Genomic DNA, 72089 nt, shown 5'->3' with positions numbered 1-72089 from the left:
CATGTTTTTATGATGATTTATGATGTGGGATACTGACATATGAATGCAGGGTTATATATGTATGACTTGTTTGATTTTGTTGATGTAATGCTTTTATGTATGGAATGTCATGATGATGATGTATGCTTATGATGATGATGTATGCTTATGATGATTTATGAACATGATTTTGGTGTTTCCTATGTTGATATAATGATGAGATGATTTGTTTGATGATGTTAATGCAATGGTTGAATGAATAATTTTATAGGTGAATATGCATCTAGATATTTTTAGATGAATGTAATATGGATAAACAAAATGTAAAGTACAAATGTTTATATGATAATGCCTAAATGAATGCTTACTTAGAATGGATATTTATAAAATGGTAAGAACCAATGTTTTGTGGAAACAAATGGTTTTATGATTTCTAAATGCTTTTAAATATGATTTAAGTACAAATGACAATGGGATGATACTATAACTAATGGGTATAATAACTGCGCCTGAATGCAAAAAGGATGATAAATGAATGCAAATGTGAAAGAATCCTAAAATGAGTATAATAAGATACTGAGTTAATGGATGAAGGAATGCACTTTCTTCACTAAATGGATAAATGAATGTATACAAATAATAAATGATGAAAAGATGATGGAAATGATGATAGATAAATGATACGGAATGAATATCTAGCAAAATGAAAAAAATAATCAAAGACAATTTGATCCTATGAATGAATCTAATTATTTATGATTGATGCAATGATGCAAATGATTTGATGAAAACTAAATATCAAGAAAATGAACTATATGCAATGTTTTAATTTTAAAAATGACATTAATGTACTTAATGCAAGATGCAACTAAATGATGATGATATGATCATGATAAATGCAAGGTTTTTGAGACTTTGCATGATGCATTGATGATGTATCAGAGTACTTGGTCCTGATTGTATCCAAGACCAGCTTTTTTAATGGTCACTTTTTGCATAAAAAGCCTATATATGAATGAGTGAATGGATGGGTGATATGCAAGGAAATGCAATATATAAACAGATGAGATGAAATGATGATCCATAGTGCTCTATTTTCATCATTGAGCTTTAAAATGTTGGAAGAGAATACAAGCATCTTGACATAATGATTCAAGATGACCTGAGTATTCCTTTCATGGATTTTATATAGAAAGTTAATACAAACGACTTGATATAAGGGTCAAGTCGACCAGAGTATTGCTTGCAGAATAGACAAGGATTATCCCTATTCATGCATGACTTGGATCGTCCTCCTTGATCTTAGGCTGATCATATCCTGAGACAAGTGCATACCGTACTAAGAGATAAAAACCTTTATCCAATTGGATGAGGTAGGAGGAACCAAAGGAAGAGCATTGTACCTACAAACAAATAGTATATACATAAAGAACAAAGAATATGGATCCTTGGTAATGGTTCATGCCCATATGGTCGAGGTATACGTTGTAGTCAACAAGCCATGATGATCTATGACTGCATTTGGCATAAGATCACGTATCTTGGTGAACTTCCCACGTAGACACCATTAGTACATGCCCCAGAACTTCATCGAAAATAATGCACAAACGAGACAAAACAATGCTGAAAGATCCCGATATAGATAAACGAATGATTGTACTCACAAGTCAACCAAGTATTTGATAGCTTAACATAATTTTCTTGTCAAAGAAAACGTTACTTTTGTCTTTGTTTTGGTAAGGAAGGATGCATCCTTGTTGAAGATAGTTTTGAGTGTTGATGTTGATTGTGTGGTTGATTGATAAGTGGTCTTTTTGTGAGTATTTTGTCAATGTTTGTTTTGGTATCTGCATGGATGAGTATGTACAAAGTGTTGCCATGTTTTTGTGTGATTTTTCAATGGTTTGTCGATGTTTTTGGATTTTTGAATTGTTTTAAATGTTTTTGGTATTTTTGTGAGTCATTTTTGAATGTTTTTGGTATTTTGATGATTACCTGAATGAAGAACTTAATGAATCATAAGATAATGTAGAATCCACTTCCATCAATAGGTTAAGGCATTGCCCCCAGTTTTAGACATGACTATGAAAAAGCCGGATGCAAGATGTATGGAGTACTATCATAATTGCAGATGAATAACAAGCCATGGTTTTGGATGGATGGATGGATGTATGTATGAAGTAGATGTGATCACAACAAGTCTGAAAGACAATGGAGCCATAGCCTTTATGAGTGGTGCCTGTTTGCCAGGTTTTCACGATCGTACTTACCCAAGGTGCCACCGGAGTGGTTGTTCGCCATTTGGATGCATGATTTTTCTTTACTTTTTTGAATGTTTTTGTATTTCTTCAGGACGTTTTTCTGAATGTTTTTGGTATTTTCTGGTATGCAGGGGAGCCTGATGCTCTATACAGCTTAGGTATAAAACTGTTTGAGGTGCATGTTGTTGATTGGATCTGCAAGTGGTTCTCCTTCTAATGTAGCCAACTGATATGCCCTGGACCTGAATACAGCAGTGACAACATATGGGCCTAGCCATTTTGATTCAAACTAGCCTTGATGTTCTCTGTTTGGTTGGTTGCAAGGATTCTCTTGTAGAACAAGATCACCTACCTCAAATGTATGAGATCTAACTCGGTGATTATAGCTTCTGCTCATGCACTGCTGATAGGCTTTGAGATGGTTGTATGCAACTTGTCACTTCTCATCTAGTAACTCTAAGTCCTGAAGATGGGATACTCTGTATGCTTCATCATCTATCAGATTATGCAAGGAAACTCGTAATGATGGTATCCCGACCTCAATAGGCAAGATAGCTTCTGCACCATAGACCAATGAATAAGGAGTTGCACCTATAGGGGTTCGAATGCTAGTTTGATACGCCCATAGCGCTGGATTTAGTTGAACATGCCAATCATGACCGGCATCATTAACTGTCTTCTTGAGGATCCTCAATATGTTTTTATTGGATGCTTCAGCCTGACCATTGCCTTGTGGGTAGTAGGGAGTGGAAAAGCAGTGTTGGATGTGAAATTTCTCACAAAGTTCGCGGACATCCTGATTTTTGAAAGGAAGACCGTTATCTGTGATGATGGACATGGGCACACCATACCAACAGATGATGTAGTTGAGGATGAATGAGGCGATCTGCTTGCTGGTGACTTGGGTAAGTGGAACAACTTCGATCCACTTTGTGAAATATTTGGTGGCGGTAATAATAAATTTATGGCCACTGGATGAAGATGGATGAATCTTACCCACAAGGTCGAGACCCCATTGACAAAAAGGCCATGGTGTTGTGATTGGTTGCAGTTCCTGAGCTGGTGCATGTACTAGGTCACCATGAACTTGGCATTTCTTGCATTTCCTGACAAAGTAGTAGGAATCCTTTTCCATAGATGGCCAATAGTAGCCATTGCGTAGGAGTTTCTTGGCTAGTGATGGACCACTTGAATGAGTCCCGCAAATGCCTTCGTGTACCTCTTCCAAAGCCTTTGTTATCTCATCTTGTTCCAGACATCGAAGGAGAGTACCATCAAGACTGCAGCGATATAGTGTTTCGGCAATAATGGTATATCGAGCAGTTTGGCGAATGAAGGTTTTACGTTGGTTATTCGATTGGTTGGGAGGAAGGGTATGATCGCGGAGATAGGTGTAGAACTCACCATACCATGGGGATTCAGAACCAACAAGGTGACATATCATCTCGGATTCAAGGATATCATAAGTGGGGATCCAAAGCTGTTCTACCAAGAACTCGTAGCATGTTGAATTCTGTGGAAGATCTAGTAGAGATGCGATGGTAGCCATAGCGTCAACAGCTCGATTCTGATCTCTTGGTATCTGCTCAAAAGTGATAGTAGTAAATGATGTCTTTAGGGTGTCCACCATTTGCTTATATGGCATGAGTTTATCATCCTTGGTCTGATATTCATCTGTTGCTTGTCGAATAACCAGTTGTGAGTCGCCATATACTTGCAGTTCTTGTAATTTCCATTGTATGGCTAACCTGAGTCCTATGATCAAGGCTTCATACTCTGCTATGTTGTTGGTGCATGGAAATGTGAGCCTATAAGACTTCGGGATGCTATCACCCTGAGGTGTGATAAACAGAATGCTTGCCCCCGAGCCATGCCTAGTGTATGAACCATCAAAGTATAATTTCCATGGTTGTGTTGTTGTGATCATGAATATCTCTTCATCTGGAAAATTGGAAATGAGAGGATGATCACCTATGAGAGGTGCATTGGCCAACTGATCTGCAATAACTTGTCCTTTGATAGCTTTACGATCCACGTACTCATTGTCAAATTCATTTAGAATCATTACCCATTTGGCCAAGTGACCTGTCAATGCTGCTTTGCTAAGTAAATACTTGAGTGGATCAATCTTTGCAATGAGTTGTACTTTGTGTGTTAACAAATAGTGCCTCAGTTTAGTGGCTACTAAGATTACTCCTAAGCAAGCTTGCTCAATAGGTGTGTAATTGAGTTCATAGCCAACCAGTGTGCGAGAGATGTAGTATACAGCACACTCTTTTCCTTCTGCATTATGTTGTGCCAGTAGTACACCCAATGTTGTACTTGTTGCTGAGATATAGAGTAACAATGGTCTACTTGGATCTGGTGGCATCAGCAATGGTGGATTAATGAGATAGTCTTTAAGTGTCTAAAATGCTTGCTGGCATTTGGCATCCTATTGAAAGCGGATGTTCTTGTGTAGCAGATGTGTAAATGGGTGACACTTATCAGCCAATTGTGCAATGAATCTTCGGATGGATTGAAGCCATCCTTGTAATGTCCTTAGCTGACTGATATTCTTTGGAGGTGGCATGTCCATGATTGCTTTTACCTTTGCTGGGTTGACCTCAATACCTTTGCTTGAGACAATGTATCCTAGAAGCTTCCCGGAGGTTACTCCAAAGACACATTTCTTTGGGTTGAGTCGAACATGGTATTGTTCCAGTCTATCAAAGATTTTATCAAAGATGTGGAGATGCCCTTCTCTGGTGAGTGATTTTCCTAGTAAGTCATCCACATAATCTTCCATCATAGTATGCATCATGTCATGGAAGATGGTGGTCATTGATCTTTGATAGGTTGCTCCTGCATTCTTGAGACCGAAAGCCATCACATTCCAGCAATATGTGCCCCATGGACAGGTGAAGGCTGTCTTATGTTGATCTTCTGGTGCGATCTTTATCTGATTGTATCCTGAAAAGCCATCCATGAGTGAAAGCATGGCGTGTCCTGCTGTCAAATCTACTATGATGTTGATATTTGGTAGGGGGAAGTCATCCTTAGGACAGGCCTTATTCAGATCTCTAAAGTCAGTACAAATGCGGATGCCTCCTTTTGGTTTGCCGATAGGAACAATATTGGAGATCCATTCTGCATAATCAATTGGTCTAATGAAACCAACATCTAGGAGTTTCTTGAGTTCTGTTTTGACTAGCACTACAATCTGAGGATGCATCTTACGAAGTTTTTGCTTGACAGGTTTGGCTCCTTTTCCTACAGTGAGGTGATGCATGACTAAATCAAGATCAAGCCCAGGCATGTCTGCATATGACCATGCGAAGTTGATCTGATGCTTTTGGAAGAACTCTATAAACTTAGGCTGTTCCTTTTGAGTTGGGATGGTGCTTGAGGGTGCTTTGATTATGAAAGGTGTCCGCTTTGTAGTAGGAGGACAAAATGGTTTGCTAGGTTTTCCTTTGAAGTTGAGTTTAGGAAAGATCTCTTTTTCAAAGCCTAGGCCTATATTACCTTTGGGCTTGAATTCTAGTAGTAGGGGTTCATGTCGTCCTTGTTTGCAATATCCCAAAGCACTCTGACCATCATACCCCATTCTTTGCATAATGAGGAGACCTTTGCCATACTGATCCGTAGGAAGTGTAACTTGTGGTATATCAGTGGTGATGGGATCTTTATAGATCCATTCCACCAGGTCCTCATCTTGTGTTTCTTCCTCTTGACTCTTTCCAAGAACGAAGGGCGTCAAAGCACATGCTAGTATGCTTAGTGGTTGCTGGAGTACCTGCTGTGGTTTACCATGTGTTCTAGGAGAAGAGGGCATTTGTCCCACACAAAAGAGTTGACTCAAGTTGTATTCCCCAGGACCTTCCTCTGCTATCTTCATCTTAAGCTTTTCTTGCTTGGGTATAGTGGTGTTTGAACTGGCAAGAGAGGCAGGACTTATATATGATGTGGAAGAAATGGCTTCTCTATTATTAGGAACGGTAATCTCTGGTTGATGGCTGATATTATGGCAATATGCAAAGGGATTTGCATCGAACAGGATTGTGATCTCTATACCGTTATGTGGGAACTTGATACATTGATGGTAGGTAGATGGAACAGCTTGCATGGCATGTATCTAGGGTCTCCCTAACAATAGATTATATGGCAGAGGAAGGTCCAGAACCTGACAGATGATGTGCTTTACCACAGGGCCTACTCGAATTGGTAGTACCACAGCTCCTTTGGATGAATGCTCCGCATCGTCATAGGCTTTAATTGTGATCTTCTGACGAGGATCCATTGATTCTACCACATATCCCAATGCTGTGACCAACTGTAGTTTGCAAATATTCATGCCTGCTCCATTATCGATCAAGACTCGCTTGATCCTATGCTGGTTAATAAATCCTTCGATGTGGAGTGAGGCGTTATGAGGTTGCTGGAAGGAAGAGTTATCACTTTCAGAAAAAGTGAGATAAGGTGATGACATTAGACTTCCAACCATGGCTTGAAATTGGTTTGTATTCAGATTTGCAGGGACTGACGCCTCTTGGAGTGCTTGATCCAAAATAGTTTTATGAGAGGGTGATAGGCGCAGAAGCTCTAAAATGGATATAAGTGCAGGGGTTTTGTCTAATTGTTCCACAAGATTGTACTGCTTTGGGATGGAGGTGGTGCCTTGTGGAGCTGCCTTGATGGTAACTTTGCCGCGACGCGTAACAACATTGCAATTTGAGTTGGGATTTTTGAAGGTTATGGTTGCAACTTGTTCACTGGCATCATACAGATGATTTACAGTGTAATTATACGCAGCCTGCGTATAATCAGAAGTATCAGTGCCTCGCCTAGAAGTGGAAGGACCCCTTTGATCTTGTGATGGAAGTGGATTTTTGAACATCAGATGATCATTATTTGTTGTTTTTGGGTCATGTCCTTCAATTTCAATTTCTCCTCGGTCAATAAGATCTTGAATGAGATCTTTCAATCGGTGACAATTACTTGTCTTGTGTCCTCTCCCTTGATGGAATTCACAGTGTTCAGTATCTCTCCACCATGCCGGTTTGACCTGAGGCTCATAGTTTGATAGTTTAGGTAGAGTGACCAAATTTTGAGAAATGAGTTATCGCAATACTGTTTCAATGGGTTCCCCTAAGGGAGTGTATGTGCGTTTCTATTTTTGCTGACGAGGTCTAGGTTCATCGTGAGATGTGATGCGACCTTGATTAGAAGTAACATTTGTGTTGTTTTGAGGTGGAGGATTTTGTCCTGCAAACCGACCCACAGGTTGTGCATTCTGGATAGTCCGGGCATCCACAACCCCATCATTGATGATATTCTTGTTTTTATTCCAGAAGTTTGGTTTATCGCTATTGAAGCGTGGGCGAGGACCATCTTTTGGTTCATTAAAGATTTTGTTAAGTCCTTTCTTGATGAGTGTCCGTTCACATTTTAAACCCTTGGTGATCATATCATTAAAAGAGTCTATGTCTTTAACATCCAGGTGAAATTCCATTTCTTCGTTTAAGTTGGAAATGAATATTTCCACTAGTTCTCATTCAGGTAACTGAAGAGAACGTCTGCTAGACATTTGGCGCCATCGTTGCAGGAATACTAAGAATAGTTCACCTGGTTTTTGTTTGGTGTTGCACAAATCAGCCATGGTGATGTCGCGTTCAATGTTATGAGAGTAATGAGTTAAGAACTTCTAGATGAGTTCCTCAAATGTTCGAATGCCACCTGGTAGTCGGGAAAACCATGATGTGGTTGTTCCTCCCAAGCTTTGGGGAAAAAGGTGCATTAGGTAGGTGTCTTCATATGCTACTTCAAGACAAGCGGAATGAAATTCTCTGACATGGTCACGAGGATCTCCCTTTCCCCTATATTTTTCGAATTTGGGTGTTTCGAATCCTCGTGGAAATGGTGGCATGTAAAGATTCCTATCAAAAGGATAGGGATAGATGTCATTGAGTGAGAATTGGTTAGTTTTGACACCACTATGAAGTTGTTGGGCGAGATTCTTGACTTGTTGCCGCAACATCTCCATTTCATTTGGAGGAGGAGGTGGTGGGTTACCTCAAGGAATGTTATATCTGATGGGATCTCTACCTCTTTCCTCTTCATGGTGACTTTGTCTTTCTGATGCTTGTCTTAATTGGGCAAGATCAAAGTCAGATGGGAGTTTGGCTCCTTCTTGAGCGAGTCTTAAGAAGTGAGCATCCGCATTGCTCCTGAGTATTTCGTCAAAAAGTCTGTTAAAGAGAGGGTTATGCTAAGCCCTTTCTATTGTTGCAGGAGTGGGAGTACTTGGGTTTTCGTCATCTACATTTCCTCCAAGTGCTTCTTGAAATTCATTGAGATTTTCCTCTTCTTCTTCTTCCCTTTGTATTTCTCATTGCCTGGACTGTGATCGCGTTTGAGCCATTTTGGTTTATGAGTTTTTGAAGTTTGAGTAAAGATGATGATGAGTTTTTGATGAAATGAGGAATTGATGATTGGTGGATTGTGTTGCACGTGTATCTCTAGCACCTTGAAGGTAGATGTAACCGAAATTCCTTCTTTGAATTGCTTGCTTATTTTGATAAGATTTTGATGTGATTAGGTGTAGAGAAATCTGAGATGTGTTACAGATTTAACTACCTAGTAATGAGAGGATTCACTCATGAACTAGTTTTAACCTGCGTAGATATGTCTCTTAGGATGAGCTTATCCTAGATGTAGAAACAATCTAAAAAGTGAGGTGATGTGTTTGATTTCAAGCAATATCTAAAAGAGAACTTGGGACAAGAACCTCTTAGTGTTTTGAGAGTTGGGATGGATTGATGATGAAGTGATGACGTATGAGCAAGATGATGGATGAAAATGTTTTCAACTTCAATAAAAACTTTGTGTTACAAATGGGACAAACTCTATCTCTTCCCTTTCGGGTGTTGGTGGTATTTCTCGAGCTGTGTTGTATGTGATACAGATGTTTGGGAAGAAGTTGGGATTAATATTTCCTCGGTTTTTGTGATAACTTAGAGCTCTATATTGCATAAAAGCTCTGCGGTTCAATGATTCTGAATCAAATTCGTTTGTTTTGCCTTGAAGGTAGAGACGCATACGATGTAGAAAGACTCTATGTGAGACAAAGATTTGTCGATTGACATAGAAGAACTTCCTTCTTTTGATCAAAGCCTTTGAGCTTAATGGTCTTCTTTTCAAGTTGATATTCTGATGACACTTCTTCTTTCGCAAGATGTGAAGAATGGTCATAAAGTTTTTGACTCTTTGTTTGCACTTTGTTTTTGATGTTTTTGGTTGTTTTTGGTAAGATGTTGGATGAATACTTTGTTTTTGGGATTGATTTTCTAATTTGATGTTTCTTTGACAGGAAAACAAAGCAAGCACACAAACACAAAAATGTTGCCTCAAAGGCACAAATGAGTATGGGTCTAGATCAACCCAATCCTTAGACTTGTATATGACCCTTCCTTTAGATGTATTTTAAGGTGTATTTCCAAAGCCTGAAGTTGGCTCAATTTGCACTTGGTCTTTAAAACGAACACACTTCAAACACTTTTTATCCCTAAGGTCAAATGGTCAGTTGTGATAAATTTAGCCCACATCTTGATATTTCTTTGACTTTGGTACTACATACCTTATGAATCCCGCCGTGGCAGGTAAGGATGTGATATACTAAGTCTTGCACGAGCATAACAAATAGATGATCCCTATGATGGGGGAGTCACCACTTTTATCAAGCAACAAGTGACTTTTCAAAAAGCTATGTTTCTACTCGAGGAAATATGTATGGTGAGTATCTTGGGAGCAAAACCATCTATGCTCTTGCACTAAATTATATCGCAAATATTCTCAATCAATAGAACGGGTGGGCTACTACTTAAAGGTGTTTAGTCATGTTCGATGTTTTTGGACATAAGTTCATTCTGTAGTGACTCACTTAAGAGCCTTGTAACTGGTGGTGGGGCCCATTTGTCCTTTCAGCCAGTTACACTGTAGGAACAGCTATACCCAAGGCTACAGCTTTCGCTCTCACCTGATTTCTATAGCGGCTCGAAGGATAACCGCTCAAGGTCATTCCCAAGAGTATCGATCCCTTGACAGGCCTCTCTTAAAAAGATAAAATTTTGAGTGTTACTAACACTTTTCTCTTGCACCTAGGACCACGAAAGCCAAGGGAGAGGATAGTGTGTGTTAGAGGTAGGACCACTCGACTGACTTTTTGCACAAGCGTGCCAAACACGTAAAACACTTGTTCCTTTTAATCCATCATTTGCAAATGTGATCTAACTATTTGGAGATGTTGCTCCAATAGCCATGGTGTTCTTTTTAACTTCAAAGGCAATGTGTTTTGTAATCTAGAATTCGAAAATCCTGGTCAACTTAATGAAAAACACGTTTTTGCTTGAAGTAAAATTTGTTAGCAAAAACAAAAAACAAGTGGTTTGTTCTTTTTATTTGCCCAAAATTGAAGTGTGGCTTGTGATTTTTAAGTTTGATGCAAGGAAAGAAACTTTGTGTGTTGATTTTAAGCACCAAAATAAAGATGAATCCTAACTAGAAAGCAATACAATTTTGTGTTTTTCAAGTTTTTTAAGCACCAAAGGACAAATTTGTGATTTTTATGGTGAGTTTTTAACCTGCAAAAACAAAAACATGTTAGTAAAATCGATGTTCAAGGGGGCCTTCCACAAGCCTAAGAATTTCCATTTTTGTGGTTACAAGGTGATTTGGACGACACTCTGTTGCAATAGCGCTAGTCTACGTTTTAAATAGAAGCGCTATTTCACACAGAAGCGCTAAAAGAAGGGGTAAAGCCATAGAGGCAAAAGTGCTAAAAGATCTTCAATAGCGCTAGAAGAAGAACCAAAGCGCTAGAATAAGGGCAAAAGCGCTGAAACTTTTACAATAACGCTATTCTAAGAACAATAGCGCTAAAAGAAAAAGTATCGGTAGCGCCAGAACGTATTCAATAGTGCTAAAGTGCAACCTGTGTGACACTTTCAACAATCAAACATGTTAGTTACAAAAAAAATGATATGTTTTTGGTGTTCGATTCACGTCGGGTTCACCAAATGATGCCCTCCTAAATGGCACAAGGTTAGCAAATGATAAACAACACAAAAGACACGAAACCGTTAGCGTTAGTCAATCAAAAACTAATCTAAAAAGGCATACCAAGAGAGACACTAAAAACATGCAAGCATATTTAACTATCAAAGCAAACATGATGAGGCATCTCCAAATACCTCCTAACATGCTCTTAGTTTCTTTCTCCCTTGTTCCTCTCCTCTCCAATTTCCAAAATAGTGTAGCTCTCAGCAGCTTTTTGTACTATGGATGCTTATGGAGGATTGAGATTGTAGTATAGCTCCAAATATGAAATGAAAAGCTAATGCTATGCTATTGATGCTAAAATGATATATTTTAACCAAAATAACAAGATATTAGATTGCTTATGCTAAAATGCTCTCTAAAAATGTCTATAGCCTAAATGCATACAAGTTTTCAGGATTTGGATTATGAAGAAATGGGCTCTATTTATAGAAAAAATGGAGCAATGGATGGTTGAGATTGAGCAATCTCAACAAGGGTCAGGATTGAATGATTTCAAATCCATGTGAGGGCTTTCAACCCAATCCCAGGATGACAAGTGTTAATGTGAGATAGGTTGAGAGGAGAGGGAATAAACATTAAATGCCTGACATGACTTTGGGATTTAGAGTCAAGGTTGGTTTGAATGAATAAAATCTTTATTCAAAGAATAAAGCTTTTATCCAATGGATAAACTCTTGTGCAAATGTGAAATGGATGAATATGGTCAAAACAATAAATGTTTGGGGGGACAAGTTTGAAATAACCATAAATGGTTATGTAAGAGCCATAAATGGTCATGTAAGAGCCGTTAGTGGTTTTGGAAGACTTTGGGGGTTAATTTGTTGAACACACAAAGCATTAAATGTTTTTCAAAGACTTTGGAGTCTTTGAGAAGTGACTCTATTTTGCTTAGGAATGTGACAATAATTAGGAGATGGATTAGGCTAATTAGGAAGGGGTTAGATGAATCTAGAAGGGGATTAGATTTTTGCAAGTGGATTTGGTGGGTGAGGGAAAATAGGATTTTATTAAAATAAATATTCATTTATTCCAATAAATGTGTGCAAGTTGCATTTGTAGGAAAATGCAAGTGGGGTGGGGATAATGATTTTAAATAAATGTTTTATTTAATTTATTTAAAAGAGGAATAGGGGGATTTAATTAAATAAATAGATTTTATTTATTTAATTGATTTGAATTTGATTTTATGAATTAATTAAAATAAATTCAATAATTTATTTAATTAATAGAAGAATGTTTGGGGATGAATTAATTAAATATTAATTTAATTAATTGATGGCTAGTGGATTTTTAATCAAATAAATAGCGAATATTTATTTAATTAAGCTGGACAGATTTGTGTGACTACAATAAGTTGAGTACGTTGATGTTTAGTGTTGCCATCAATGCCAAAGGGGGAGATTGTTGGCATGATTGGAATAACTGATGCAGATAGAGAATGATGATTGAATCGATAAAAGATTGTTTGTGATGACATTGTGATGAAGAGATTGAGATTGCATGATGGATGACTTTGATCAATTATTTGTGTTGTCATTGATGGAAACTAATATTTATTCATGTCTATTGATGTTTAATTATGTTGTATTATGTCATATAAGTATTTTTGGTCTACCAAAAAGAGCTTACTGATACAAAATTAAGAAATTGGGAATTAGGACCTTAACTGGTAAACGAGGAAATATTTTGATTGTCTTTGTATGTTGGTGATGATTGAGGCTTTGTGGTTTTGAATGTGAGTTTTTATCATTGTAACATGTATCTAACCGAAACCGTATCATCTTGTGACAACCGAAAGTTATGTTTATAATTTATGTTGACTTTTTGCCAGGATTTAAGAAGGGCTTAAGGACCGAGAAAGAATTGGCTTAACTGGTAATGATTTTTGGTTTGGCATTGATCTACATCAAGTTCGCATATTGGTGATGATGTGGCACAACCCACGTGAAGTGTTTGATCTATGTTTCAGTGCAATCAAGATGGAATTTTTTGGGAATAGGCAAAGTGCTTAGCAGAATATGCTAAGGGTTTGACTTTGTATCAGATTGAGTTGTTGTGATGAGTTACAATCACTCAACGGTTGATATTGATTTCATTGATTGTAATGATCCATATGATGATCTATAATGAGTTGTAAATATTTGTCATGATCTATATTTTAAGTATTAGGGTTTTGTTGTCGGCCTAGTTGTAAATGTTATTTATGTCGGTACAGTTGATGTTTGTTGCGTCGGTGATTTTCAGAAGTGTGTGAAGCCAAACCAGAGTGTGAGAAGATCTTCCAGAGTGTTGCAAACTTAGATCTTAATTAGATTTGATCAAGCAAGAAGTTGAGTGCTATACATAGATCATTTACTATTGTTCCCTATTAGTTGCAGTAGATAAAATCCCTTAACCAGGTAGGTCTTGATAGGCCTCACATTGTAAATCCCCTAACAGGGTGACTCAACATCTGAGTTCTAAATCCTCTTGCGAGGTTGATCCTAATAGATCAAAGCTCCTAAGAGGGTTGAGGTAAATCCCTTAACCGGGTGACTCCTAATAGGGTCTTCTCCTAACAAGGCATATTTGTAATCTCTTAACCGAGCTAGGTTCCTAACAAGGGACATTTCAAAAGAGTGCAAAATTCTTGTGGGTACAAATTCTCACCGTGGTTTTTCCCTATTTGGGTTTCCACGAGAAAATCATGGTGTTCATGTGGTGAAGGTTTTTGATGTGATGTTATGATTTACTTTCAGTTTATGCATTGTTAATGAACACTTAATGTGTTGTATTGATATATTAGTTTACCATATGTTTATCAACAGATACTGGTACTGGTAAATGACTCTAGTGTTGGTCTATGTTTGATTTGGTGAAATTTTTATGAGTCTAAGTTTCTGATTTCAAATTATTGTTAATACAGATTCACCCACCCTCTCAGTATTAATCAGAACCTCTAAGCTTAACATCAATTACTAATCATTCTTCTTTATATTGATTATATGTTATTTATTGAAAATGATGAAGGAATAATTAGGGAATTTAAGGGTCAATTATCTAGTACATTTGATATGGAAGATTTAGGGGATACAAAATATATCTTGGGTACAAAAATCAATAGGGATCAGGTTAACAAAAAATTATGGTTAAGTCAAAAGAAGTATGTTAATACTATTTTGTAGTATTTTACCATGCATGACTGTAAACTAGTTAATATTCTCTTTCCAATTGGCACTAAGCTATCTCTAGAACAATTTCCTAAAACAAATGATGAACTTGAAGAGATGAGTAAATTTCTATTTGCTAGTGTTGTAGGAAGTCTTTTGTAGGCTATGGTCTATGCAAGACCAGATATTACCCAAGAAATGGGAGTTCTTAGTAGATTTAGGGAAAATCCTAGTGAAGAACATTAGACATCTATGAAAAATGTTTTTAAATATTTACATAGGACATTACATTCATTATCATGGATCTAATGATATGAGTAGGGTAATTTTTTTCCAAGGCTTTGTTGATTCAGATTTTGCTAATGATCTAGATTGTAGAAGATCAACAAGTTGCTATGTTTTTACTTTGTTTGGAGATGTAGTCAATTGGATGTGAAAAAAGGCAGCCCACATTTATATTTTCTACCACAAATACATGGTTGCAACACATGCTTTTAAAGTGGTAGTGTGGTTCGTGAGATTGTGTCCGAGTATTGGTTTTTAGTGTAAACAAGTAATAATCAAATGTGATAGTCAAAGTACCATCTATTTGGCTAAAAGCCCAATGTATCATGCCCACACAAAGCTCATAGATTTTTAGTATCACTTTTTTTTGAGAAATTGTTGAGGGTGGTAGGCTCATACATTATATAAATTGGTCACTTTAGATAATTTTGTGGATTATCTTAATAAACTAATGAACACAAAAAAAATTAGTTGGTGTAGAGAGCCCATGGGCCTCACTTCTTTTTGAATCTTGATTTATTCATTTTCCCTTTATGCTTTTTTCAAGGTGTTCGACAAGTGGGAGAATGTTGATAAAATGCCTCAACCTTGCTATTTCTATATTTGAATTAAATTATTAATTGGAAAATTGTAATTATCTTTTAGTTGTCATGAAAGTTTCTAAATGTAATTATGACAACTTGTAAGATGTTTTTTAATTGTCAAAATAGTGAAAGCATGAAAAAGGGAAAAGATAAATGAAATATTGTAAAGGTAAGAAAGATCTTTGAAAATGAAGATAAAAACACAAGTTGAAAGAGGAAGTTTTTTAACTTTTTGTGATTTGTTCCTAAGTGATTTTCAAAACTATTAGTGTTTTATGTTTTCTCTCATGCCACTATATTTAGTTTTTAAGTTGAAGGAAACATATGTGATTCATAGGTTGCTGAAGCAAAGAAGTATTTATAAATTTAGAGAGAGATGTTGTATTGATGTAACTCAATTGAAAGATTAATACAAGCCTTATATCTCTTTGGGTGTGGAGTTTTTTCTTGAAAGAGTTTCTCCATGTAATTCTTGATTTATGGTTTTGCATTTATTTTGTTATCCATTTCCATTTATGATTTATTTCTATCTATTTATTTGGATGCATAAATTTCTCAACATAATTTCACTATATTGTTTTATCATGTTTTCAACAGTGTGAAGCCGATGAGGAAGGTTTTCCAAGAGATGCAGACTTCCTATGATAGGCCATGGATGTGGCTAGTGGGACAATTTGAATTTCCTATGATTTCTCTTGGGTTTATACACAAAGCAATAAAGGAGAAAGATGATCTCAAATCCTATGGTGATAGCCTCATTCGGGGAGAAAGTTTGGAAATCCATGCTCTTAGAATGACAAAGATGCAAATCTACAATCAATGGAATCCCACAAACCAACCCTTTTAGCATAGAAACATAGGTTACTATCTCCCAACACAACATAACTAGAAAAGTGAATAATAAAACTATAATTAGATGTATAGAAATAATCAGACAATATTAGGTGGATATTCATTCAAGAGTACATCTACATCATGTCATTGGATTAAGATAACAATAGAGAAAAATATTATCTGCTTGTTAGATTGTGAGAAGGGGTAGGAATAATCTTATATTCTAAAGTTCTATTTTTCTTTAAGACATAATACAAGAAATATTTGTATTTTTATATATCTTTGTAGTCTTGAAGGGGATATCAGTTTTGTCATAGCGATAGTTGAATAAAGATTAAAGTTATTTCCATTCAGTAATAAGAATGTGAATATTTTGTTTCATAGATATTATTTCAACATATTGGGAAGGTTTTCTGATGTAAATTCATATTCTATTCCATGTTTTACCTTTTTATTTTATCTTCAGTATTTTTTCTTCATGACTAACTTGTGCTACAATATTATTTTATTCTTTAAGATCGTATTGGTATCCAAACAATTATTTTTATTGCAACTATGCTAGTATTTAACACTTGTTTTTTAACAAGTGTAGAAATATAATTGAAAGAATAAATTTAACTTTGAAAGATCATAATGTGTGATTTTTTAGTGCAACAAAGACTAGAAAAGATATTAGTATGAAAGTCAAAAAATGCATCTAAATATTAATAATGAGGAATAGGAATATTTATATATAAGAGATGGTGTAGGAGCACCCAATGGCATTAACAATCAACACCAACCAAAAACATGTTTTTAGTTTGTTTCTTCAACTCTGATTTGTCATGTCATCTGTCCTTCAACTTTATAGAAGTTTGACCATGAATGTGAAGGGGGAAAGTGAAAGTTTAAAATGTAGGTTTCATCATGAGTTTTTATCAAAGTTGCAGCTACTTGGCAGATGTTTATGCAAAATATGGACGCATAGAACTATTTATTATAACTGCACAAAATGGATATGCCTTGGAAATTTCTAAGAAAATGCATTTAGCAAGTGTAAAATAGTTTTTGTAGACACCTAAAATTGTCATGTCTAATTAAATAAATATTTTTATTTATTTAATTATTCAAGCTTAATTCTTCTATTAATTAAATAAATATTTATCTATTTAATTAATTATCCTCTTCTAAACCTTTTCTCATTTAAATAAATACTTTTATTTATTTAATTGATCCCACTTCCTCTATTAATTAAATAAATCTTTATTTATTTAATTAATTCATTAGCCTTTTCTACCCATGACACATGTCATTCATCTCTTAATTCCTACACTACCTACGGTCCTCTCATTATTATTTTATTTTCTCTACCTACCCTCTAATCCTAGCCAACCATCTATCTTTTACACTTCTTAATCTTATCCCTTCATTTCTTGCAGTGTCTTCTATATAAGCAGATACTTCCTTCATTATCAACCCTCAACTACGCATTCAAACTTTCTTATGCAATCAAGCATTTTTTGTGATCAAGCTATCAACCACATTTCCGTTCTTTGTTGAGCTCTTGTGCACACATAAAATCTGAGAGAAAATATATCAAGAAAGAACAATGGAGATAGGAAGAATGGAGATTCAAACCCTAGTGGACATGTGATGGTATAATCTTTATGAGTTTGTTGATTTACATTATCTTAGGTGATCTTCATATGTTATGGTGGATCTTTCTTATTGTTAGGATAGGGTTTTGTGGTTGAGTCTATTTTTGTCTTTCAATATTGTTATTTCCATTTTTTACCATAAATAGTTTTCATGACCTTGTTGGTATCTTCATGTCTTGTAAAATGGGAGCTAGGAAACAAGATTCACATCTCCATGAATTGAATTTTTACTAGTAAGTGTCATAATAGACATATACATAATAAGTAGTCATTGGAAGGAATAATAAAACACCTCTAAACTTTGAAAAGGCTTTGGTCTCTTCATCCTTATATTGATAAGTATGCAATGCTTTTGCAGATAAGAGAAGACCATTTTTAATTGACTAGACTATTGAATGACCTATCGATTCAATTCCACGCATAAAATGGTAAGTGGACATCAAAATGAAAATAAAATAAGAAGTCACATAACTGAAAGGGCACAACCATTGAATGGTAAGATGAACAAACAATGATTTATGTACCAATGGAAATTTTATTCACCAATGAAAAGAGTAAGTGAAGATTTTATTGAAATATTTTATAAATTAAAAAATAATAGGAAAGAAATAGAATATGAAATGTCAAAATTCCTTGTCAGTAGACTGGAGTGGTTAGAAGAAAGTAAAGCCATCAAATGACATAATATATTTGTATATTCCTCAAGCAATGAATGTGAAAAAAGGTGAAGAAATTGTAGATTTAAAGTGCAATATAAGCTAGCAAGGAAATGGAGAAAGACATTGACCCAAATAAGGGAAAGGGAATTTATGTGTAAGTGATGTGTGTTTATTTAGAGTGTGGATGCAACCCAAAACTAGTAGTAGAAGCTATAAAATGAAAGGGAGAATCTTGTACAATATGAGACAGAGAGAGAGATAGAGAGAGAAATCCATTTTTCTAATATGGTATTGTTATGTTTTGGGAAATTACTTAAATGATGAGTGTATTTGAGCATGTTGTAATCCTATTTTTTGTTTGAATTTAATTAAAGAACTGAGATTCTATGTTGTATGTTATTTTTAGTTTTGAATAAAGTGTTGCAAGTGAGAGGATTCTATCTTGCATCATTTGGTATCAGATCAAGGGGTCTTGAGAGTAGAGAGGATCAACTAGGACTTGTAGGTGATAAGTCGTGAAGTTGGAAATGGTTAAGTTATCTCAAAGGTTCAAGAGGATTATTGTTTGTGTGCACAAGTCTCAAACAATTGAGAGTTGAGAAGGAAAAGAGACAAAAATTGAAGGTGAAGTAGTTGCGGAGGCTCAAAATTATTGTTGCAAGTGTGTAAAGTCATAATTGATTGAGAGACAAGAATTTGTGAAGGTGGCTAATTTGTAGATTCTAGAGTGCAAGAATTTTCCAAAGGAGGAGAGAATGAGTCTGAAGAAGAGGATGAGGTCAGTCATGAAGAGGCTCATGTTGATTTCATTTTTGGAGTGATACTGGGAAGAGAGTTCTGGTATGTGGATAATTCCATTTAAAAATAATTATAGAGCTAGAAAGAGAGAAAAGTAAGATCATCCCACACAAATGAAGAGAGACAAGATGAGAGAAAGGTCACAAAGGATGTTTAGCTGGCAAGTATAAGGAGAGAATGTCATAAAAGTGAAAGTAACTTGCGGATTGAGGTAGAAGAAAGAATTTAGTAACCATTAATTTGGAGGTTGATAAAGGGAATGATGAGCATGGCATGTTGCTCCAAGGAGAAGAGTTGTTCACATCAAGTGAAGATATAGTAGAGCTACCTAAGGAATTTCCAATCAGAACAAGAGGTGATGAAAAGGATATTCTAGTAGTAGAGGTAAATATTGATTTTTATAAGCACGAGTTAGTGCAATAAGACATAATTATAAATGTTGCATATGTATAAGCCATAGAGAAAGTGCAAGTGGAATACACAAAAGTTGTAGATTTATATGGGGATATCTAGAGTGTTTGCATGTAGAGAATGTTGAAGATGTTGTAGGATATTGATGGAGGTGATTAGCTTACAGTGAGAAATATTCCATGAAGATGGAAAGCAGAGGGGAGTGGCTTTGGTGGAGGAGGATATTTTATGGTGGAGGAGAATCCATGTAGGTGAAGAGGAGATTAGTTAACACTTGGTTGAGGAGGATAGGAAGTTTCCCAGCTAAGTACTAGAAGATGTGGAGGTAGAAGCTATTTGTGTCTACATCAACAATGGACAAGTTGCCAACAAACTATAAGAGTAGTCCAACTAATCCACTCCATTTTGTGATTTCTAATAACAAAATTTCTCCTGCCTAATGTCTCTAGTGTAGAAGTTCTTAACAAAGTCAACAATTATCACGAACAAAAAACATGTTTTTAGTTTGATTCTTTGAGTTTGGTTTGTCACAGTGTGTCTCCTTCAACTTTGTATAATTTTGACCATGACTATAGATAGTAAAAGGGAAAGTTTAAAATGTAAACTCAAGTGGTCATGAGTTTTTGTCAAAGTTGTAGCTACTTGGTAGATGTGTTGCAAAATGTGAAAACATGAAACTATTTATATAACTACATAAAATGGATATATGCCTTGGACATTTTTAATAAAATGTATTTGGTAGGTGTTAACTAGTTTCAAAGACCTTGTTGGGATCTTCACATCTTGTAAAGAGGGAGTTATTAAACAAGGTTCAGATATCCATGAATTGACATTTTACTAGTAAGTATCGTAATAGACATTTACATAAGAAGTAGCCATTTGAAGGAATAATGAAAGGCCTCTAAGTTTTGAAAATTTTAAATCTCTTGATCCTTACATTGATTAGTATCCAATTTTCTTATGGAAAAGAGAAGAGCCTTATAAATTGACAAGACTATGGAGTGACCAAATGATTAATCTGCTAGCATAAAATAATAATTGCACATCAAAATGGAAATAAAATAAAAAGTCAAATAACTGAAAGGGCACAACCATCAAATGGTAAGATGAACAAATAATGAATTATAAATTCATGGAAATATTCTCTACTAATGAAATAGACAAGTGCATGTTGTGTTAAAATATTTTAAAAATTAGAAAAGAATGGGAAGGAAACAAAATACAAAGGGTCAAAATTCCCTATTGTTAGATTGGAATGGTAAAAAGAAATTAAATCCATAAAATGGCACATTATATTTGCAGAATGGTCAAGCAATGCATGTGAAAAAAAGGTGAATAAAATATAGATTTAAAGTGCGATATAATCTATGTAGGTAATGGAGAGAGGCATTAGCCCAAATAAGGGAAAGGGTATTGACTTGTAGGTGTTGTGTGGCTATGTAGATTGTGGGAGCGGCCCAAAATAAATAGGAGGGTATGCAGAAGGAAAGTGAAAAACCTATGCAAAAGGAGAGAGAGGAATGGATGGTATGTGGGTAAAAGAAACAACGAATGGCTAAGTAAGACAAAAAAAATATATATCTTGGAAAGTGTGCAAGGAAAGAGAGAGTTGGGGAGAATGAACACATGAGAAATAGAACAGAGGGATACTACATAGTGGAGGAACATAGAAATTTGCATTGAGAAATAATAAAGTTTTGTGTAAAATAGGAGATAAAAAGGCATTACTAGTAAACCAATGGTGGATGCCAATCGAACATCATTTACAATATCTCTACTCCACTGCATACTTGATAGAACAATTGTCAACATTAATATTATACAATAAGAAGTCTCCATAGTATACAACCAATAGAGAAAAAATCAACTATTAGTATTGTCAAACATGTCACAATAGTAAGTTAGATATCAATGCTAAAAGGGTGGATATGAAACATGTTCTCAACCCACACCTCAGATCCTTTGTTAATATCAATGCAATCTATAACAATCCTAATAACTTCAACCATCTAAACCCACCAAAATAGTACTTCAGATAAAAATCTCCACTAGCCATAGTCATGCATAAATATTCCAATAGTGTTCACTAAATTACACCATGTGACAAGAATATTAGCACCTAGCACTAAGCAACATAACATACTAATCAACAACCAATAGGCAGATAAACATGATCTCACATATTTTCTTGAAAATCCTATTGGTAGCTTGAGTTATTATGCTATGTTATCATTAATGTCAACCTATCCTATGTTGTAATTGATGTCATTATGTCATGTAGATGGTCCAAAAGTGAGTGTTTTGGCATGGTTGTGTGGTCTAGTGAAAATTTTCAAATATTTCCAAAAGGCTAGTGTAATGGAAGTTTTAATTTGTACGAAATAGTATTTATGCAGGAAAGAGTTTTTAATGTCTCAATGGAAGAATGTATTGAATTCTTCCAATATATGAAGATTATGTGTTATTGTTATGAATATAATTCCTACGTTAGATATGTATATTACACTATCATATTTGTAGGTGCTCTATTGCTCAAATGGCAGTATTGATTGTTGATGTTTCTAACAATAAGTCTTCCTATCAGAATAGGTCTGAAGAATTCTTGGTGGCTTCTAGATATGTAGATTTGAGTGATACACTTTGGAGGAAATGCTCATGGTAGTATTATAATTTAGTTTTTAGATGATGGTCTAATTGGTAATTGGAGTTTTGACATTCTAAGAACTATGTTATTAGTTGGTTTGGTTTTTACTTGATTGTGGTCTTGTATGCTACTTAGATCATATCTTCTTGGTTTAGGTTTCCTATGAAGGATAAATTTGGTTAGTTTTTTGGGTCTCACCATGGTGTGTGTAGATCTGCATTGTGAAATTTACATTAGATAACTATTTTTGGGTTGACTAGCTAATGTTCTTTAATGCTTATCTGCATGTTTAATTTGATGTCAACTTTAGAAAATGTATTAGTCCAGATCAATGGACTCATTGGAAATGTATGTGTTATGATGTTTTTGGGTCCTCTTTATCTCTTGGAATGGACTGAAATGGTTGTTATTAGTCCAGATGGCCAAATTTATGTCTTATTGTTTACTCTATGTGTGGCCAACCTAGTTAAGGTTTTTAATGATTAATGTTGTATATAAAGGAGTACATATATATGAGTGTTTGAATGGAAAGTGTGAAAATTGACAAGTAGAATACATTGGTGGTTAAAAAGAAGATTTGATATTGAGGTTGTGTGATATTATTTTCTATATGACAAAGTTTTGAGATAGAATTTGAAGTTATAAATTTTAGCCATGATCTCAGTCACTTGAATCACTGATTCAAAGTCAATTTCATGATCAGGAGATCTTGTTTCTATATTAGAAGATAGTGAGTCTATTGGTAGCTTTTCTTTCCCTAAGAGAGTGCGTTTCAGCATTTCAGGTCATTTGTATCTCGCCATAAGGTTGTGTGCCTCAGTTATGCAAGTCCTCCCAGGAGCGGTGGGTTTCAGAGGAAACATTGTAATATGTTATATTAGTATTGTGAGTCTGATTCTCAACATGGTTTTTTCCATCTTGGGTTTTCCAAGTAAATCTAGTGTTCATGTATTTAATGTGCTTTATGTTTTCATGATTCATTATTATTTTGATTATATAGTCGTGGATTAAAGTTTGAAGATAAATTTAAGTACTCATGAAGTCTAGACTAATTCCCTCCCCCCTTCTTAGTCATATGGTGTGTTCAACATATCCATATGATCAAGGATAGTATACATATTCATTACTGCAATAGTCACTCTCTCTAACTAATCATTAATGACATCTCACTATCACTAGTCAAATACCACACATAGGACAACATATATTGTCATATATCAGGTTGAAATCAATGATAACACATATTTCCAACAAAACTTTCCATCTTTACTCATATTCTTTCCTTTCCAGCTTACTTTTTTTTTGAAATTCTTTTCACAATTCCAAAGCAATAATTGTGAGAAATTATTTTAGTCTCTAGAAATAGTTATAGACAGGTCACCAAGAGAGTGTCCATTTGAAATTATCGAATCCTAATAATTTTCACTTGGAGTGGTTTCTCGATATTAAAAAAATATAAAACACTTTTTTTTATAATTTATATATTGCCCAGAAATTTGAGCATACATGTTGAGAAATGCCTTCCCATGTTGAGCTTTATTGGAAAAAACATAAGCCAAAAAAGACAGTGTCATCAACAAATTGTTGGTGTGAGGAAGGAGGGAGGGGGGATGTTATCATAACACCTTTAACCTTATTTAAGGAGATAATTCTAGCTATATTTTTGCCAAGAACCTCAACCAGTAGGATGAATAGATAGGGAGACAAGGGATCGCCCTAATGAGATCCCTTTCATTAGAAAGAAACCTTTACCAACTCCATTAATAGAAATAGAGAACCTTGGAGTAGTAATACATTCTTGGATAAGCTAAATCACTTTACTTTGAAGTCCAATCTTTTGGAGGGCAATGTTTAATAGTGAAATTTTAGGGCTTTACCACTTAGAGGATTGATAACGCTACTAATATCCACACCAATATTAAAGATAAAAGATGGATCTAATTGATCCAACTCTCTAAGAGATTAAATACACATCAAACTGGTATTCCTCCTTTAGTTGAGTCTAAATTGGATTTGAAGATGTAGAAGTTCTAGGGGAAAACAATAGAAAATTGAACCAAAATAGTAATAATAGAATGTTCCAGACTTCACACAGAGACATAGACAGAGATATGAGAGGAGAAAGTGGTTCAAAACTAGTAGGTAAAAATCTAGGTCAAATTGTTGAGACCAAGAGGGTACAAAGTCCTGGTCCTAGAACTTATAGGTAAACAAGTGGATGTTTTCAGGATCAAGAAGACACATAGGATTCACTATCAAAAGATTGAGCTGAATTCTTGAGACCAACGCGGTGGAATCTACTTGGTCCTCCTCTTTGTGCATCTGCAAAAGTTGAACTTGTTTGTCATCATCTATTCTATCAGAATCTTCAATTATAGTACCTTAATTTCCTACACATAGAAAAAAAGAAAAGGCTTGTAAATAGGGTTTTCCTTCTATCGAATCTCAATTTAGGAATTAATTTTGAATTGAATTGAAATAGGAAATATAAATACTGAAGTAAATTCTAGAAGATATGCCTTATATTTTCAATGGATGATAAAAGATTGATGATGAAATTCTCTTTAGAGGTGATCATGAGTATTGAATGCAATAACATGACTAACAGATAAATTACGTAATCAAACATACATGCTTGCATGAAGATTGATATGACTTTTTTCTATGATGCTTAAAAGATATGGTGGGATGAAATGATGCTTTGAGTACTTGATAATGCTTGATGATGAATGCTTGATGGATGCAATAAAATGTATAAGACATGCAATTAAAAAACAAAATTTCTAGTTTTGGGAATGAAGAACATCTCTTCTAAGAGTTAGGTCTAGTTTCATGCATTTACACCCCATATAGGACATACAAAAGGACTATGTCTAGTTTTTGGAATGAAGTATCTTGTCTGTAGCATCCTAAATTATACTCCATTACAATTTAGTCCACATTTTGGGCCATCACCTTAGTGTTTGTCCCACGATTCTTAATTAAGACATGATTATGCTTGCATCATGCAAATATGGCCTTATTTTCACTTCATACACTGCATGGTCCCTTAGTCTAGTCTTACTATAAGGTAGGACCAGGGTGTGGTGATTTTGTCCTCATTGGGACTAGGGCACAATTCTTTGGTCCTCCTTATTTGGGCCCCATTTTGAACCTCTCTTTCATTTTTAAATTTGAGCAAGAAATCCCTCTCTGTGTCAGCCTATGTCATAAAATTAGCATGTTTTTAGATGGGAGAGTATATAAGGAGATTCTCCCTATTGGATATTGTCGTGCATTGCTACTACTAGGATATGATGTTTTTATAGATGTCAACACATTCTTATGATTTAACCCAGTGTGATTGGGAATATTTTCTGATCCGGTTTGTAGTATTGTTTTGCTAATCACTGTTTTACAAAGGTTGATATTTCCTCTGGTATATTCTGGTTGTCTACGGGAAAAAGTGAGAGTAAGTATGGTAACCCTAATCCTACTCTCATACACACTCATGGAATATGAAGGAACCTAGGGAGGTAATGCATGTTAGCTACTTCTTATGAGAAAGAGAGAGTTGTGGATTACCTCTTAGGTTTTCTATTCCTTTCTTGTAAATGAGAGAGAGGAATGATGTAAAATGCAATCTAACCTAGAAAGCAAGTAAGTAAGCAAAACCTAATTTGTGAATGCAGATCAAAGAACAACTGATACACTACTAAAAAGTATAGATCAGAAGGAGAAATTAGAGTTGAACCTATGTCTAAAATCTAACTAGAAATGTTTGGGACGAGGGTGTCATGCCACTATCCTGATTCTGCAATTCTGGAGCTGCAAATGACTAGAGAGATTATGGAGTCTACAAAGTGATTCTTTGCTAATTCCTACTAAAAGAGAGTAGGACCATGGAACCACTCCACTTTCTTGGGAGGGACTAGGGTATCACACCCTTGTCCTTGGAGTTTCTAGTAAGGTCTGCAATCCAGAACTATCTTTGTGTTCTCTTCCGATCCTGAAACTTCCAGCGACGCTCGGATCCGAACCTATACCTCAAGCTGAAAAAGAGAGTTTGGGGTGGCTATATAGGGTTTTGCCTTAGTCAAACCCCCCTGTTAGTGATTTCCACCTCCACAAATAGTTGATTATATACTAAAAATGTGTGTGCAATAACCTTGTGTTTGTGCAAGATCCTAAGAATGAAAGTAAACAAACTAGAGCAATCCTAAAGAGTAAACCCTAATTGCTTATAATTGACAAAGTAAATGCTCTAAATCCACAATGCAAAGTGATCTAAAGCATGAATATGAATCAAAATGAAGCTTAATCAAAGATATGAAAACAACATGAAACCATACCCAACCCCAAGGGAGAGGTACAAGCCAATCGTTAGTCGGTGATCTGTTATTGTTCTTCTATATCTTCAAAAGACCCCAATTGATAAAATGATGCTTGATGAATGTTTGATGGATGAATGTTGAATGTTGTTGAAGAATTCAAATATCTACTCTTTCGCTACAAAGAAGGCTCTAATACTCCTAAAACCTACTCTTAGATTCTTAGAAGAAGACCTTTTCAAATGAAGAAAGAGAACTCTTAAGTATGAAACCCTAGATCTTAATTTCATGTTTAGGCTGACCTAGGATTTGAATTACATGCTCATATTTTGGAGTTAAGAATTATTATATCATAGGATTGTGCTCCCAAAATTTCAAGAAAAAGGTCACGGACCATGTGCATTCACGCCATGGTCCGACCAACTTTTAACCAAATTTTTGAGGCCATTAGATATGATGATATTAGAGTGCATACCAAAGTTAAAGCTGATTTCAAGATGTTTTGATATGCGAAATCGGGCCTAAACAGTCAAAATAAGACATAATTAGGGTTTATGATTAAAAGATTCATTGGAGGAATAAGATGAAAAGAGGCACACTTAGGGTAAAGGGCCCAACTTTAGAATATGTAAAGTGATGAGACATGACCTTAGATTAAATTAAATTAATTAATTAAATTTTTAAAGGGAAATGAGAAATGCAAGATGCAAGACACACTAAGGTGGGTGCTAACCTAGGTGTGAAATTATACCACCCTAGCAAGGGTGTACAATTTATGACACTATATTTATCCCCCACTTTAGTGGTTATATGAACCTACGTGCATATGCAAGCTAAAGTAATGAAAAGTAAACATTATTTGAAAAAGGATATATCCATAAGTTATCGAATGAAGCCTCCAATGGTATCTGCAGTACATAGTTAGGAACCACACCCTAAAAAACCACATGTTAGATCACAAAATCACCTAATGCTTACTAAGGAAGGTGATGAAATTTGTGGGTAGCTATATGCCCCCCCTATTTTGACTTCCTTATTAGTGAGGTGAAACACAGTATCATGTTTTCCACAATGAATTATGATGAAGTAAGTTTACAACAAGGCTTGATTACTCATCCAAGCATGGTATGGAACTAATCCAGAGTGAGAGGGTGAACTCACAATTCTAATGCCACTAATGATACGATAATCAAAGCTTCCTAGCTCAATATATAATAGATTGAAGAAAAAGTGCAGAAATTAGGGTTTTAATCTGAAAAACATAAAGTCAAAAAGTGCATAACACATAAATATGAAAGTGACACCTTCATTTGTCACTTTCTAACTTTTTGGTACTATTCACTACAAAGGATCCCACATACAAGCCATCATTCCTTGACACCAACCTGAGTGACCTACACGGATGGAGATCCTGTGCCTGTCCGTACTTGCGAGCCGACCACTTGATGATGTGAGTTGACCCTTTGTTGACTGCATTTGACTTTTTCATGTTTTCATAGTTTTTAAAAGTGATGATGTCATTTCCTAGTCTAGGCCTAGGCCCTCTCTCTGGACACCTAGGCATCCTAGGGCACTCTGGTCCTCCTAGGGTGCCATGGTCCCCTCTGGGCACCATGGTCCTAGTATGGTGCCCTAGTCCACTCAAGGCACCCTAGTCCCTATTTGGGGTGACCAACGACGACACAAGATCAGGCGATGAATGCTAAAACCAATATAATGATTGCATTGATTAGATGATGATAGATGATTGATCGATTACTTATGATAGATTTCTTTGTGTTTTGTCGACACTATCGTACATCCACGAGCATACCGCCGATCTCACCTTTTGGAGTCTTGAGGAGCAGATCGCAAGGTAGATAGTAGGAGAGAGGGATTTGCTACACATAGTGGGCCTATGGGATGTGATGACCATGTCGGCCATCCGATTCCATTTTACAATGTTGATGGCACTGATGGAGAGGTGGGATACAGACTCCTCGATGTTCTCACTACTTATGGGGGAGGTGATGGTTACCCTTGAGGATGTATACCGTATTCTTCACCTTCTCATTAGAGGAGAGAGCTAGAGATACCGATCTGACCAAACAGAGGAGGATTGTGTGAGAGAGTAGGTATATTTTGTGGGGAGAGTGATACACAACCAGACAAGGGGCCGCATCATGGTTAGTTTGCTCCTAAACCCTATTGGTGAGGTTCCATTAGTGAGGTGAGTCATGATTGCAACCCTTGCATTAGTCGTGTGCCTTAATGGGTGCGACACATATGTGCATGGAGGACTCATTTATGCCATACAAGTGATGGATAGACATAGAAGAGTATACTCTTGGGGTTGGAGCATGCTTGTGCATCTCTATGATGACCTTGGGGATTATGTGTTTGGACAAGGAAGCAGCCTGTTGACATGAATCCTAATACAGGTGTGGATGTTTGAGCATATTACCTACACTAGGCCTAGTGGAGCCCCCATAGAGCTAGTCCCAAAGCAGCCTAGGGTATATTCTTATCCTCCTACCCGTGAGTGGCGATTCGATGATCTCCTATATTGGAGGTTGAGGTTAGATAGATTGATATCGAGTGGGATCATATGGAGACCCTATCTTAGCATGTCCATGTGGGTAGGGATACATAGGAAAATGTTCAGCATGCAGAGGAGCCGTCTATTAGAGGGGCAATAAAACAACATAGTCATTCCCTACTACTTTAACTAAGTTTGGTGATAGTTTGGGTTTGAGTAGTGTGTTCCTACTAACGTTCCTATGTTCATCCAACACTCACATGTGATGCTAATGCTAGGAGCCATTCCTAGGCCTACCAGTGATGAGATCGACATCATGGATTTAGATGGGTTGGGTCAGGATATAGCGACAGATTATAGAGATGGTTCAAGCATGCATCAATGGTACATCACATGGTGGGGGAGGACATACCCTAGAGGGAACCCTGGACCATGGAGATAGTCAGGTGATGGAGAGGGCTCTGATGCATCTGAGGAGGGTTCAGATGATCCAATTGATAATATAGAGGAGTAGGAGATAGGTAGAGATGGAGATGATCCTGATAACACAGAGGGATATTAGGATGGAGATGATGAGGAGGATGGAGAGGAAGAGGATGATGAGGATGAGGAGGATGAGGAGGACGAGGATGAGGATGAGGAAGATGAGGAGGAGGAGGAGGATGAGTCAGATGCAGTGCCTCATCACTTTGAGGAGGATACCATAGCCCTAGTTCCATTGAGTCTCCCACTGCAGGCAAAGAGGGACCCTATAAGGGGTCCTAATCTTGGTTCCCATTGGCCCAAACCTACTATACAGAGACAGTACAAGTGTAGAGAGCCTAACGGGTCCTAGTCTCAGGCATTTGTTGTCCACAATCCCTACTAGCGAGAGGGAGATCCAAGTAAGTCATCCTATTATTGATTTATTTATGTATCTTACCTATTTTACATTTGATGACATAGAATGTTACTAATGAAAAATTTCTTTCTATCTTGCAGCTACCATCTAGGAGTGGTGTTCTTTGATTCAGAATGCAGTGATAGACCTTATTGTGACTGTACACATTCCTAGTTCCTCATAGATAGTGCACCATTCCCAAAGGAATGCATGATGACACAAGGAACTTTTCTCCTCTATTCGGATAGAGGTGGAGGTCCTACAAGAGAGATTATGACAAAGCATGACCTAGCAATGTCACAGATAGAGACAACCACATATCGAGGGATCATGATGGAGAGGGAATGCAGGAGCTCCTTGTGGAGTCACTTGTGGTCTATATCATGATACACCCCCATGGGGCCACTCCCACGGCCAGATCAGGACGGGGCATCTAGCAACCATCCTTTAGCTAGTAGTCCTAGGGATAGGAGATGATTTTGATGTATTGATGTATATATGATGACACTCATGATTATGTTATTTTAATGCTTAAAAAATATATGCATTTCTTAGATTAGAAGTAACATATTGAGCAATGAGCTTGTATATCTGATTTAATTTCCATGTGATTGATTTCTCAATGCTTCATGATTAAATTGATACATGTGTGATTTAATTAAATAACTAAGTATTTAATCAAATGCTACGTTGATGATGTAAAAGAAGAATGTATTAAGCGTGAGAACTATATAACTAATGTGATTTAATTAACTCTAATTAAACATAAATTGATATAATTCTACTCAAAACATAAGAAATTGTATAACATGCTAACACATATGAAATGTAAATCAATTACAATTTACATAAAATAATCCAAGACAAACAATAAAGTAATAAGACATGCTTGTCGAGAATGAAGTAATGTATACCAAACAATATAACATCATTCCATCTTACATACTTTAATGAAGACATGCTAAAATATTACCCAATTTTGAAGAAAAAGATATAGAGAGAGACTAGGAAGAAAAAAAGAGAGAGAAAAATAGAACTAGGCATAGTATCTATAAAGGTGCATAGTATTTATAGGTTCCTTGAGAGGCATACCTTCAACATTTGCTATCATGTAAGAACTTGATCCATAGACCTCGACAACATTGTATGGTCCAAGCCAATTAGGACTTAATTTTCCCTTCTCCTCGGGTAAGGCATTCACGTTGTGTTGATTCTCATAAAGGAATAAATCCCCTACTTAGAAGGAACGTTGAATAACCCTTTCATTGTAGCTTCATTGCAATTTTTTATGATATGCTTGAATATGCTCAAGGGCATTCATATGCCATTCATCGAGAATCTTAAGTTGTTGAAGTCTTTGCTCTCTATAAGAATCATTATCCACTATACCCCTAAGAGAAACTCTCAAAGAAGGAATTTCTAACTCCAAAGGCATAATGGCATCAGCACCATAAACAAGATTATAAGGGGTACAACCTATAGCAACATGTATACTCATGTGATAGGCCCACAGAGCATAGGTCAATTGAGTATGCCAATCCTTACCATGCTTGTTCACAGTCTTTCAAAGAATTTGTTCAATTATCCTATTAGAAGACTCAACTTGACCATTTTATTGGGGATGATAAGGTGTAGAAAATCTATGTTGAATATGATATTTCTCAAGAAACTTCTTCACATCCTTATTTTTGAATGACGTTCCATTATCTAAAACTAAGGCAGAAGGTATCCCAAATCGAGAAATTACTTCAGCCATAGTGAATTGAAGAGAAATAACTTCCACCTATTTTATCAAGTAATCAGTGGTAGTTATGATGAAAGTATGCCCTTGAGATGAAGGAGGAGATCTTTTACCAACAAGATCCAAACCCCATGTAGAAAAGGGCCAAGATTCTACTTGTGATCGTAGCTCTTGGGCAGGGGCATGGATCAAATTTCTATGTTGTTGACACTGATGACATCGTTTAACGAATGCAATGGAATCCTTCTCCATGGTTTGTTAATAATATCCTATTTGGAGAAATCTCTGAACTAAAAATCTACCCCCAAAATGCCCCCCACAAGCACCTGAATATGCTTCCTCAAAAGCAATAGGGACTTCAGCCATCTTTAAGCATTAAAGAAGAAGACCATTATAACCCCTCCTATAAAGATCATTAGAAAGGATAATGTATCTAGCACCCAATTTGTGAATCCTAGCCTGAGCATTCTTATTCGCAGAGTCAGGAAAGGCACCATCACTCAAATATTTCATGACATGTGAGTACCATTTGTCAGAATCTATAATGCAACAATATGCCACATCACTAGGATTATCAACAATAGCGGGGAAAGTAAGGTTGTGAATAGTGAATTTAAGATCTACCAAGGGGTCCTCTAGAGACACAAGAGAGGAAACACATACCATTGCATCGGCATGTTCATTATCTCTTCAAGGAAAAGGCTCCATGGTATAAGAATTGAATTTTCACAACAAGGATAAAGCTAGATATCTATATTGTGATTATTTGTCATTCTTAGCTTGGTAAACTCCTATCACTTGTCTTATGATTAGTTGAGAATCTCCATAAATATGTAAATGTTTCACATTCAATGCCAAGGCTTCTTTAATTCTAGCTATAAGAGCTTCATATTCAAAAATGTTGTTGGTACATAAGAAATTGAGACGATATGATAAAGGAATAGGCTTCCTTTTAGGAGAGATTAAGACCACCCCTACCCCCAATCTTGTATGACACTTAGAGCAATCAAAGTAAATTTCCCAAGTCTCATCAACCTCAATAAAAAAATGTATTCATCATGAAAAAGACTCTGGATTAGGTAGGGAGAAGGGTGAAGGAGCATCAACTAAGTGATCAATCAATGCTTGACCTTTTATTGCCTTTTGTGAAACAAAAATAAGGTCAAACTCGGTCAACATCATAACCCACTTGGATAAGCATCCGAAAAGGTCAGATTTGGAGAAAAGATGTTTAAGAGGATCAAATTTAATGATAACATGGATCTCAGCATTCAAGAGATAATGCCTCAACTTTTGGGTTGCAAAGACTAAAGCAAGGCATTGTTTTTCTATTGCAGAATATCAGACTTTTTAATTGAGTAGAGTGCGGCTTATGTAATAAACTTGGCATTCTCTACCATCCTTATCACATTGTGCCAATAAGGTTACAAGAACTTGAGGGGAAGAAGTGGTGTATAGAAGAAAAGGCATAGTAGATCATCAGGTTGAAGAATGGGAGGATTGGCTAAATAAGTTTTTAAGTCTTCGAATGCTTAACGATAATCCTCATTCCATTGGAAAGTGATATTATTTTTAAGTAATTCTGTGAAGGGAAAGGTATGATTCGCAAGTTGAGAGACAAACCTACGAATAGCCTAGATCTTTCCTTGCAAACTTTTTAGTTTGGAAACATTCTTAGGAGGTGGCATGTTAACAATAGGATCTATCTTTTTTGTATCCACCTCAACACCATGATGTGAAACTATGAATCATAATAGTTTGCCACTATCCACACCAAAAACACATTTTCGGGGATTCAAACACATGATACTTACAAAATCTCTCAAATATTTGATGAAAGATCTTAACATGATCTGTACAAAGAATGGATTTGGCTAAGATGTCATCAACGTAATCTTCTAAGGTCTTATGCATATAGTCATGGAATATGAGATTCATAGCATGTTGATAGGTTGCACCTACATTTTTCAATCCAAAGGGCATCACAATCCAACAGAACATACCCCAAGGAGTGGTGAAAGCAATTTTATATTGATCTTGGGGATTGATGAAGATTTGATTATATCCTAAGAAACCATCTATAAAGGATAATAAAGCATGCCCTGCTACTGAATCCACTATCATATCAATATTTGAGAGAGGAAAGTCATCCTTTAAAGAGGCCTTGTTTAAATCACGAAAATCCGTACACATCCTAATCTTATTTTAAGCTTTAGCCACAACTACAATGTTTGAAATCCATGGGGAATAATCAATAGGATGAATGAATCCAACATCCAACGGTTTTTCAATTTCAACTTTAACAAGTAATGACACTTTAGGGTGAATCTTTCGAATCTTTTGCTTCATAGGTTTAGCATCGGGAACTAGGACAATGTTATGAGTGACAATCTTAGGATCTACACCAGGCATGTTAGAATATATCCAAGAAAATATCTTAGGGAATTCATTTAACAACTCAACATATTATTTTTTCTCTTCTTCGTCAAGACATTTTCCTATCTTCATGATCTTATCTTCAACACAAGGATCCATCTTGATATCAATGGTGTCATTTATAGGAGATTTCTTTGTTGAGAATCATCTTTCAATTGAGGAAATTCTTCAACTATCTCATTGTTATTTCTTTATTTCCCAAAGTAAGCTTCCACATTTAAACAATAGGGAAAACTATGGTTATGGTTATAATGAGGAAGGTTGTCATAAGCTCGCAATAATTCAGCTAAGGAATCATCGATAGAAAAAACATCCAAAGAAAAGACACAAGAAGGGTCATAGTCAATATATTCCAGATATTCTAGTGAGAGAGAAGAAGAAATGACATTAACACTAATAGATGGTCTCTTAGAGGCTTTAGTACACTTGAAAGGATCATAACCAAGCCCAAATGTCATATCACAAAAGTTATTTTCCAAGGGAATTTTAATCCCTTGTTCTTGAGCACCACATCCATTTCCATTATATCCACACCTATCGAGGATGTGGAAACTAGGACCATAGAGGTTAGTCATTTCCGAAGAAGAAGGAGGATTTTCAAAAAGTGAAGGATGAAAATCCTCTAAACAAGAAACTAAGGGAGATTAAATCTGAGAAGCCACCACAAAGTTATTACTCAATGGCCCAACCAAAGTAGATTGACTTTTAGGTTCTTCTTCTTCTTTCTTCTTTTAAACCTTAGGTTCTCTTTGGGGAATTATGTATTCTCCTATGAAAGTAGGATTGAAATCAAGGGATCCCCAATTATCTTCTGCAAGAGTCTTCTTAGGAGAGAAAGTGTTCTCAATCGTAGAGTCGGGCTAAGAAGACTCTTCCTCAAGAACCTTAGGTCCACTTGAGGAAGCATCAAGGATTGATCCAACTATAGGAGACAGGTTTAATGAACTAGTCACACTAATCGAAGTAGAAGCTTTAGAGTAATTATCTAAGATAGTTGTGGAAGAATTGATTGAAAATGATTTAGAACTTGATGTTTGTAAACAAGCCTGGAATCTCATGTCACCTAACAAGGTGTATGTTGTATTGTTGTGAATGAACTTGATTTTCCTATGAAATGTAGAGGGAACAACTTGCATGCTATGAATCCAAGGTCTCCCTAGAAATAAGTTGTATGTCAACTCTCTAGACATAACATGGATAGGAGTAGGTAAAGTAGCAAGACCTACCTTAACAGGTAAGGTGATGATACCTAGTGAAGATTTAGCAACATTATCAAAACCATAGATAGTAAGAGAATCAGGCTTAATAAGAGATGTAACAATATTGATCTTATGCAACAAGTTAATGCTATAAATATTAAGGCCATAACCATTGTCTAGTAGTGTTTGTCTTATCATACTATCATTTATAATAACCACAAAAATTAAGGGATCATATTGTTGTTGAGCTTCACTAGAAGGCAGCTCATCTTGTGTAAACATAATCTGAGCCTTAGATGTTGTAATAGAGTGAATAAAGGAAGCCATATTATTGGATGTCACTGTAGGTGGGACATTCAATGTTTTCAAGGCATCTTGTAGCATTCCATGATGAATTGAGGAAGTTTGAAGAAATTCCCAAAGGGATATCTTGGTAGGAGTAGCTTTAAGTTTTTCAACAAGATCATATTCCTTACCAAGGGTTTGTGAAATACGAGGTGCTTGAGGAAGAATGAGTTGAGGATTAGGTAGAGGAGTCAGAAAAACCATAGGAGGGCTAGGTTGCCTATTTTTTCTCATGATAGAGGTATGGGTAACTACATTATAACTCTCCTTAGTTATTTGTCTAGCATAGCTATAAGGACTCTTAGTGGGATTCCTTCCTTGAACCGTAATGATAGGTTTGTTTGGAGTGCTGAAAGAATCATGACCTTATCCAACTTGAACTGTGAAAAGAGGCTAATTAGGAAGAGGTGAAGTTGGAGAAGGACAAGCACCTTGGACAACAAAAAGTGTTTTTCTATGTTCATTCATATTGATCATATTGATTAACCTTTTAGATGCATTATTCTTGTTTGAAAGTTTAGGCAAAGACAAAGTCATCAAGGGCATCATCCAATAAAGAATGATCATAGTGATTGAAAGGCTTATCTTTGGATTCAAAAGGAGACAAATCATAGAGGCAATCATGGGAGTCAACCATGTTTCTAGATCTAGTGGAGGAGTTGATAGGAATGTACCCATGAGAGGGATCATTCGACTTATCTTTCTCATCACCATGAAATGGCATAGTAACAAGGTTGATTAACTTTTGGCAAAATGAGGGTTTAGAAGGCTTAGGGTTCAAAAATTCATCTAGAGCTTCATCTAATTCATCCTTACTAAACTCATAATAAAAAAAAATTGCATACATCATCAAAATCATGAAATTCTTGCAAATAAAAATCTGACATTATGAAACTTAAGCACACAATGTAACGAAAATGAAATAAACCTCTCTTTTTTTTTCTTTTTCTCTTTTTTCTGTATTTTTTTTAAATGTTTTGAAGGCAAATGAAATAAACTAGATCTAGATCTAACAATTCAATGTAATGAAAATGAAATTGGATTCATGTTGGGTTCACCAAAGATATGTAGGGAGGTAACGCTCATAGAATATCAAAGAGCCTAGGGAGGTAATGCATGTCAGCTGCTTCTTACGAGAAAGAGAGAGCCATGGATTACCTCTTAGGTTTTCTATTCCTTTGTTGTAAATGAGAGAGAGGAATGATGTAAAATGCAATCTAACCTAGAGAGCAAGTAAGCAAGAAAACCCTAATCTGAGAATGCAAATCAAAGAACAACTGATACACTACTGAAAAGTACAAATCAGAAGGAAAAATCATAGGTGCACCTTTGTCTGAAATCTGAGCAGAAATGTCTAGGACCTAATAACTCAATGAGGAATGGTGAGTACCAAACCAATATTGAGAGGGGGGGTGAATTTGTACAGACAAAAAAAACACTTTCCTGAAACCAGTTAGACAGCAAACACTGCAAATGACTGGCAAATAGTAACATAGGTCTAAAATAGAGTACAATCGGTAAAGATAAGAGTGACTGTTACAAGCATTAACTGGTTAATCACTTAGCTTTCCACTCATCCTAGTACTACACTTCCATTTCACCCTTATGCATGAATAGGTAATTAGTCATCAAAAATATAATAACAGCTAGTTCAGCATGATTTACCTTCAGACATAGATCACTTAAACCATCACATGAAATCACCACACATAACACATAGATATTTCATGTGGAAACCCAACTGGGAAAAACCATGGTGGGGATGAATACCCACAAGCTATTTTGAACTCTTTAGAAGTCCGCTATGTTAGGAGCCTAGTCCGGTTAAAGACTTATTACAATAGGTTCTAATAGAAACCGATGCTGGTAGGGATCACCTGGTTATGGGATGGCTAAAATACCTGGTTAAGGGTTAAACCTTGTTAAAGGTTACCTTGTTAGAGGATTTCAAGAACTCAATGAATTTGAGTCACCCTGTTAAAGGATTTATAGTAACCTGGTTAGAGCTACCCTGTTAAGGGATTTTCCAACTGTTGAGGTGGTTAGAGATCAACAGGTATTACAATAATCTGGTAACAACACTCAATGCCAATGCAGATCCACTTTAGTTCCTCTTCTCCTTCTACACTCACACTCTGCAGGTATCAATCCTCTTATCCGGTCTGGGAAGAATCATGTATCTCTGCACTTAGATACACATACCACATTTGCCAACAACTTTAGAAAGAAGTGCAACATCAACCTTATAGGAAACACATAGTTCGGTAGAATAAACCCTAAACCTTAAAATTTTTAGGTTAAGCAATTCAAATGGTTCAATCCTGACCGTTGAGCATATTGCATTAAATGCAATAGTTTTGAACCAATCTCAAGACATTCTCCATCATTCTTTCTCCACCACATCCATGGTGGTTGATAACCCATCACGCATTTTCATGGTTTATAGACTTCGCACATTCCCGAGGTAGATAGGAGCAATCACCTTCATGCAAGATCCTCCACGTGCACAAGGATGACGTGGCAACACAATCTATTCTTCATTACAATGCTAACTCATCAAAAAATGTCATCGGTTGAGTCACATAGGCTTGGAATACTTCAACCAAAAACCCTAAAGTTGAGACTACCAACTGGTAGTCATATCACATTCCATGTACCAGTTCACATCTCAACATACTAGTTCTCCTTAACACATATACCGGTTCTCTTTCCAATTGAAAAATTCAATATACTGGTTTACTTTTCAGCATATTGACATCAATGACAACATACAATGTCATCATGTCTTCATACCGGTTCACATAATGCCAACAATATCCCCCTTTGGCATTGATGGCAATATACAAAGATATCTCTTTGCTTCACATCTTCTCCCCAATTTCTACAAATATCTTCTCCACTTCACATCTTCTCCCCAATTTTTGCAGATATCTTCTCCGTTTCATATCTTCTCCCCCTTTGACAACAATGCCAAAGTGGAGACACAAGCTTCTCTAATCTATTATGTCGCTCCCCCTGAGGAGTAGCACATCAATCTTGAAGAGATTTGGCAATGCAATACCTGACTAATGTGGATCACATACTTTAGTTCACCTCTTGAAGGGGCAGCACCCCTAATTCACCTCTTAAGTAGGTAAATGTAACCTTTGGGAGAGGCTTGGTGAATATGTCTGCTAACTGCTCCTTGCTAGAAACATGTTCTAGTGCAATCTCTTTGCTTTGAACCTTTTCCCTCAAGAAATGATACTTAAGGTCAAAGTGCTTTTTTCTAGAATGCAAAACTATATTCTTGGAAATATTGATAGCACTTGTGTTATCATAAAATATGCTTACTGGTCCAGAGATAGGAACTTTGAAGCCATTCAATACATGCTTCATCCAAATAGTCTACATGCAATTCATAAAAGATGCAACATACTCTACTTCTACTGTAGAGTGAGAGATACAACTCTTCTTCTTACTCATCCATGAGACTAGTCTACCACCAAGAAAGAATGCACCACTAGTTGTGCTCTTCAGGTCATCCACACTACCAGCCCAATTAGCATCTATGAATACTTTCAAGTTGAAATCAATGCTATAAGGATAGCACAATTCATAATTAATAGTTCCCTTTAGATATCTAAGAATCCTCTTGACTCCAACCAAGTGGGATTCTCTTTGGCTTTTCTGGATCCTTGCAGTAATGCCAACTGCATGTGTAATATCCGATCTGATGTGCACTACATAATGCAACTTACCAATCATTGATCGGTATTCTTTCTCATCCACAAAGGTTGAGTCATCCTCTTTGGATAATTTACAACCGATCACCATCAGTGTACCAACCGGTTTGCTATCTTCCATGCCAAAGGTCTTCAACACCTCTTTGACATACTTGGACTGAGTAATAAAGATTCCATCTTTCATTTGTTGAATTTGCAGTCCAATGAAGAACTTAATCTCCCCTATGAGTGACATTTCAAATTCCTTTTTCATCTCATCTACAAACTCATGACTCATCTTGTCATCTCCACCAAAGATTATGTCATCAACAAAATACTTCATAGATCAGAATCTGAACTCCTTTCACTTTCAAGTAGATATTGCTATCTTCACTTGTTCTCTCAAATCCAATCTTCACAAGATGGGAGTGCAGGCATTCATACCATTCTCTAGGTGCCTGCTTTAGACCATACAAGGCTTTATGTGGCCTACACACCATGTCACTATCTTCAGATAGGGCAAACCCATTTGGTTGCTCTATATACACCTCCTCTTCAAGTACTCCATTTAGAAATGCATATTTTACATCCATTTGGTATACTTTGAATCCTTTAAAAGCTGCATATGCAAGAAGCATACGAACTCTTTCCAATCTTGCTACTGGAGCAAAGGTTTCTCCATAGTCTTCTCCTTCTTCTTGGGCATATCCTTTACATACTAATCTAGCTTTGTTCCTTACCATTGTGCCATCCTCATTCAGCTTATTTTTGAAGACCCATTTGGTTCCAATGACATTTTTATGCTCTGGTCTAGGTACTAGGGACCATGTACCATTTTTTTCTATCTGATCAAGTTCCTCTTCCATTGCCTTGATCTAGTCTTCATCTTTATGTGCCTCTCTGAATGATTTAGGCTCAAATTCAGAGATCATACATGAGTTTTCTCTGATCTTTCTTCTTGTAAGAATTCCTACATCCTTGTCTCCTATGATCTACTTTGGATCATGATTGAGTTTGACATATCTAGGTATGTTCTTAACAGCTTCCTCTTTATTTTCTTCATTAACCTCATATTCATTATCATCAGCATCTACCGGTCTAGGAGCACTATTACTGGTGTTAGGCTGATTTGCAACCAGTTCCCAAAAGTTTACTACCGATTCATCTCTCACTTGCTCACTATCGGTTTCCTTTAGTTTCTCAAAGTTTTCATCAACCCTAACATTGATGCTTTCAATGATTCTCTGATTCCTATTATTGAAATATTTGAGAGCTTTACTTTTGGTGGAATATCCTAGAAATATTCCTTCATCACATTTTGCATCTAACTTGCTCTGATGTTCACTCCTCTTGATATAGCATTTTCTACCAAATACTTTAAAGTAGCTTACCACTCATGTCTTACCAGTCCAGTACTCATATGGAGTCTTATTCTTTCCTTTCTTGATGAGTAGCCGGTTCATTTGGTAGACTGTAGTGCTCACTGCTTCTCTCCAAAAGGTGTGAGCAACCTTTCCTTGGATTAACATAGTTCTAGCCACTTCAACAATAGTCCGGTTGTTCCTCTCTACTAAGCCATTCTACTGAGGAGTTTGGGGGACAAACAGTTGCCTCTTGATGCCATTCTCTTCACAATATTTGTTGAATTTACCAAAAGTGAATTCCCCTCCTTGCTCAGTTCTGAGGCATTTGATTCTTCTACCGCTTTCCTTCTCTACTAGTGCTCTGAAAGCTTTGAACTTTCCAAAGGCTTCAGACTTGTCCTTCAAGAATGTGACCCACATCATTCTTGAGTAATCATCTGTAAGAATCATAAAATACCTATCTCCCTGCACACTTCTAGTTTTCATAGGACCACACAAATCAGTATCCACAAGATCAAGTAAATTGTTTGTAGTGAAAGATTTACCTTTGAAAGATAAGGAAGACATCTTCCCTAGTTGACACTCTCTGCACAAAGGATTTTCTGGTTTACTCAGCACTGTAAATCCTCTAACTTCCTTGATCTTACTGGCCTTCACAATGTTATCAAAGTTTACATGGCAGGGTCTCCTATGCCATATCCATCTATCATCAAACTTAGCCATAAGACAGGTACTGATATTTGCATTCAGCTAAAATAGGTTACCTTTGGTTTGCATACCAGTGGCCACCAATTCGCCATTCTTTCCATTGATTTTGCACACTCCATTCTTGAATTTCAGAGTGAGTCCACTATCATTCAGCTAGGCAACACTTAAAAGGTTGTGTCTGAGACCATCAACCCAATACACATTGTCAGCACTTCTCTTTCCATTCAGAGAGATGGACCCTCTGCCTTTGACCATACATGGTGCATCATTACCAAAGAGAATCGCACCACCATCATACTCTTCCAAAGATAGAAACTTACTCTGGTCAACAGTGATATGGTGAGAGCAGCCACTGTCAATAATCCACTCATTGGAATTATCAAAGCAGGAGACAAGAGCCTTCTTGTCTGACAAATCTTCCTTTACTACAACAAACACAATATCTTCATTTTCTTCATCTTCTGATTCCTCGTCTATGACACCTTCATCAACTGCTACAAAATAGTTTCTCTGGTTTCCTCCTTTGAATTTCTTAAATCTTTCCGATTTGTCCTTGTTGTCACCATTAGGATAGTTTACAGCAATATGTCCTATCTGGTTATAGGAAAAGCATTTCAATGGAAGTTTACCTCTATATTTACCAGTTCCCTTTGCAAGTCTCTTGGCAAGAAGAGCTTCAAATTCCATCAGAATCTCCTCATCATTCATTTCTCTGCTCTATTTTGGTTCACCACTGGTGCTTACTTCTTTGCCTTTTCTAGATGGTGCAGCTGATGCTCTAAAGGTTGATTCGGTCTTCTGCACACTACCATCAAAACTGTTTAACTCATAAGAAGTCAACTTTGCAATGATGGAGTCTAGTGATACCTTAGTCTTGTCTATTGACCTCAACTCCTGAATAGTTGCAACACTTATTGCATAGACTGGTAACAAGGATCTCAAGACTTTGCTTATAACAGTGGAGTCTTCTATTTTGCCTCCTGCACTCTTGATGTCTCCAACAATGGTTTTGATTCTTATTCCATATTGTTGAATGGTCTCTGCTTCAACCATCCGCATGTCTTCAAACTTACCCCTAAGGCTTTCTTCTTTAGCATGTTTTACATGCTCATCTCCGCCATAGATATTTTCAAGAGTATCCCATACTTCTTTGGGATTTACTTCATCTTGGACATTAATGAAATCAATGTCAGATAAACTACTAATTAGGGCTTCCATGACTTGCCCATTCTCCTGCATCTCTCTCTTTTGGTCATCGCTAAGAGTATCGGTAGGGGAAGCATAAGCATTCTCAACATAGCTCCAGTGTTGAACACCCATGCTTCTGATGTATATCTTCATTCTGTCTTTCCATTTATTGAAATTATCTCTATTGAACTTTGGACCTTCCCTCTTCATCATTACAATAGGATCTTTCCCTCAAGCGGTTAAGCTTACACCACAGAGGAGCTGGAGGATGCTCTGATACCAATTGATAACTCAATGAGGAATGGTGAGTACCAAACCAGTACTGAGAGGGTGGGGTGAATCAGTACAGACGAAAAAAAACACTTTCCTGAAACCAGTTAGACAACAAACACTACAAATGACTGGGAAATAGTAACACTGATCTGAAACAGAGTACAATCAGTAAAGCTACGAGTGACTGTGACAAGCATTAATCAGTTAATCACTTATCTTTTCACTCATCCTAGTACTACACTTCCATTTCACCCTTATGCATGAATAGGTAATCAGCCATCAGAAATATAATAATAGCTAGTTCAACATGATTTACCTTCAGACACAAATCACTTAAACCATCACATGAAAATCACCACACATAACATAGATTTTTCATGTGGAAACCCAACTAGGAAAAACCATGGTGGGGATGAATACCCACAAGCTATTTTGAACTCTTTAGAAATCCACTCTGTTAGGAGCCTAGTCTGGTTAAAGACTTATTACAACCGGTTCTATTAGGAAGTGATCCTTCTAGGGATCACCTGGCTAAGGGATGGCTAAAATACCTAGTTAAGGGTTAAACCCTGTTAAAGGTTACCTTGTTAGAGGATTTCAAGAACTCAATGAATTTGAGTCACCCTGTTAAAGGATTTATAGTAAGCTGGTTAGAGCTACCCTATTAAGGGATTTTCTAATTGTTGAGGTGGTTAGAGATCAACAGGTATTACAATGATCTGGTAACAACACTCAATGCCAATGTAGATCCACTTTACTTCCTCTTCTCCTTCTGCACTCACACTCTGCTGTTATCAATCCTCTTATCCGGTCTGGCAAGAATCATGTATCTCTGCACTTAGATACACATACCACATTTGCCAACAACTTCAGAAAGAAGCGCAACACTGACCTTATAGGAAATAGATAGGTCGGTAGCATAAACCCTAAACCTTAAACTTTTTAGGTTAAGCAATTCAAACAGTTCAATCCTAACCATTGAGCATATTGCATTAAATGCAATAGTCTTGAACCGATCTCAAGACATTCTCCATCATTCATTCTCCACTGTATCCATGGTGGCTGATAACCCATCACATGTTTTCACCATTTACAGACTTTGCACATTCCCGAGGTAGATAGGAGAAATCACCTTCATGCAAGATCCTTCACATGTAGAAGGTTGATGTGGCAACACGATTTGTTCTTTGTTACAATACTAACTCATCACAAAATGTCATTGGTTGAGTCACATAGGCTTGGAATACTTCAACCAGAAACCATGAAGCTGAGACTACCAACTAGTAGTCATATCACATTCCATGTACCAATTCACATCTCAACATACCGGTTCTCCTTAACACATATACTGGTTCTCCTTAACACATATATCGGTTCTCTTTCCAATTGAAAACTTCAATATACCAATTCACTTTTTAGCATATTGACATCAATGACAATGTACAATGTCATCATGTCTTCATATCGGTTCACATAATGCCAACAGGACCAGGGTGCCACACCACTGTGCTGATTCTGCAATTCTGGAGCTGCAACTGACAGGAGAGATTTTAGAGTCTAGAAAGTGCTTCTTTGCCACGTCCTGCTGATAGAGGGTAGGACCATATCACCATGCCACTATCCTGGGTAGGACTAGGGCACCACACCCATGTGCTTGGGGTTTTTGCTAAGATCTGCACTCCAAAATTATCTCTGTGTGCTCTTCAGGCCTCGAAACTTTCAACGACGCTCTGATCCAAACTTGTACCTCAAACTGAAAAAGAGGGTTTGGGGTGGCTATGTAGGTTTTTTCCTTAGTCAAACCCCCATCTTGGTGATTTCCACCTCCACAAATAGTCGATAATGTACTGAAAATGCTTGTGCAAGAACCTTGTGTGTGTGTAAGATCCTAAGAATGAAAGTAAAGAACCTAGAGCAACCCCTAAGAGTAAACCCTAATTGCTTATAATTGACAAAGTAAATGCTATAAATCCATAATGAAAAGTGATCTAAAGCATGAATATGAATCCAAATGAAGCTTATGCAAAACAACATGAAACCATACCCAACCCCGAGGAAGAGGTACAAGCCAATCATCAGTCAGTGATATCTTATTGTTCTTCTATATCTTCAAAATCCCCCAATTGATAAAATTATGCTTGATGAATGTTGAATGTTATTGAAGAATTCAGAGATCTACTCTTTCATTGCAAAGAGGGCTCTAATACTCCAAAAACCTGCCCTTAGATTCCTAGAAGAACACCCCTTCAAATGAAGAAAGAGAGCTCTTAAGTATGAACCCCTAGATCTTAATTTCATGTTTAGGCTGACCTAGGATTTGAATTTCCCGCTGATATTTTAGGGTTAAGCATCATTATATAATAGGAATGTGCTCCCAAAATTTTAGGAAAAAAGTCACGAACCATGTGCATTCCCGTCATGGTCCAACCAACTTTTCACCAAAATTCTGGGGCCATTAGATATGATGATATTAGAGTGCATCCCAAAGTTATAGCTGATTTTGAGATATTTTGATATGCGAAATTGGGCCTAAACGGTCAAAATAAGACATAATTATGGTTTATGATTAAATGATTCATTGTGTTGGCATATGGACACTCCAATGAGACATTGTGTGTGATTGAAGGTTTTGTCATTGATGGCAACCTTGCAATCCTATGGCACCGGCAAGACATTATACCGGCAAAGCATTACACAGGCAACCTTGCAATCCTATGGCACCGACAAGACATTATGCCGGCAAAGCATTACATACGCAACCTTGCAATCCTATGGCACCAGCAAGACATTATACTGGTAAAGCATTATTCAAGCAAGACATTATATTGGCATTAGCAAGATCACTCTACACCGGCACCGGCACCGACATAGAAGAAAAGATGTATACTGGCACAGAGGCCAATAGGATTTTTGATATGTAATATTTTGTTTATTATTGTAAGCCGACTTGGCAAATTGTAAAATGACTCTTGTATATAAAAGAGATCATTGTAGTCATTTGTAGGATATGAATAAGAAGAATAAAGAAAATTATAAGGCAGACCTAATGTGTGAATTGTAGGTCAAGGGCATATGTAAAGAACAGAGCAAGAACCAGTACTGAATCTGTCATTGAAGATGCTATTGTAAAGCAGTATAGATCATTGGATTTGCATAATCCTCATTGTAAGTCAGTGTGACTTCTTATTGAGCAGTGTGCTCTAGGCAGTTGGCCTTCCTGCATGTGCAAGCCCATATTGTAAGTAATATTCTCTTATTGGCCAGCAAGTGAATATTGTGGGTCACAAATCCCATCGAGGTTTTTCCCACACTGGGTTTCCTCATTAAACATCTTGTGTTATGGTGTTCTTTTCATGTGGATGTTTTTAATTCTGTTAATTACATTAATTTTTGCATATCGTTATACTGTTACTTTATGTTCTACATGTTTAGTTTTAAGAAAATCTCATTACCGGTTAGATACTGATTCACTCCCCCCCCCCTCTCAGTATCTATGGGAACCCTAACAATTGGTATCAGAGCCTGGTCCTCTATTTTCAGAAGCCTAACAACTTGAGGAAGACCTTGACACTGGTAAAGTGGAAAATTTGATGAAGCAACTTGAAGGAGCTCTTACTGACTATGATGCAGAGAAGTTGAAAAATATCAAATTAGAAGATGATTTAAAAGCAGCTCAGGACATTATTTAGGCACTTCAAGAAAATCTTACTGTTACAAGAAATAAGAGAAGAGAACTTTGTGAAAAATTGCAAAATGAGAATGATGAAAAGAAATCACTAAATGATATGATAAGCAAATTGAAACAAGAGATCCTGACAATAAAAAATGAAATGCGGGATATGACTGAGATTTTGCAAAGAGATTGAGGATAGAAAGAAGAATGAAGAAGAATTGACCAGGAGACTAAGTGATGCAGCAAATGAGAACACAAGACTTAGCTATGAAAATGACATATTGAAAATACATCTGATGCATACTCAAAATGACTCGAATGAACTAATGAGACAAAAAGAAATCTTGGAAAGGGAATTGGAAACTGTAAATCAACACAAAGAAAAATTCAAGAAAAGCTCAGAAGAACTTGGTACCTTATTAAAGAATCAAAAACCCAAAGGTGACACTTCTAGAATTGGATTTGAAGTTGGAGAAAGCTCCGGTACAGCAAATACCCAGGATCACAGCAAACTGGTAAGACCTTCTAATGCTTACAAATTCAATGGAAAATGCTTTAACTGCAATAAATATGGTCATAGGCCAAATGAATGTAGATCTAGGAATTATCAAAATATCAATCCTCCCACCAGTCAATGCTCCAAATGCAACAAAATTGGTCATAACTCTTAAAATTGTAGAATGAATGTAAGATGTTATGTTTGTGGAAGATTCGGTCATTTATCAAATCAATGTAGAACACAAACCGGCATAGGTTATGGGAAAGCTATTCAGAAAAATAATGTAACTTGTTATGCATGTAACAAGATTGGTCATATTGCTAAATTTTGTAGAAGTAAAGGTACACCGGTAGACAACAAAAGTACTAGTTTGAAAGGTAAAGAGAAGGTTGAAGAGGTTAAGCATGAATTCTCAAACCAATGGATTAGAAAAGGTGATCTAAATATTAGGGATACTCCTCCACCGGTAGAACCAACAAATGCTCCACCGGCAGGACAATATGATGCTCCACCAGCAGGATGCTCTTCATCTAATTGAAGAAATTATCTTGAGGGTTTGACAATCCAATGACACATGTGCTATTATTCCCTTGGTTAGAGAAAAGTAGTTGAAAAATCACTCATTACCGACAAATAAAGTTAAGCTAATACATTACCGGCAAGCAATTAATGTGGTAGGTAGCAAAAATGACTTTATAAAATAAGGTTTTGGCTCCATTTCACTTCACCGAGCATTCAAACTTTCAGAGAGCATGAAGATTTCCGAGCTAAGGCATTTCGAGCAAAGAGGCAAAGCACTTCAGCAATCAATCCATCCAAAGGCAAAAAAAGGTATTTATCATCATGGCATCCTCCTCTGCACCTGAATTCATAGCAAACCCTACAATAGTCGAGGTTATAAAATGCCCTAGGCCCGTGTTTGAGCTAGTTCCCGAGGTAGCTAAGAAAGATTACAATATAGGTGCTTTTTCTCAAATTCCAAAAGGTGTTGTTTATGCAGAAGACCCTAGAATGTATATTCATTGCAACATAGAGGAATTAGGTGATGAAGAAATTAAAAATATGTATAAGACTATTATATGTGACAATTTTGGAAATGTGAAACCTGAACATAAAGTTATTGAAACCCTAGGATTCACTGAAATCCTCTGCATTCCTGAATTTCCCAAGGAAGTGATTAGAATAGTTTTAAGAAGGGTACATGGTTCATTCTTTTGGCTTGATTCAGTGCACAAAATTACAAAGGAAGCTATGAAAGCAATAATAGGGTTACCTTCCACTAGTAACAGACCTGACAAGACTAAGAAGGTCTCTAATAACCTAGTAACGAAGTTAACTAGTGCAACATCAGACAGTACGTCTTTGAGGGTTAATGATGTGACCGATAGAAATGTTAGATTTGTTAGCATGATTTTAGGGTACAAAGCAACTCATGCTAATAGGCTTAACTCAATTTCCAGTTTATGCTTAAAGAGTGCTTATGACATGGTTAAGGACAATGTAAAAATTGATATCTATGAATGGTTAAAGGATGAGTTAATTGATAATTTAGGAAATATCAAGAAGATAAGAAGGGAACTTTTAGATTTGGAAATCTGTTAGTATGTCTGATGCTACACATAACCAAATAGGTTCCCAGTATAGGCAACAAAGATTTTGGATTTGACATACCGGTAGGAAAATAATTATCAGACTTATTCAACAACATGGGTGAAAACAAGGAAAAGAATATAAATGAGTATTTTCAAACATTAAAGGTCAGAATGAACAAAAGAATCAGACTATCATAGGAAATTGTCAACAAATACAAGGATGATATATGTTTTGTAATCAAAAAGGATGAGATCTGGATGGAAGCAATCATCCCAAGGACAATTTGGGTAATAGAGATGGGTTATGAGACCGATGATCATATCATTGAAACTTATGGTAAAGCACTTTTGGAAGCACCCAGGGAACCAAAGGAAGAAGTATTTGGTAGTGCTGAGACCATAGAAAGTCAAATTCAATCTAAGAAGAGAGTGAAAAAGATTGAGGCATTTGTGAGAAAAGGATCCAGACAAGCAAAAGCCATAAAGGAAGATGTATTAAAGAAAACCGGCATAACTGAAGATGAGTTGGCAGAGCAACAACCTGAAGCTCATCTATCACCGGTAGGTACTTCCTCAGAAGGAGATATGCCAACAACTTTCAAAAGAGTTGTTAGGAAAAGAGACCCCTCACCGGCAACCATTCGTTCACCTAGAAGGACAAGGCAGAAGCAACAAGCTGTGAGATCTCCGGTCAAGAAAGTCACACCTAAAAAGAAGCTGACACCCAAAAAGAAGAAAAAGACAAACACAGACTTGGCCCCTCTTGACATATTTCTGAATGAGATCATAGAGGAAGGTAAACTAAAGAACATAGGGAAAATTTATGACACCCTATCGAATGATGAGAAAGGACAAGTTGAGGAGAGTGTTATATTACACATGGACATGTATAAAGGTTTTTGATGCAAGTCTTAAATGAAATTCCTGATGAACTATACAAAAGACTTGAGGCTAGAAGGCAAGGAATAATTGAATTAGATAAGAAAATTAAAATAGAAAAACTACTTGCAGTATACCCAGTCAACTCACCTAAAGAAATTGATGATCTAATAGCTCAAGCCAACCAAACAGTTTTTTCCACTACACATCAGCAAATTTCACTGATGGCAGGTAGAGTTACAGAGGTTTCAAAGGAAAGAGAAAATGGTTGGGATATATTCTTGGTTGAAAAAGAAAAACAAGAAGAATATAGGAATCCCAAGCCCATTCTGGTATATCAGAAGGACAAAGGGAAAGGTAAAGTTGGTGGACCACCAAGTATCAAGATTAGAGACAACTTACCCCCACCTCCTCTAAATACTCCACCGGTAAAAACAACAACTACTGCAGATCAACCGGCACCAGAGAGTATGGATACAGAGGATAATAATCCTAATCCTGAAGTCCTATACACTGTGAATGTTGATACTCAGAAGATCAACATAGTGGTAGATAAGGATACAACAGATAAATCAGGTATAGCCAAAGAGCCTCCAGTAACAGAAAACACAGAGCAACCGACAGTAGATACAGAGAAAAAGATGGAATCTGAAACACAAACAGAGGAACCAACAGAGCTAAAGGCTCCAGAACAGATGCCACCAGTAAGAAATGAAGCAGTAAAACCAATGCTTAAAGAAATGCAGACACAAACAGACCTACCAGAGGTCAATACAAGCTTGGTCACTTCCAATGGTACTTAGTTTGTTGGGTCACCATCAAATGTGACTGAGGTATTACTTGAATCTATCAAGAAAATAACTGATTATAGCTCACAAGCTTATAAAGCAATAGATGATTCAATTCCATTTTTGAAATCAATAGCTCCTAATTGTAATATAGACAATAAAGATTCTTTAGGCCAGTTGGATACTGTTGGTGTAAATAAATATTCATTTTGGATATTATTACACTTTACTTAAGTTACTTACGATAATGCATCTCTTCGTAGTTTGGATTTGAGACACTTAGGGAAGTGTGCACATAGGGATAGAGCTTGTAGGAGAAATTCCACCTTTTGTGGTCTTATTTTGCTGTTACACTTCACATTCGGTGGGTCATCCACCTCTTGTGGAATATTATATTATTTCTCCTACCTACCCTTAGTATTTCTTACCTACCCTTGTTTCTCATTGAGCCACATGTCATAATTGTGTGCTCGTACATCCATATGGCCTTGCCTATATAAGCAGGCCTATATTCATTGTATTGGTTAATCCAGTTGATCATTTGCATATTGATGAGAATACAGTTTTTTCTTGTCATTCTATTGTCTCTTTTTATGCTTTTCATTGTGCCCTTGATCTTGGCAAAATACTACATGGTATCAGAGCTATTGGGGCTTCATTGATTAGTTTTTTGGAGACATCGTGGAAGGCTTCTATTTTTCGATTTGGGGATCTTCATTTTTTGGGGGCGCCGTACAGCGATTTGGACATCACCGTTGAATTCGGGAGGTTGTTTCCATAAATTTCGACTATAAAGTCGACCTATTTTGGTGAGAAATTTTTTTTCCCCATTTTGGCTATTATTGTACGGATTTCGAAAATTTTTAATTATTTTTTCAGAAAAAAAAAGGAAATTTTTGGAAAAAGGGTGATCAAATTTTTTTTCAAAAAAAAGAATCAGAAAAAAAACAAAAAAAAAAAATATTTTTTGGGGGTCCATAGACCCCCCCCCCCCGTGCCCTTCGTACCCTACCCGTGCCGCCGAGACTACCGCCACCACCGCCGTCGACAACCTAGACCACCCGCCGGCCACCTCGCGCTCCCGTCGGCTGCCCCGGCCCTGGCTCTCCGACTCCACTAGCTCCCGCCTCCAGCGACACCGGCTGCTGCTCACACTCTCCAGCAGCTCCCTCCACCTCTGGTGACCTCGACTGCCAGCTGCTGGAATATCCTTGTCCGACGACGCCTTCTCTTCGTTGGCAACTACAAAACAGGGGGACCCGCGCCCGCCACGTGGTAGGCGGCCACTAGCCTGCGGTCGATAGTCCATACACATAGTCACCGTGCCACGCAGTCCAACCGTATGCCACGTCATCCGCCACACAGAGCTAACGCAGACTGCCACATCAGCCTGTCCGTACGGTATGGATGCCCAGTCATATGGCCATCAAATTTAACACAGTAAACTACTGATGTCAGCACCACATCAGCAGCTTTTTGAAAAAAAATTTGCCCCCTCTCCATTGAGCTTTTCAGTTTTGCAATCCAACTTCGAAAGGCCATATCTTGCTCATTTTTGCTCCTTTTTGGTGCAATTTTTTTTGAAATGGGCTAAAATTTCATGATTTTTGTAGTGGTGTGGTTATTTTCTAATTTTGGTGCACATGTTTTTCGGAATTTTCAGATTCTCTCAGCTGTACCTGTCCAATCCTCAATTCTACAACTTCAAAGGCCTCGTTTGAGCTCATACGACCTCCTTTTCAAGTGTCGTTTTTTTTTAAAGTGAATGTTTTTTTGTCTACTTTCATAATCTATGATCAGATTTTGAAGATTTTGAGTGGAAATTGTACTTTCAAAAATTGGTCTTATTTGGCCTATTAGGTACTTGTAAATTGCTTGGATCTTAGTTAGATCTCTTGCATTATCAGTTTGAGTCTCTTTTGGCCTTATTGAGGCAGCTGTAAAATTGTAATCAGAAGTCCACTTTGCCATTTTTTGCAAGTGGCCCATTGTATATGCACTAATTATAAAGTGCCAAATCATCACTTTTGGGGGGGTTCTTTGATTAAGTGAATTTGGGGGGGTGTCTTGTGTGATTGTGCCTCTCTTTGTGCTCTTTCCATTTTTGTTGCAATGAGTCCTAATAAATTTCCACCTTTAACTCCACATAATTATGCATCATGGAAAATTAAAGTATGGAGTAAATTAATGGAAAAGGGTCTCACACATTACATAGATGGAACAATAATAGCACCACCTGATCCTAAGGCTGATCGAAATGCTCAATTAGAATGGCTCACAAAGAATTGCATGGCTCTTGGAACTTTACGTAAGTATGTATCAAATGACCTCATTTTTCACATTGAGAAGTGTAAAACAATCAAAGAGGCTTGGGATATGTTTTAGAAATTGTATGGTCAAGTTGATGAAATCAGAGGCTATCAGATTTACAATGAGCTCACCAACTTGGATCCCAAGAGTTTTGATATAATCCAAGATTATGTCACCAAAGCAAATGAGCTAAGAGCAAAGCTTAAGGATTGTGGAATTGACAAAAAGGATGCTCACTTGATATTCAACTTGTTGGACAAGCTTGCACCAGAATATGCAACATTTGTGTCTAGCTTCCAAACTCATCGTTTGACAGTGGGGAGTTCTAATGTTATGCCTTCATTTGATGCTTTCACAGAAATGTTAATATTGGAACAATCTAAGTTGTTGAACATGGGGTTTCTCAAGTCTTCAAAGTCCAAGGCTTTGGTGGCTAATCAAGGGAATCAAGGAAGTCAAGGCAAAGATTCCAACAAAAAGAAGAAGCACTCCAAGTCTAAGCCACACTAGGAAAAAGGACAATCATCCTCTCCATCACAAGGCAATTTTTCATCCTCTTCCAAGAAGGGGACACCACCTAAGAAGGATAAACCAACTTGTGCATATTGCAAGAAGTATGGTCATGATGAGCATCGATGCCACGCAAAGCAAGTTGATGAGTTAACTAATCTTTTTTGAAAAAAAACATCAACTTGCCATCTGCCTACACAAAGAAGGATTCATCTCCTTCCTCTTCCTCACAGTCTAAGGGAAAAGGGCAACATTTGTGGCTACAACAGGTTCTTCACAACAATGGATACTTGACTCGGGTGCCTCATATCACATGGGTTCTACAAAGGAGCAGTTTTCTCCATTGGAGCCATCTAAGGTAACTCACATTTACATAGGTGATGATACACAAGTAGAGGTTGAAAGGAAAGGTTTAGTTGACATGGATGATGGAACATTTGAGAATGTTCTCTATGTTCCTAACTTGTCTACCAACCTTCTCTCCATCTACCAAATCACTCACTATGGGAATGGGAAAAAGGTTGAGTTTACACCAGATTCAGTTGTGGTAAAGGAACTTAATGATGATGCCTTGGTAGCAGTGGGACAAGTCAATGACAACTCAAGGCTTTATTCTTTCTCTCACTTTGTGCCAAGTTCACCTTCTAGGGCCTTGCTTACTCATTCAAATTCAGAAAGTAGGCTATGGCATGAGAGGTTTCGTCACCTCAACTACCGCTATCTTTAGCAGCTAAGCACTAAAGACATGGTCACAGGTCTACCTCGAATCAGTTTTTCAGAGGGTGTATGTTCAAGTTGTTCCATGGGCAAGCATCCCGAAGAGAAGTTTGATAAGGGGAAAGCTTGGAGAGCTTTGGAAGTTCTTCAACTTGTTCACAGTGATGTAACAGGTCCATTTCCAGCACCTTCATTTAGTAAGGCCTGCTATGTTCTCACCTTCATTGATGACTACTCCCGCTTCACTTGGGTCTACTTTCTCATTCATAAGAGTGAAGTATTTGACAGATTTCAGGACTTCAAGACTCGTGTGGAGAAGCAATCAGGGAAAGTGGTCAAGATTCTTCGTATAGATAATGGAAGGGAATATGTGAACAAAAGCCTTGAGGATTTTTGTACATTTGAGGGGATTGATCTTCAACATTCTGTCGCATACACTCCACAACAGAACAGGGTTTCAGAATGCAAGAATAGAACTCTCAAAGAAATGGCTAGCTATAATATACATGCACGTTCTCTTGATCCCGCCTTTTGGGCAGAGGCTATCAGTTGTGCCACACACATCCAGAATCGGGTTCCTCACAAAGCTCTGCAAGGTATTACTCCTTTTGAGGCTTGGGCTGGTAGGAAACTGATTGTGAGACATTTTAGAGTCTTTGGGTGTCCAGCATGGGCTCGCATACCTCCATAGAAATGCAAGGCATTGGAACCACAGAGTCAGCCTTGCATATTTGTTGGATATCCTGAGGGTGTTAAGGCATACAGATTGATGGATCCAGAGACACATGAGGTGTTCATTGAGAGGAGTGTTCACTTTGAGGAAAGCTCTCCTAGCTTAGCCTCTCTACCTCCTCCACCTTCCTCCATTGTGGATAGTGATGTTAGTGATTTAGATGATGAGACTCCGTCAACTCCGACTTGCAGGGTTACACCTCCGCAGGGTCCACTTGCAGTTGAGGAGCCTCGTTCTCCACCTCCACCTCCACCTCGTTGCGCTCGACAGACACTTGAGTCCACAGGTTCTCTTGTTGGGGATCCTTCAGATACATGGAGAACTCAATCACAACATTAGGATCTTCCACATGCATTCATTGCTACCGCTTCCAATCCACAGACATTTAGGGAAGCATCAGGGGTTCCTGAGTGGGACCAAGCTATGGAGGAAGAGTATAGTTCCTTGATGAGGAACAACACATGGGATCTAGTCCATCTCCCTAAGGGGAGAAAGATGGTTCGATGTAAGTGGATCTATCAGACCAATTTTGCAGCAGATGGTAGTGTGGATAAGTATAAGGCTTGACTGGTTGCGAAAGGGTTCTCCCAGGTTGCAGGTGTTGACTATACTGAGAACTTTACACCCGTAGCCAAGATGAACTCCATTTATTTGACACTTGTTATTGTTGTAGCTCATGGTTGGGCTATACATCAGATGGATGTGAAGAGTGCTTTTCTTCATGGTGATCTTGATGAGGAGATTTATATGGAGTAGCCACAGGGTTTCATCGAGCATACTTCCTTGGTTTGCAGACTAAGGAAATCTCTCTATGGCCTTAAGCAAGCCCCCAGGGCTTTGTACTCCAAGATGGATTCCTTTCTTCTCTCTACAGGGTTCACTAGGTGTCATTCCAATCTGAATGTCTACATTTTGTGACAGGATGACTCTCACTTGATACTTGTGCTCTATGTTGATGACTTGGTCATTATAGGGAGTACTTCATCCATCATTAGCAGGGTCAAATCTACTTTGCATGATAGATTTGCTATGATTGACTTGGGTCTTTTGTACTACTTTGTCGAGATAGAGATTTCACAGTCACCTTCTGGGATTACACTATCACATCCCAAGTATGCTCTTGATCTACTTGCACACTTTCATATGGCTGATTGTAAGCCTACCCCAACTCCCTTTCTTTCAAGAGTCAAGCTTGAGGCTCAGTGTTCTTCACCACTAGTTAATGCCACTTTGTATCATCAGCTTGTGGGTAGTCTCATCTACTTGACTCATACACACCCTGATATTTCATTTGCAGTTGGCATGGTTTTTCACTTCATGCAGGAACCACATGAGCTTCATTAGAAAGCCACCAAATGCATCCTTCATTACATCCAGGGTACACATCACTATGGGATTCACTATGCAGCATGCACAGGACTTCGCTTGGTTGGTTACATAGACTTTGATTGGGCTGGTGATCTTGATGATCATAAGTCTACTTCTGGTTATAGTTTTCACCTTGGTTCGAGCCCCATTTGTTGGCAGAGCAAGAAGCAACATGCTATTGCTCTCTCTTCGACTGAGGTTGAGTATCAAGGTGTTGTTAACGTAGCGACTAAGACCATTTGGCTCCAGTAGATTCTCACAGAGTTTGGATTCACCACTCCATTGCGACAATTAGAGTGCTATTGCAATCTCGAAGAACCCGGTCCAGCACCAGCAGACAAAACACATCGAGATTTATATGCACTATATCCAAGAGCTCATTCAGGAGCGGGTCATTGATTTGCAGTATTGTCCTACAGTAGAGCAGGTTGCTGACATATTCACCAAACCTTTCACCAAGAGTAAGTTCTAGCAGTTGTGAGCTCTCTTGGGGGTGCAGGATGTGTCATTAGGGGGGGTCAGCTGACTTCTCCTTCCTCTCTTATGGGGGGGACTTTTTCCTCTTTGAGGTTTTGTCCTTCTTCTTTGAGAGTCTTTTGTACATCCATCTCTCTTTTTTCGGGGGGAGTTTTTTCCCACTGGGTTTTCTCCCTTTCTCCATTTGTGAGAGATTGCATTGCATAGCTTTTCTTGCATTTGCATATTGCACATGGGTACCTATCATGGGCTAGCAGCCAGGACCCATCTTGCATTGTTGACTTGAGTCTTCATTCCCCTAAGTTGCACTTAAGGGGGGGTGTTGGTGTAAATAAATATTCATTTTGGATATTATCACACTTTACTTAAGTTAACTTAGGATAATGCATCTCTTCGTAGTTTGGATTTGAGACACTTAGGGAAGTGTGCACATAGGGATAAAGCTTGTAGGAGAAATTCCACCTTTTGTGGTCTTATTTTGCTATTACACTCCACATTCGGTGGGTCATCCACCTCTTGTGGAATATTATATTATTTCTCCTCCCTACCCTTAGTATTTCTTACCTACCCTTATTTCTCATTGAGCCACATGTCATAATTGTGTGCTCATACATCCATATGGCCTTGCCTATATAAGCAGGCCTATATTTATTGTATTGGTTAATCCAGTTGATCATTTGCATACTGATGAGAATATAGTTTTCTCTTGTCATTCTATTGTCTCTTTTTATGCTTTTCATTGTGCCCTTGATCTTGGCAAAATCCTACAGATACACTTTGTAAATATATTTTTGGAAATTTTGAGCAAACAAAGGTAGAATCTATAAAGAAAATTGTAGAAAAAGAGAAACAGAAATTCTTTGAGGAAGGAATAAAGAAGTGTAACAGGGAGTTTGACACACTTCTACCGGAACTATGTAATTTATTGAAAGAATACAAAACTCTGTACAAAGACACCTGTAAGACAAAATTTTTGACCATAGATGTAGACAAGAAAATAAGCAAGGTATAGGAAGAGATCAATAAACTTACAAATAATTTTGTTAACTCACCTGATACATTATCAGTTTTTGAGGAAAAGATAACAAATTTTGAGGAAGAAGTACTCAAATTGGAAAGAGAAAAAGAGAAAATAATAAACAAGGAAAAACTCTTGAGATCTAAACTAAGTCTAAGATTGGACTATTTAGCATCTCTGCGGAAGGAAATCTCAGAGGCACTAACACAGGGAAGAAAAACATCGGTAGGGCACTTGCAGTATCTCACCGGTACAGTAAACAGAATTGAGACAACAATAAAAGATAGTAAGAAGTTTATGGATGGCATAAATTTAATTTTGGGAGATCTTCTTCAAATAATAACTACCCAACTACAAGGTTGAGGTTATGGATTGGTACAACTACAAAATCTACTAACCTTTGTCATTGATGCCAAAGGGGGAGTAGTAGGATGAGAAAATTCAAAAACACAGGGATCATATGCTCAGGGGGAGTTCTCACATTTTTGGTAACATTTTTGGATATCTTTTTGAAATTTCTCATGAGTGTTGCCATCAATGCCAAAGGGGGAGATTGTTGGCATATGGACACTCCAATGAGACATTGTGTGTGATTGAAGGTTTTGTCATTGATGGCAACCTTGCAATCCTATGGCACCGGCAAGACATTATACAAGCAAAGAATTACATAGGCAACCTTGCAATCCTATGGCACCAACAAGACATTATACCGGCAAAGCATTACACAGGCAACCTTGCAATCCTATGGCACCGGCAAGACATTATACTGGTAAATCATTATTCAAGCAAGACATTATACCAGCATTGGCAAGATCACTCTACACCAACATCAACACCGGCACAAAAGAAAAGATGTATGCCGACATAGAGGCCGACAGGATTTTTTATATGTGATATTTTGTTTATTATTGTAAGCCGACTTGGCAAATTGTAAAATGACTCTTGTATATAAAAGAGATCATTGTAGTCATTTGTAGGATATGAATAAGAAGCATAAAGAAAATTATAAGGTAGACCTAATGTGCGAATTGTAGGTCAAGGGTATATGTAAAGAACAAAGCAAGAACCGGTATTGAATCTGGCATTGAAGATGCTATTGTAAAGCAGTACAGATCATTGGATTTGCATAATCCTCATTGTAAGTCAGTGTGACTTCTTATTGAGTAGTGTGCTCTAGGTAGTTGGCCTTCCTGCATGTGTAAGCCCCTATTGTAAGTAATATTCTCTTATTGTCCAGTAAGTGAATATTGTGGGTCACAAATCCCACCGAGCTTTTTCCCACACTGGGTTTCCTCGTTAAACATCTTGTGTTATGGTGTTCTTTTCATGTGGATGTTTTTAATTCTATTAATTACATTAATTCTTGCATACCAGTATACTGTTACTTTATGTTCTGCATGTTCAGTTTTAAGAAAATCTCATTACCGGTCAGATACTGATTCACCCCCCCCTCTCAGTATCTGTGGGAACCCTAACACATTGGAGGAATAAGATGGAAAGAGGCACACTTAGGGTAAAGGGCCCAACTTTAGAATATGTAAAGTGATGAGACATGACCTTATATTTAATTAAATTAATTAATTAAATGCTTAAAGGAGAATGAGAAATGCAAGATGCAAGACACTTAAGACGGGTGCTAACCTAAGTGTGAATTTGTACCACCCTAGCAAGGGTTTACAATTTACGACACTACATAGGTGTGATCAAATCTGGTGCTCATATTTTGGGATATTATTTGGGATGGTCTTGTGTATCTTCTTTTCAGATGGATTGTGATTTGGTGTTCCACAAGTTATCTTTCTTCTTGACAGTTGTTGATTGGTTGTGTTCTTGAGTTTTTAGATGTTGATTGATGAAAATTTGATAAGTACTATTGGTGAAGCTATTTCGGATGATTCTAATGTGCTTATTGGTGTTTCCTAGTTGTGTCCTATTTGTTTTGATGATCGTCATTGATCATTCTGTGATTTTTTGGTGGTTTCTATCAACCAATAATGATTTGCATGTTATGCGGTATTTTTGGTGCTGTAGCGTGTTGCGATTGATCTTGGCGTGATTTTTGGTGGAGATGATCATTTGGGAATTTGATTTAGGATCATGCGTCTGATGGTGGATACTTGTATCATGTGATGTAATCTTTTAATTAAGGGTTGAGGGTTTAGCCGACCTTGTTGTCAAGGTTGATGAATTGTATATATAGGTGATATAGTCATGTAATTTGGGTGTCATTGTTGTGTCTGCATTATTTGAGAGAGGTTTATGTGCAAACAAGTTATTTATCCTTCGATGTTGAGTTTGTGGTCAGATTGGTTTTGCAGGGCAGACATCTGTGCTTAACCAGAACTGTAATTGGGCATTTGGAGATGTTATTCTTTCAGTTCACTTTCTTCCATATTAAAGTCTTAATCTTATTGTAAGTTAGTGAGACTTTCCTAAGGGTTGTAGCCTTTTGGGCCATTATAATTTGAGCAATGAGATCTAGGTAGTGTGTCTGAATGCATGTTCCTTCCCCATTGTAATATTTTCACATACTACTTTAGAGTATCATCTTACTGTGGGTAGTTCCCACCATGGTTTCTCCCTTAACCGAGTTTTCCACGTCAAAATATTTGTGTTGCGTTGTTAATTTGCTTATTTTTCTTATTAACTGCAATTTATCAAATTTGTGTTTTTTTCTATTCTGGTGAAGACTGGTTCAACCCCCCCCCCCCTCAGTCTTCCTTCTTGATTGCTTCTAACATTCCTCTCTCATTTGGATATATTGGATACATGAAACAAGGGAAAAACTATAATCATAAAGCATTTAAGCATTCAAGTATTCAAGCATTCTTCATCAAGCATTTATAGAGGTCTTCAAGGTTGCATTCTTCATTCATCAATTGTCAAGAAATATTACATCATTCATATGCAAGCATGTGTGTGTCATTAGCAATTTGTTATGTGCATGCCATTTCATACAACATATGTGATTACATTCAAGAAGCAAAGTATCATTATTAGTCATTGCAGATCTGAGGTATATCCTTCCATTATTTATTTTAGTATTTGCAATATTTCAATCAAGGTTAATTCCTTAACTATGCTTTGACTTAGGCAAGCTCCTATTCTCAACCTTTTCCCCCTTCTTTTTGCATATAGGAAATAGGCACGAAGCTGCAATCTTTAGAATCAACATTATTTATAGAGATGTATAAATCCCTTTTGGTGTGCAAAAAGTTTGGAGGACCAGGGATAACTTAGCTACAGTCTTGACATTTTTGGATTTTTTCTAGGGATCAAAACTAAATCTACTTATATTCCTCAAATCCAAGTGTGTACCTCAATCCAATGACTATAACTCACTATTTTTGCATTTTTCCCTTCATTTTCAGCACTTTACACTAATTTCAGTAATTCACTCACAAAAGAGGGCAAACAAATCCTCCACCTTGAATTGAATTAGTATTCAATCCTTATCCTTTCTTATGTGTCATTGAATCTATTAGATCCTATCCCTTTTTTTAATGTGATAGGTCCCTAAGCAAAACTTAGCGATGTTCATCCTTCTTGTGGTGGAAACCCTAATTTTTCACCCATTACATTTTGGTGAACCCTATTAGGATTAATGATAGTCCCAAAGATATTGAGAGGGGGTGGTGAATCAATATCTAACCGGTAAGGAGAATATTTAACCTTATTATTTTGCATTTCAAAACAATGTACCGGTAAACAAGAATTAATGTAGTAAACATGAACAATAAAGACAACATAGAAAACACACCATAACACAAGATGTTTAACGAGGAAACCCGATGTGGGAAAACCTTGGTGGGATTTGTGACCCACAATATTCACTCATTGGCCAATGAATGGATATTACTTACAATGAGGGGCATGCACATGCAGGAAGGCCAACTGCCTAGAGCTCACTACTCAATCTACAAAATGGAAGTCTCACTGACTTACAAAATGGATTATGAGAATCCAATATAATGTACTGCTACAATTCAACATCTACTATGCCAGGTTCAGTACCAGTTTAAGCTCATACTATAACCATAACCTTATACAAAGTCTACCTTAATATTCTCTCATCACTTCTGCCATATCCATCATATGTCCATCCATCTATCATCTAAATTATTTACAAGATCTCATACATATATGAGTCTATTACAATATGCCATGTCGGCTTTACAAAAGAATATTTACAATTAAATACAATAAACAAAACTTTATTTATGTCGGCTGGGGTGCCGGTATACTTTTTTGTCGCTGTCAGTGAAGTGTCTACCGGTGTCGGTGCTTGTCATGTTCTTTACTAGATGAATGTTGAGTGGTTGCCTGAAGGTTTCTAGTAGGTTGCCATCAATGACAACACCATCATTTCTCACTAGAGTGTAGAATCCCAACAATCTCCCCCTTTGCCATTGATGGCAACACTCATGAGAAAAATCCAAAAATCTGTTTCCAAAAATGAAGTCCAAAAATTTACCAGAAATGCGTGCTCCTCTGACTAGCCATTTTTCTCTGTCCACTACTCCCCTTTGATATCAATGACAAAGGTTGTCAAAAATTGTAAAATGAGTGCAGAATTTCACCTTGAAGTTTGTAACCGGTTGGTTACAATTTGAAATAGATCAACCAAAACCAAGTTTAAGCTCTACATGAACTTGTTGTCATCCTTCATGGTTTCCTCAGTGCTCTAGATTGTACTGGTGAGATGATGCATATGCTCCTTCAGTGACTTTTTACCTTGAATTAATGCCTCAGAGATCTCTTTCCTCAAATAGATAAGCTTGTCTAAATTAGGAATAAGTTTATGCTTAAGCTCTCTGGCTTTTGCCTTGATCCTTGCTTTCTCATTCTCTAGCTTTTCCAATTTTTCCTCAAATCCTGCTATCTCTTGTTCAAGTATTGATATAGATTTAGATGAACCAATGATATTATCAGCTATATCATCTATCTCCTTTTGAAACTTGCTTATTTCCTTATCAATGTTCACTGTTAAATGATTTGTCTTGCATGTATCTATGTACAGTTCCTTGTACTCCAAAATTATTTTATTCAATGCCGATAAAAGTGTGTTAATGTGTTTCGTGCACTTCTTTATTGTTTCCTCAAAGAATTTTTCTTTTTCCTTTTCCATTTTCTACTTGAATGTTTCCTCATTTATTTGATCAATTGTCAATATATTTCCAGAAATGAATTTAGACAATGTGTCTAACTATCTTAAAGAGTCCTTTACTTGATATAAATTGCATTTTGGTGTAATCATCTTAAGAATAGGAATAGTGTCATCAATTGTCTTATAGGCCAATGCATTACAATTCGTTATCTTCTTTATTGAGTCTAGAAGTACTTCAGTGACATTTGTAGGTCTAAATTCACTTAGTGAAGTACCAGATGTCTAACCAACTACCTTTACTATCTTAGTGCTTGCAATACTAGCAGCCAATTTGCTTGTTTCAACCGTCGGTGGATCAGTCTAAGTTTGTGTTTAAACTAGGAATGGTTTAGGCTTCTAAGTGATTACCATCTATACTATCTCAATGTGTACCTGTGTATCTACCAGTTTCTCTATTGGTTTCTCTGTATTATCTATTGTCAGTATCTCTGTGTTATCCACTATCTGTATCTCTATCTTTGTCGGTTTTATTGTGCCAGCATCTACATTACCAGTATTCATTTCACTATCCAAAGGTTGTTCTGTATGCACTGTTTTCTCTGCTTGTATTCCAACCTGAATATTTTCTATTGCTCAATGTTTTTAGTGTTAGCAACATTATTTTTCACTTCAGTGCTATCCTTGTCCACTACTATGTTCACTTCCTGAGTATCAATGTTCATTGTGTATAAATTTTTTGACTTAGGGTTAGTATCCTCATGTCGTGTGTTAACATCTTCAGTATTCGGTGTATCCTCAGTATTTGCTAGTGTAGTAACCATAGGTGATGGTGGTAGGTTGTTAGTCACTTTTATGTTTGGTAATCCACCAATTTTACCTTTTCTCTTTTCTCTATCCTTTTGATAAACTTTGAAAGTTTTCTTAGGTCTGTTCAACTCTTCTTGTTTTTCCTTCTCTACAAAAAGGATATCCCATTTGTCTATTGTTTCCTCTACAATTTCATTGAATCTACCAGCCATTAGGATTACATGTCAGTGACCACTTGCAAAAAATGATATGTTAGCTTCGCTAATAAGTTCATCAATCTCTTCTATAGAGTTAACTGGATGAATAGCCAAAAGTTTTTCAATATTGAGTTTCTTATCTAGCTCCATAACTGCAATCCTCTTAACATATAACCTTCTGTACAATTCATTAGGTAAGTCATATACAACTTCTATTAACATTTGATAGATTGTCGTCATCAGTTATTTCACTCAATAAGTTATCGAGAGGTGGTATAACCTATTTTTGTTTCTTCTTCTTTGGTGTCAACTTATTTGTCGGTGGTCTCACTCCTGTTGCTTATGTCTTGGTGTTCTTGTTTTTTTGGGTGGAGGAGAGGGTACTGGTGAAGGTTTTCTCTTCCTATCAACTCTTTTAAACTCTGTAGGTATTTCACTTCCTGATGATGTACCAACCAGTGAGAGATGTGCCTGTGGTTGTAATCCTTATAGGTCACTTTCCTTAATTCCAGTTATGTTCAAGACATTTTCCTTTATTTCCTTTGCTTGTTTAGATGCACTCCTTATGTATTTTTCTCTTTTCTTCCTTGGTTTTAGTGTTTGTACATCACTCTCAATTGATTCTGCATTACCATAAACCTTTTCTTCTGGTTCTCTAGGTGCCTCTAATAGGGATTTAGTATAATTTCAAATGATATTTACATCTGCCTCATACCCCATTTCAGTTACCCATATAGTTCTAGGAAGAACTGCCTCCATCCGGATTTCATCCTTTTTAATCATAAAACATATTTCTTTGTTGTACTTGTCTACTATACTCTATGGTAGTCTCTCCCTTATTTTCATTTTTTCTTTGAAGGTTTTGAAGTACTCTGTTATATTGTTTTCTTTGTCAGTGCTCATGTCGGTGAATATTTCTAGTAGTGTTTGCCTACCAGTATATCATATCTAAAATCTTTCTTTCCAATACCGAGAACTTCTTTTGTGAAATATAACATAAGACATTCCAAAATATTGCCAAAACAAAATGTTCCTTTCTTATCTCCTTTTATCTTTTTCAAGTTGTCTATTATTTCATCCTTTGGCCACTCACATATATCTATTTTTGCATTATTATTCACCATATCATAAGCACTTTTAATGCAAAGACTAGAAACTGAGTTGAGTTTGTTTGCATGTGTGGTTTTGTAGCCTAAGATCATGCTTATGAATCTGACATTTACATCCTTGACATCATTTACTTGTAGGGATCTACTGTCATATGTTTCTCTTGTTAATGTCATGACAGTGTTATTAGGAACCTTCTTTGTCTTATTTGGCCTGTTACTGGTGGAGGGTAAACCTGTCACTACCCTAATTGCTTCCTTAGTGATTTTGCAAACTGAATCTAGCCAAAGAAATTCTCCATGAACTCTGCTAAGGACAATTCTTACTACCTCCTTAGGAAATTCAGGGATGTCCAAGATTTCCACAAAACCTAAAGTTTCAATCACCTTGTGCTTGGGTTGTATATTTCCATTTTCATCACAGATAACAGTTTTAAACATTTTCAATATTTCCTCAAAACCTAATTCCTCAATATTGCAATGATCTTAAAAATGGGCCTAGGGCATTTCACAACTTCCACATTAGTAAGGTTTGCAATAAATTTCAGAGCAAAAGAGGAAGCCATTGAAAAATACCTTAAGCTACCTGATAAAGGTTGAGTGCTTGAAAGAAATTGCTTCACTTCTTCACCTTGGATGCCTTCACTTGGATTTCGCACTCTCTGAAATTTTGAATGCTTAGTGAATTGAAAAAGAGGGATAACCGATTCTTTATAATGTCTTTTCTTCCAACAACCGCATTAAATGCTTGTCAGTTAAGTGAAACTTAACACATATGCCGGTAAAGAAGAAATCTATCTTCTCACCATCTACCGAGGGTAATTTGCATGATATTCAACTTGTTTCAATACCCCCAAAGGGTTAGTTCTCAGTTGGATGAAGAATCTCCTACCGGTGGAGTAATACTATTTTCTACCGGTGAAGGAATAGTCTCATCAACATTCTGATCTCTCTTTCTAATCTATTGTCTTGAAAATTCTTGCTTTACCTCATCAACATTCTCTCTTTGCCTTTCAAACTGGGTCCTTTATTGTTTGCCGGTGAACTATTGCTTCTACAAAATTTTGCAATATGTCCAATCTTGTTACAAGCAAAACAAGTCACATTATTCTTTTGAATAGCCTTTCCATATCCTATGTCGGTTTGTGTTTTGCATTGATTAGATAAGTGTCCAAATCTTCCACAAACATAACATCTTACATTCATTCTACATTTTTCTAAATTATGACCAACTTTGTTGCATTTGGAACATTGACCAAGGGGTGCATTAATGTTCTGATTGTTTCTAGATCGACATTGATTTTCTCTATGACCATACTTGTTACAGTTAAAGAATTTCCCATTAAATTTGTAAGCATTAGGTTGTCTTACTGGTTAACTATGATCATGATTGTTTGCAGTACCAGAACTTTCTCCAACTTCAAATCCAAGTCCATTAGTATCTCCATTAGGTTTCTAACTTTTCAACATATCATCAAGTTCTTCTGAACTTTTCTTGAATTTCTCTTTATGTTGATTTGCAGTAGCCAACTCATTTTCTAGAATTCCCATCTATCTCATAAGTTCAGTTTTTATCACGCTCCATGTGAATCAGATCTATCTTTAACATATGATTTTCATGACTGAGTCTTAGATTTTCATTTCCAACATCATCGAGTCTCCTAGTCAAGTCATCTTCATTCTTATTTTTGTCTTCAATGTCTTTACAAAATCTCATAGTTGTGTCTTGTATTTCATTCCTCATAGTACTATTTTCTTGCCTCAATTTGTTCACAAGCTCATTAAGAGTTTCCTTTTCATCACTATCATTCTGCATCATCTCATGAAGTTCTTTTCTTTTATTTCAAGCAATAGTAATATTCTCCTGAAGTCCTTGAATGAATTCTTGTGCAGTCCTCAGATGATCTTCAAGTTTGATATTCTTGAACTTCTTTGAATCATAGTCCACAAGAGCTCCTTCTAATTGCTTTCTTAAGTTCTCCATCTGTATCGGTGTCAAACTCTTCCTCAATCTATTAGGATTTTTAAAATAGAGGACCAGGCTCTGATACTAATTGTTAGGATTAATGATAGTCCCAAAGATACTGAGATGGGGGTGAATCAGTATCTAACCGGTTAGGAGAATATTTAACCTTATTAAGTATTTTGCATTTCAAAACAATGTACCAGTAAAGAAGAATTAATGTTGTAAACAAGAACAATAAAGACAACATAGAAAACACACCATAACACAAGATGTTTAACGAAGAAAACCGGTGTGGGAAAAACCTCGGTGGGATTTGTGACCCACAATATTCACTCACTGGCTAATGAATGTATATTACTTACAATGAGGGGCATGCACATGCAGGAAGGCCAACTGCCTAGAGCTCACTACTCAATCTACAAAATGGAAGTCTCACTAACTTACAAAATGGATTATGAGAATCCAATATAATGTATAGCTACAATTCAGCATCTGCTATGCCAAGTTCAATACTGGTTTAAGCTCATACTATAACCATAACCTTATACAAATTTTGCCTTAATATTCACTTATCACTTCTGTCATATCCATCATATGTCCATCCATCTATCATCTAAATGATTTATAGGATCTCATACATATATGAGTCTATTACAATATGCCATGTTGGCTTTACAAAAGAATATTTATAATTAAATACAATAAATAAAACTTTATTCTTGTCGGCTGGGGTGCTGGTATACTTTGTTGTCGCTGACGGTGAAGTATATGCTGGTGTCAGTGCCTGTCGGTGTCTTTACTAGATGAATGTTGGGTGGTTGCCTAAAGGTTTCTGGTAGGTTGTCATCAATGACAACACCATCATTTCTCACTAGAGTGTAGAATTCCAACAAACCCAACGTCTTATACCTTTATTTATGATTTACGTTCTCATATCTGAGTGTTTATGTAATTTAAAATTCAAATTTACATCATTTTCAAGTTTAATTTCCAATTGAGTTTCAAAAGTTTAGAGGTTGATTTCACAAAAACCCTAGTTTTAATTCTAAAATTGAGCTTGTAATTTTCCTAATTTGGATTAATTGTTTCAGATTTGATTTAGAAACATTTCAAAATTCAAATTCAAATTCATAGAATTCATTATAATCAAATTATATAAATTTAAAGGTTTAATTCATAAAAACCCTAATTAATTTTGGTTAATTTGATTTGTGGATTGCTTCAATTTGTCACATCAATTTTCAGATCTAATTATAAAAAATTAATAATGACACTTAATATATCTGATATATTTTCTATTTCAATATGATTGCTTTGATTTTCACTTATATTTATCAAAATTATTTGTTGGACAATGGCTTCTTTCATTTCACATTGCTTCTTTTCATTCATAGCACTTTGTCATATTGTCTTCTTGGAGATTCAAATCTCCTTCCTTTCAATCAATTTGATCTCAAAGCTTTCGTTTATAGTGAAAATTGTTTTATGGTGATTTTCTTAGGAATGTGCATTGCATATATAGATCATGTAAAAGATTTTTCAGATCCTAATGCTAGAGATGCTAATGAAAACCTAATACTTGTACCTCTCCTAGGGTATCTAATGTGAATGAAGAAAGAGATAATACTCCTATTAATGATCTCTCTAATGGAAATGAATAATTCAAGACCAACGTGGCTCCATCTTCTTCTAATACACATACCCTAGCGCAAGGGGGCCAAAATCAAAATATCGGTGTTTCCATCTCTCTAGATCCTCCTTTTTCTCCTAGAGCCTATCTTAATCATCAAAACATTTGTAGAGAAGATCATGTTATTAACTTCAATCATGATGTCTCTCCCCATATAACATGAAGTAAATATGAGGCCTTAGATGATAAGGATCTTGCTTCCCAATTTACCAAAGAGGATATGCATGATGAAAGAAAGGAAAATATTCCTTCACAGGATATTCCTTCTTCATCTACTAATCCCTTTGTTCCTTCTAAATATCCTTACACTACAAAATTTAAAGAAATTTATTATAATGTCCCCCCCTCCTTATCAATTAAAAATTATTACAGGAGTGACTTTAAATTGATATCAAAACAAGGTTTTAGAGGACGAGGACCTGGAAAATTTGAACAAGGAATTAGAGTCACTATAAACCCTCCTACACAAATTAATATAGAAGGCCTAGGACATGATAATGAATCTCCTATGGATGACCTCCTTAGGATTTAAGATTTCAAAGATCTTCTTGCAAGACAACAAGCCATTTGTTCCTGTAAAAGTGCTTCTTCTTTGAAAACTCCTTTTTGTTCATTTCATCAAACTCATGATCATTATGCTAATGGTTGTCCTGATTTTCATAATGTAGTTAAATGACTTATTGATAGTGGAAAAGTTAAAATCATTGATAAAAATACCTCTTCTTCTAATAACATCCCTTGTCCAAAATCTCAAAAGAATAAGCATACAACTATAGATGATGATGAATAATTAGCAACAAGAATCTTTTGCAAATTGAAGTATGACAAGAATGTTATTTTTCCTTTTTTAAATTTTAGCACTAATCATAAAGAATGAAGTGGATATTTTCCTTTTCATCATGGTAGTTCTCATTCTCTTGGAAAATGTAAAGGATTTAAGGAATTTGTTCAAGAACAATACAATCTTGCTCATATATGGCTTTCAACAGATCTTGCTCACTTTTCCCTAGAACTCCTTTCCCCTTCATGGGGCTCCTCATCCTATGACACAAGTAGATAACGTAATGGTGGCTCTTTGTCATTAGAGGTGGTGCTTTTTCAATATCAGACATCTTGGGGTAGCAACATGATTCTCTCTTACCTCTATCTTATCTTTTAAATTTTCACCATTTCCTTTATGTATTGCATTATTCATTACTTGATGTCCTTTCTTGCATAGAGTTATACTTCATTTGAATGCATGTGTTTTCCTTTAATAGGACTCATTCTTTGTTTGAAATGGTAAGTTCCTTATGAATAATCTCTCCTAAGAAAATGTGTGATTCTTCCCCCTAATCTACCCTTGTCTTCTTGCTTGGGGGGAAAGGATGGCATCCTCTATTTCTCTCTTGACATTTATAATATCACTATTCCCTTTAAGGGTTGCATTTTCATGCATTCATATACTTTCTTGCATGAAATCGTATGTCTCTTTTGACTAATCCCTCCTTAGGGGAATCTGTGATCTTTCTTTCTTTCTCTGTCTCTCTCTTTGACGATTACCTCTTCTTTAGAGTTGCATTTGACATATATTAATGCCTTTTCTTCCATTGAATATTTATTCATGTGAGTACATTGTGCAGTTTCTTATATTTTTAATCTCTCCTTAGAGGTTGTGTAATTCTCCTCATTGTCATTACACTTGGGGGGTAATGATCTCTCTCTCTCTCTCTCTCTCTCTCTCTCTCTCTCTCTCTCTCTAAGGATCTACTTTTCCTTTGTTGAGAGGTATTTTCTTATGATTTGATGTCATTCCTTGTGTGAAGTTATTGTTTTCTAAAGGATTCTCTCTTATACAAGAGGTACCAGCCCTTGGCTACAACCTCTTCTTGACTTGTAAATGTATATCTATTATAAACTTACCATCTGTTATTGGGTCAAACGTATTTCATCCTTCATCAAGAATCCCTTTCACCTAGCAATAGGAGGAAGGTATAAATTCTTGTTCCCCTTCCTTTCTTTTGGTAGAAGATGTTATATTTGTTTAAGAAACTCCTCTTGGAGGTAGATGTCTTTTGAGAAAATATCTCTTCTCCTCCATGAATCTCCTTTACACTTGTTGCAAGATATATCTCATTTTCAACTATCTTATCATTTCTTATAAGAGTATTCCCTCTTTATCTTGGGTTTATGAGATTGTTTCCTAAAGGATAGCTCCTCAGTGTTGAAGGTTGGTATCCTTGTTTCTATCTTCGTTAATACATCAACATAGTGCTATGTTGACGTCTTAAGGGGGGTGAACCCATATTGGTCCCTTTTTACCATATTGTACTATATTTTTGCCTATCATTTTTGCATCTTAAATGGGGTGTTCATCCTCAAAACCAGAGTAAATAAACTCTTAGAGAGAGATGATTCACACCTGAATCTAGATGTAGCATTGATATATGTCTTAAGTGGGGTTATACATCATCAAAACCAGAGTAAAAAATCTCTTACATGGGATGTCCTCGAAACCAAGAATGTATTTGTTTCTATCAAGGTTACACATTCTCAGATCTAGAGGAAACCCTTAGAACAAGATGTTCCTGAAGCCAGAACTTTTCCCCTTGGAATTTACACATTCACCCCTTGGAATTTACACATTCACCACTTGGCATTTGCATTTCCATTACATGTCTTAAACAAGTTTATGCACACTCAAAATAGGGTGCTATATACTTGAAACCAAAAATCACTTGCACACACACACAAGGATGATTGGAACTATCCAGAAACAATGAGACTATTCCTACTCTCCTCCCCAACATGGATCATCTAGATAACAACATCTTGGGGCAAGGTATCCATGTCATTTCTCATCATTATTCTCATGGATCATCTAGAAAAATACATCTAGTGTGTATCAATGTTCTCTCTTTCCTTCTTCTCATGAACCTCATAGCTTTCTATTGATAGTTCATGGATGGCACATGCTTTTCTCTTTTATGTGATCGCTCATGTAAGTGAGATGGAATTTTTCAAGAATGATATTAGTGGTTGAGACATTTTGAGATTGAAGTCTCTTTGGCTAGTTGACTTGAGGTCTTGTTGATGGTCTTTTAACTTTTGTTGTTTTGTTTTTTTCCTTTGATTATCTTTTTGTCTTTGTTTGACTTTTTGTTTTTGTCTCGTTTTTATGTTCCCTTGCATACATTTGAATGAGTTAAGATCCTAAGATTGGAGGGCTTGGTTCCTTGAAATTAGTGATGTCTTATACTCCTTGTGATTTTTTTCCTCATTTCTCCTCTTCTTCATCTCTCTTTTGTCAACTTTATTGTGAGTATTTGTGTAAGCTCATACTCCCGCTAAAGTGGGGGCTAAATGTAGCATACTAAATTATACTCCCTTATAATTTGTTCCACATTTTGAGCGCTCACCTTAGTGTTAATCCACCAATACTTAATTAATAATTTATTATGCTCACATCATGCACATATGGCCTTATTTTCATTTCATACACCGCATGGTCCCTTAGTTCAGTCCTAAAATAGGGTAGGACCAAGGTGTGACACTTTGGTCCTCACTGGGACTAGGGTGCCACACTTTGGTCCTCCTTATTTAGGCCCCATTTTGAACCCCTCTTGCATTTTCAAATTTGAGCAGGAAATCCCTCTCTATGTCAACC

This window comes from Cryptomeria japonica, chromosome 6 (assembly GCF_030272615.1).
Source record: "Cryptomeria japonica chromosome 6, Sugi_1.0, whole genome shotgun sequence".
Classification (NCBI taxonomy): Eukaryota; Viridiplantae; Streptophyta; class Pinopsida; order Cupressales; family Cupressaceae; genus Cryptomeria; species Cryptomeria japonica.
This window is presented reverse-complemented; position numbering follows the sequence as displayed.